At 45.2% G+C, this 72089-nt stretch overlaps 2 protein-coding genes, 1 long non-coding RNA gene and 1 pseudogene across 18 annotated transcripts; 2 read left to right on the forward strand and 2 right to left on the reverse strand.

Moving 5' to 3' along the window:
• The first annotated feature begins 8070 nt into the window (after positions 1-8070).
• On the forward strand, positions 8071-15250 carry LOC123145407 (D-aminoacyl-tRNA deacylase-like; annotated as a pseudogene).
• Positions 15251-16462: 1212 nt separating this feature from the next.
• On the reverse strand, positions 16463-20811 carry LOC123145408 (uncharacterized). Of its 16 annotated transcripts, none has more exons than XR_006472276.1 (13): positions 20161-20810; positions 19554-19625; positions 19327-19409; positions 19044-19248; positions 18835-18972; positions 18585-18742; positions 18345-18494; positions 18171-18252; positions 17879-18012; positions 17571-17789; positions 17071-17217; positions 16718-16974; positions 16463-16628 (listed from the first exon to the last, which is right to left on the reverse strand). It is a non-coding gene; the product is annotated as an uncharacterized lncRNA (long non-coding RNA). The 16 variants fall into 16 exon arrangements; XR_006472275.1 differs by having other exon boundaries at positions 19554-19638; XR_006472270.1 differs by having other exon boundaries at positions 19554-19638; positions 19739-20810.
• Positions 20812-21732: 921 nt separating this feature from the next.
• LOC123141761 (GDSL esterase/lipase At5g37690) lies at positions 21733-23585 on the reverse strand. Its single transcript, XM_044560837.1, has 6 exons — positions 23255-23585; positions 23021-23148; positions 22795-22921; positions 22592-22704; positions 22230-22479; positions 21733-22132 (listed from the first exon to the last, which is right to left on the reverse strand). Exons 1-6 carry the CDS (start codon positions 23574-23576, stop codon positions 21870-21872), a joined length of 1203 nt encoding a protein of 400 aa, XP_044416772.1. The 5' UTR covers positions 23577-23585; the 3' UTR covers positions 21733-21869.
• Positions 23586-28591: 5006 nt separating this feature from the next.
• Positions 28592-29560, forward strand: LOC123141762 (keratin-associated protein 16-1). Its single transcript, XM_044560839.1, has one exon. The coding sequence runs from the start codon at positions 28709-28711 to the stop codon at positions 29237-29239; it is 531 nt and encodes a 176-aa protein (XP_044416774.1). The 5' UTR covers positions 28592-28708; the 3' UTR covers positions 29240-29560.
• The last annotated feature ends 42529 nt before the right edge of the window (positions 29561-72089 follow it).

Genomic DNA, 72089 nt, shown 5'->3' on the forward strand with positions numbered 1-72089 from the left:
CTTACCAGTACTCGTAGTAGCTCCTGGGTATTTGATACCGGTGCGGTTGCTCATATTTGTAACTCAAAGCAGGAACTACGGAATAAACGGAGACTGGCAAAGGACGAGGTGACGATGCGCGTCGGGAATGGTTCCAAGGTCGATGTGATCACCGTCGGCACGCTACCTCTGCATCTACCCACGGGATTAGTTTTAAACCTCAATAATTGTTATTTAGTGCCAGCTTTGAGCATGAACATTGTGTCTGGATCTCGTTTAATTCGAGATGGCTACTCATTTAAATCCGAGAATAATGGTTGTTCTATTTATTTGAGAGATATGTTTTATGGTCATGCCCCGCTGGTCAATGGTTTATTTTTGATGAATCTCGAACGTGATGTTACACATGTTCATAGTGTGAATACCAAAAGATGTAAAGTTGATAACGATAGTCCCACATACTTGTGGCACTGCCGCCTTGGTCACATTGGTGTCAAGCGCATGAAGAAGCTCCATGCAGATGGACTTTTGGAGTCTCTTGATTACGAATCATTTGACACGTGCGAACCATGCCTCATGGGTAAGATGACCAAGACTCCGTTCTCCGGAACAATGGAGTGAGCAACCAACTTATTGGAAATCATACATACCGATGTGTGTGGTCCAATGAGTGTTGAGGCTCGCGACGGATATCGTTATGTTCTCACTCTCACTGATGATTTAAGTAGATATGGATATGTCTACCTGATGAAACACAAGTCTGAAACCTTTGAAAAGTTCAAGGAATTTCAGAGTGAGGTTGAGAATCAACGTGACAGGAGAATAAAATTCCTACGATCAGATCATGGTGGAGAATATTTAAGTCACGAGTTTGGTGCACACTTAAGGAAATGTGGAATAGTTTCACAACTCACGCCGCCTGGAACACCTCAGAGAAATGGTGTGTCCGAACGTCGTAATCGCACTCTATTGGATATGGTGCGATCTATGATGTCTCTTACCGATTTACCGCTCTCATTTTGGGGTTATGCTTTAGAGACTGCCGCATTCACTTTAAATAGGGCTCCGTCGAAATCCGTTGAGACGACACCGTATGAATTATGGTTTGGGAAGAAACCTAAGCTGTCGTTTCTAAGAGTTTGGGGATGCGATGCTTATGTCAAGAAACTTCAACCTGAAAAGCTCGAACCCAAATCGGAAAAATGCGTCTTCATAGGATACCCTAAGGAAACTATTGGGTACACCTTCTACCTCAGATCCGAAGGCAAGATCTTCGTTGCCAAGAACGGGTCCTTTCTAGAGAAGGAGTTTCTCTCGAAAGAATTGAGTGGGAGGAAAGTGGAACTTGATGAGGTGATAGTCACCCCTTCCGAACCGGAAAGTAGCGTAGCGCGGGAAAGTGTTCCTGTGGTACCTACACCGACTGGGGAGGAAGTTAATGATGATGATCATGAAGCTTCAGATCAAGTTACTGAACTTCGTAGGTCCACAAGGACACGTTCCGCACCAGAGTGGTACGGCAACCCTGTCCTGGAAATCATGTTGTTAGACAACGGTGAACCTTCGAACTATGAAGAAGCGATGGCGGGCCCGGATTCCGACAAATGGCTAGAAGCCATGAAATCCGAGATAGAATCCATGTATGAAAACAAAGTATGGACTTTGACTGACTTGCCCGATGAGCGGCGAGCCATAGAAAACAAATGGATCTTTAAGAAGAAGACGGACGCGGATGGTAATGTGACCATCTACAAAGCTCGACTTGTCGCTAAGGGTTATCGACAAGTTCAAGGGGTTGACTACGATGAGACTTTCTCACCCGTAGCGAAGCTAAAGTCCGTCTGAATCATGTTAGCAATTGCCGCATACTATGATTATGAGATATGGCAGATGGACGTCAAAACGGCATTCCTTAACGGCTTCCTTAAGGAAGAGTTGTATATGATGCAACCAGAAGGTTTTGTCGATCCTAAGAATGCTAACAAAGGGTGCAAGCATCTCGGAGTTGGAACATTCGCTTTGATGAGATGATCAAAGCGTTTGGGTTTACACAGACTTATGGAGAAGCCTGTGTTTACAAGAAAGTGAGTGGGAGCTCCGTAGCATTTCTCATATTATATGTGGATGACATACTATTGATGGGAAATGATATAGAATTCTTGGAAAGTATAAAGGCCTATTTGAATAAGTGTTTTTCAATGAAGGACCTTGGAGAAGCTGCTTATATATTAGGCATCAAGATCTATAGAGATAGATCAAGACGCCTCATTGGTCTTTCACAGAGTACATACCTTGACAAGATATTGAAGAAGTTCAGTATGGATCAGTCCAAGAAGGGGTTCTTGCCTGTATTGCAAGGTGTGCAATTGAGCACGGCTCAATGCCCGACCACGGCAGAAGATATAGAAGAGATGAGTGTCATCCCCTATGCCTCGGCCATAGGGTCTATTATGTATGCCATGCTGTGTACCAGACCTGATGTAAACCTTGCGTAAGTTTGGTAGGTAGGTACCAAAGTAATCCCGGCAAGGAACACTGGACAGCGGTCAAGAATATCCTGAAGTACCTGAAGAGGACTAAGGATATGTTTCTCGTTTATGGAGGTGACGAAGAGCTCGTCGTAAAGGGTTTACGTCGACGCTAGCTTCGGCACAGATCTGGATGACTCGAAGTCACAGACTGGATACGTGTATATTTTGAATGGAGGAGCAGTAAGCTGGTGCAGTTGCAAGCAAAGCGTCGTGGCGGGATCTACATGTGAAGCGGAGTACATGGCAGCCTCGGAGGTAGCACAGGAAGCAATCTGGATGAAGGAGTTCATTACCGACCTAGGGGTGATTCCCAATGCGTCGGGCCCAATGACTCTCTTCTGTGACAACACTGGAGCTATTGCCCTTGCGAAGGAGCCCAGGTTTCACAGGAAGACCAGGCATATCAAGCGTCGCTTCAACTCCATTCGTGAAAGTATTCAAAATGGAGACATAGATATTTGTAAAGTACACACGGACCTGAATGTAGCAGATCCGTTGACTAAACCTCTCCCTAGGGCAAAACATGATCAACACCAGGACGCAATGGGTGTTCGATTCATCACAATGTAACTAGATTATTGACTCTAGTGCAAGTGGGAGACTGTTGGAAATATGCCCTAGAGGCAATAATAAATGGTTATTATTATATTTCTTTGTTCATGGTAATTGTCTATTATTCATGCTATAATTGTATTGTCCGGAAATCGTAATACATGTGTGAATACATAGACCACAATGTGTCCCTAGTAAGCCTCTAGTTGACTAGCTCGTTGATCAACAGATAGTCATGGTTTCCTGACTATGGACATTGGATGTCATTGATAACGGGATCACATCATTAGGAGAATGATGTGATGGACAAGACCCAACTTAAGCATAGCATAAAAGATCGTGTAGTTTCGTTTGCTAGAGCTTTTCCAATGTCAAGTATCTTTTCCTTAGACCATGAGATCGTGCAACTCCCGGATACCGTAGGAGTGCTTTGGGTGTGCCAAACGTAACAACGTAACTGGGTGACTATAAAGGTGCATTACGGGTATCTCCGAAAGTGTCTGTTGGGTTGGCACGGATCGAGACTGGGATTTGTCACTCCGTGTGACGGAGAGGTATCTCTGGGCCCACTCGGTAATGCATCATCATAATGAGCTCAATGTGACTAAGGCGTTAGTCACGGGATCATGCATTGCGGTACGAGTAAAGAGACTTGCCAGTAACGAGATTGAACAAGGTATTGGGATACCGACGATCGAATCTCGGGCAAGTAACATACCGATTGACAAAGGGAATTGCATACGGATTGATTGAATCCTCGACACCGTGGTTCATCCGATGAGATCATCGTGGAACATGTGGGAGCCAACATGGGTATCCAGATCCCGCTGTTGGTTATTGACCGGAGAGGCGTCTCGGTCATGTCTGCATGTCTCCCGAACCTGTAGGGTCTACACACTTAAGGTCCGGTGACGCTAGGGTTGTAGAGATATATGTATGCGGAAACCCGAAAGTTGTTCGGAGTCCCGGATGAGATCCCGGACGTCACGAGAGGTTCCGGAATGGTCCGGAGGTGAAGAATTATATATAGGAAGTCAAGTTTCGGCCACCGGGAAAGTTTCGGGGGTTACCGGTATTGTACCGGGACCACCGGAAGGGTCCCGGGGGTCCACCGGGTGGGGCCACCTGTCCCGGAGGGCCCCGTGGGCTGAAAGTGGAAGGGAACCAGCCCTTAGTGGGCTGGGGCGCCCCCCTTGGGCCTCCCCCCATGCGCCTAGGGTTGGGAACCCTAGGGGGGAGCTTCCCCCTTGCCTTGGGGGGCAAGGCAACCCCTTCCCCCCTTGGCCGCCGCCCCCCCTTGGAGATCCCATCTCCCAGGGCTGGCGCAACCCCCCAGGGGCCTATATAAAGGGGGGAGGGAGGGCAGCAACCTACAGCCTTGGGCGCCTCCCTCCTCCCCTGCAACACCTCTCTCTCTCTCGCAGAAGCTCGGCGAAGCCCTGCCGGAGACCCGCTACATCCACCACCACGCCGTCGTGCTGCTGGATCTCCATCAACCTCTCCTTCCCCCTTGCTGGATCAAGAAGGAGGAGACGTCGCTGCACCGTACGTGTGTTGAACGCGGAGGTGCCGTCCTTTCGGCACTCGGTCATCGGTGATTTGGATCACGGCGAGTACGACTCCGTCATCCACGTTCATTGGAACGCTTCCGCTCGCGATCTACAAGGGTATGTAGATGCACTCCTTTCCCCTCGTTGCTAGTATACTCCATAGATGCATCTTGGTGAGCGTAGGAAAATTTTAAAATTATGCTACGATAACCAACAGCCAGGGCGCGGGCTGGCAGGCAGGGGTGCACGCGGACGGGGCCCTACTCAGGCTAGTGCGCACGGATGCGAAGCTTCGGCCATGGCGACCAAGCACGGGGACGACGATACGGCGACGAAGCAAGGGGGTAGTAGGGGGAATGGAGGAGCAGCTCACCGGGAGGTCGTAGACGAGCTCGAGATGGCCGGGGAGGCCCGGTGGTGGAGATCGATGGCGGGGACGCGCGACGGCCGTGGCGGGAAGAAGAGGCGATGGCGAGGCTATGCGGTGTCCTAGCTTGAGCTGGCCCCCGGCACGGACGAAGGAGAGAGTGGCGGTCCTCCTGGACGTCCCCAGGTGGCGCGGGGAGCTTTCGGTGCGCGCGAACGACGACGGCACGGCGACGGTGGCGTCGGGTGTGGATGGGGAAGAGAGCAGCGACGCGTGTGGGGAGAAAGGGGGAAGCTAGGGTTCGTCGGGGGCGTGGGCGTGTTCTTATACATCTCTAGGGGTTCGTCGGATGCACGACACGGCGACAAGGATGGCCATGAAGGTGGGGATGGCCGCCACGCACAAGCCTCTGCCTCCTCTCTGTACTGTACAGAGGAGGGAGAAAAAGGCTGGTGGTGGGCTTGGGTTGCCCACTGTAGCACTAGGCCTATAACTAGGCCTATAGTGCACGGTGGTCTTCCTCTTTTGTTTATTTTTCTTTTATATATTTTGTCTTGTAATTTTCTTCATCGCTTTGTATTTTAATTTAATACCCCAAAAGTTTTCTTGAAACTAAAACTTGTCACATAATTAGTACGCAATGTTTTGAGCTAGCACACAAGATTTCAAGTGATTTGGAAAATACATAAACATTTGTTTATTTTTAAAAGGCTATTTTAGTTGTTGCTGGGCCACTTTAAATTTTACTAGGGACTAATCGGTGAGTCAAATGATGTTAGTTTCTACATGTCAATTAGTGAAAAAAATGCAACATCTCGAACATTTTTAGTTCTTATATTTGAAAACTTTTGTTGTTTACCTATATTTTAAATTTGAATTTGAATCGTTTTGAACTAACGCGAGTTTATCTACAGTAACCGAGATGACGTGGCATCAGTAGCAGAGGTTTACTGTAGCTTAATTATCCGGGCGTCACAGCGCCACACATGTAAAGTGCAGCGCCTAGCTGCTAGGCGCCACACATGTAATGTGCAGCGCCTAGCGCGTAGGCGCTGCACTGTGACTTATCCAACCACTTGGTTGGCCCCCCTCCCCCACCCTCCCCCCCCACACCACACACTCTCGCACTCTCTCCCCGAGCTTTGCCCCCTCTCCCACTCTCTCCCCCTCTCAAATCCTCTTCCAAATCTTGCAAATTTGAAGAATTTGTCCGTGGATTTCGAAGTCAAACCCTCCCTCAAGGTAATATTCTCCGATCCATTTGTTTTGATCCAAGTAAAGTTCTCCCATTGCTCATTTGTTCCTAGTTTGGGGAAACCCTAGTTTTGTTTGGATCTAGACATTTGCATGGAGATGTGAGATGTTTGTTTGCCAATTTCTATGATTAGGCTTTGTTAGTATGCTAGGGTTATTCTTATGGGTGTTCTTATGTTGGTGCTAGGGTTAGGTTTAGGGCTAGGGTTATGGTTATGGTTATGGTTAGGGTACGACCGGTCACTTTCAGTATTACCCGCTGCTCCACCGACATAGCGTACGACCGGTGTTGTTCGTCCCAATGATCATCGAGAAGCCAAACCATCCTAACAATTTCAACAAAGCATTCTTGTCAACACGATTATCTTTTCAATTCAAAAAAACTAAAGTAGGCCTACTAGATGCAACCATATCAATCTATGTATCCAACCATATCACATCAAACAAAACTAATAAACTAGGGTTCCACAAATAACTAGGCCTACTTCATACAAATAACTACATACAAATAACTTTTCCATAAACTAGGCCTATTTCATACAAATAACTTCATAAAATAACTTTCCATAAACTAAACTAGGGTTCCACAAATCAAACAAACAAGGGTTGTAATACATGCAAAGTTCTAACACATGCAAGATTCAAATCTAATCAAATCAAACAAGGATTCCCCAAATCTTCAAAATATCATATTTTCTATGGATAGAAAGAAGGGGATCGGAGGAGAGTACCTTCTAGGATGGATTGGTGAAGAAATGCACGGACCAAATCGTCGGATCTGAAGGATGTGGGAGAGGGGATTGAGAGGGGGAGTGGAGAGGGCCGCCGCCCTGTTCTGTTCTGTAACTGGCAATGGGGGTGGGTGGGGGAGGAGAGGGCTGGCGCGGCTGGATCTAAGTCACAGTGCAGCGCCCGACGGCTAAGCGCTGCACTTTACATGTGTGGTGCGTAGCTCGAAGGCGCTACACTGCTGGGTGCGGGCCCAGGGGCTGTCACGGTGGACAGGAGTGCAACGCCGCCGCGCTAGGCGCTGCACAGTAGGGTGTGGCGCCGGCGTGGCGGGCGCTACACAAAAGGATCAGGGAAGTGAAATAGTTTCGCACCCAGTTCATTCTGTGAAATGATTTCGTCTCAAGGTCAAAATTGTCAAATTTGCCCCACCTCCTGATCTCCAAATCGTGATTTCTATCCAGCTCAATCTCTCCATATCGCCGCCGGTGTGCTCGTCCCCGCCGGCCACGGCGATGCTTCTGTCCGCCTCCACTTGCGGCACCGCCGGCGCACTACGCAGGCTGTACGCACTCCTTGGCTGCCAAGCTTCTAGCCGACGGCGACGGTGTGTTGCGAAGCTAGCTCCGTCTTCTCGCCTGGGTTCACTAGATGAGTCAATCAACATTTTCCCTGTGCTCCCTGTACATTGTTGATGCTTAAATTTGAGCTGTAAAAATCTGAACAAAGGCACATCGCTTTCTTCTGAATTTGTTCTCATACAAGATGTGGCCTAAACGAATTTGATGTGCCTCCATGGTCAAGCTGCCGGGGCGCCGAGGAGCGTGGTCGTGGACAGGGCGGAAGAGCTGCGGGAACGGGGCGCCGGTGCTTCAGGGATAGAGCGAGCAGGAAGAGTTGCAGCGGCGGCGGCGGCTACGACGACGGGCGAGCGTGGGCGGCGGCTCCGAGTCAGGAACAAAAAGGGGATTCACATTGCTTTAAGATTCGTTCGTCCAGGTGTCAAGCGCTGGAGAGGGTCTCACGTTTGAGAGCGTACGACCAGGGTCGTATAAGATTTTCTTCCGTAAACTACCGTCTCAGTTTATTTTTTAATAAACTCCCACAGCTTTGAGGCGGCGAGAAGCAGAGCCGGAGGAGGAGGGGAATCGGAGAAGATAGTTGTTCTCGTGGTAGCGACGGCGTCCGACCCGGCGTCCATCGGCCCCGCCGCCGCGTTCCTGGCTATGCCTGGCTGGTCCCCCGGCCCGCCCATCCCCGTGAGGAAGCTCTTCCTATCACCCATCAATCTAACCCCTTTGAGTTTCGAGCACATTCGGCTGTAGACGCTGTTCTTGGCAATCTGTATGCATCAATCGCAAGATTAACTTTGCCATTGACTAAGGATGATTAGTAGGCGACGAAGTGTGGTGCCGAGGGTTGGCACAGTACCTAGCGTTTAGGAGTAGTTGCGACTGTGAAGCAGGAAGCTCTTTCGATGAGAAAAATCTCTGCCTCACGATTTGCTTCTTGAAGGGCAGAATTTCGCTTTTTGTTTGTCTACTGAAAAACCTCCATGTGGGAATAGATGTCATCTTAGAATGCGTGCAGTAAAATTATTTTGACTGTATTCTGTATCATTATTTTGGTTAGATTTGTCTTGAAGAATAGATTCAACCTATACTCTCTAGGTTTTGATATGTTAAATAGAAATTTGTTGCCAAAGCTGTGTTATTGAGATTATTACGGTGTCTGGAATGACACTTGTGACCCGAGGCATGACTGCTGTTGCTGGCAACATAGTGGCAGTGGCTGTAATCTGGGAGTAACAAGCTAACTGTTTATTAGGTGCGTTGTTGCTAGAATTTTATCCACGAGTATACCCTAGTAAATTGCATACCTCACTGGTGTACAGAGATCTAGGATCATGTAATGTAACAAAACAATGGTCCATCATGTTCCACTCTGATCTCAGTTAAAGTTACCTGCAACTTTTTATCCTTATTTTATTTATTTGTAAGGTATCTGACAAATGTGTTTGTGGCATAGTTCCCAACTAACTGTTGCTGATATTTGTTTTTAGGAGGGGATGGAGAGCTTTACAAATGGGAAATGTTAGGTTATTGAAGCATGAACGCAGCATTGTTGCAGAGGATGATCTTGACCGTCGGTGGCAGGAAGCCACTGGAGTAGCTGTTTCCGAGGTCATATTCCTCAGCAAACACACTGCAGTCTCCAACCGCCCTGCACTCACTGTCCATCCAATCGGTTGGTTCTGCATTCATCTGTCTGTATCTTGTTTAACGCACAGGTGCAATCAAACCTCGATATGTTATGTGTAAAATCCTATTAAATGCGTAAATATGATACCACATACAAATTGTTAATACATTCGAAAGGTACTGCACTTATTCTTCTAGCATACAGGCAGTTAATTATATTCTATAATTTTCCTGATTTCCCTGTATACTGTGAGCCTGCGATTGTTTAGTTTCATGATTCGTGAGCAATGTCCGTGCTTTTCAATCCACATGCATACAGACATGTTGATTACTAATTAGTGGTTCCTTCTTACCACAATCGTTGTTTTATAATTGATGGTTCGCTCGTTCTTGTGAATCTACTTCTGAAGGTGTGCCACATCTGAGGGAGGATGAGACCCCCCCTCAAGGTGGGAGGCCTGGATGGGCAGCGGTGCCAGACCCTCGAATTGGCCCATGGTTCCGGTTGATGCAAAAGGTTGCTGCAGACCAAGGTCTTGTTCCAGAGTTTGAGGTACGTTGCTTCCTTGACGCCTTTTCTATTTCTGAATCAACTGATTTTAATACTGATTGCTTTTGAAGATCACACTTGAAGCTACTCACCATGGACCACTTACCAGTACACCCACGATGTTTGTTGAGGTAGGTACACATTTATATCCATCCTTAGTTCCTTACATTTTTTGTGCATTCTTTTGGATAAACTCATACAAGCTAATTTTTATCGCTTAGCGCAGCCAAAGGATCGGTGGTTTGTTATTTAAGAATTACACATAAATTCAGGGACAAGGGCCTATTTAACATATGATATGTAGGGTTGGGCTCTCCTCTACCGTTTCTTTCACAAAACAGACAAACACGAACTATAATGAGGATACCACAGTATCTCTGTTGAAGCATTTAGTCTATAAATGCCAACAATCATTTATATTATTATATTAGAACTTCCGAATCTTAAAAATCCAAAAGATAGATAATTTATTATTTGGACTATATTTTATCATATCAAAAGATTCACACTTGTGCAGCCCAAGCAGCCAGACAACCCACCTCTGTAAAACATCCTGCATTCGACATGAAAACTAATGAACCAAATAATCAACTCCTCCAAAAGATGCTGCACAGAAAAAACTGGCTGATCGAGATGCAATAAAGTGGTTACATTGGGTTCATATGAATTTCCTGATATAAAAGCAGCAGATGGCCACTCGTGCAGTTGATTTACATATAAATGCAAAACAAGCAAGTCTACGCTATTGTCAATGAGTATGTTGTACCAGAATAGCTAATGTGAATGTTTGTATGTCAGGAAGTACACAAGAATACTGGGGTAGACAAGATGCTGCGCAGGCCATTGCTCTAGTTGAGTCTCTCTCTCTCTCTCTCTCTCTCTCTCTCTCGTCATGTACTTTGTTCCTTGTGGATTTGCAAGAGAACCCGAAGGGTTTTATTGTTCGAACTGCAAGATCTCATGCCACCCCCCCTCCCCCCTCCAGAAAAAGATCATAATGCATGTATAGGTTGAAATTAGTACAGCAAAGCATTGACATTTATTGGCGCATTGCCCATATTCAATACCTTTCAGCTAAAATGTCAGCTTTCATCCTTTTTCTTGAGTGTCAAACTTTCTTTTGTTTTAATTATGCATAGTACCTGTTGGAGCAGTACCAATTAGGCAACTACCCAATGTGCAGAACTTTGTTTTAATTGTCACCATAAGTCCTAATGTGGTAGAAGCAGGTAAGAACTTGCAAAAAATGCACTCTTATCACTGTTTAAAGTAACCGCAGGCTCATAATTCTCTAAATATTAATCAAATGTACATTTGACGACTAATTTGTTTCAAAAGTAAAAACAAACATAGGAGAACATGAAACTGAGCTCTCCAATCATTTCAGGTTCTATGGAAAGGTCTTGGTCTTGAGGAAGGAAATGCTGTTGGAACTTGGCTGGGGTATGTTGACATATTCTTTTCTCTTTATGGAGTCTAACAATGAGGTGGTTGCATGGCTGGTTAGAATCTTTGCAGTAATTTATTATGTTTTATGGGGGTGAGCAGTGATTTAATTAAGAATTCTAACAGGAACTTTAAACCGCTCTGGGAATTAGGATGATTGGAATTTAACAACTCGAATTCAAGATTGTGCGAATAAAATGTTAGATCATCTGCAACGATGTATTAGTCAAAAGATTTATGACTTAACAGTCTTCTATACTCCCTGCATCACTAAATATAGGTTTTCTTAAATGCATGCAGTCAAGCACTTAATTTTTGTCAGTATGTAAAAATGTTACTTCTCGACAGACCAGGACATAGATGGATCAGTGTTATGATAAACGAAAAATAATTTCACTTTCAATATATTATGCTTCGCAAATTAATTTTTCTTTTGAACTGAAAACTGTAGGAGAGGTCCAGACAGTAAAAGTTTGAAATTACAAGTCACAAACATTGGTCCTTTAGCAATATGTGCCACAATTCAGTTGACCTTGGTTTGTGAAACCTGTATCATTCTGCATTGGCATAATTAAGTTCTGTTATGCTCTTGCATACCAGGGCTGCATCTTATCACTGTCATACTTGTTTGGTATTTGAAATGGCAACCTTCCCTTTTTTGTTTCAAGTATTCAATCATTACTTTTGCTCTTCTTAAGGCTCCAAACCTCATTTCTGGTTATGCAGGAGTGGTGAAAAGGTTCTACTAGGTATCGGTGGTGGTCACTACGCCCCTCGTCATATGGATATTGTCATGTAAGCCCTGAGGTGAAATTATCATTGCAGCAGTTTCTAACGATGCATTGCCACCCCTCGAATTCTGGACTTATAATGCTTATTGTAGTTGTAATGATTCAGTATAAAAGTGTATGACCTAAGCCAACCCACTTTGTTACAGATAGATGACTGGCTGTTTCTTTTCATGCTCATGTTATGTAGTGAAGTTGCTCCCTGATATTGATCATGAATCATGATGATATTATCTGAGGGAACATCCATGAGATTCACCTTAGATCACCTAATACCTGCATTTTGTGATTCCTTCCTTCTTAAACCTGGAACACCCCTCCCCGTACCCCCCGCGCCGCCCTCCCGAGCGGGGCGACCGGGGCGGCCCTCCCTCCCCTCGCCGCCCAGCCCCCACCTCCCACCCCTCCTCCCGCCGCTGCTCCGGTGTAGATCGGGCGCAGATACGGCGGCGGCTGGCGGCGGGGGGTTGGCCTGCGGAGCCCTGCAGGCCCAGATTTGGCCGGCGGGGGGTTGGTCTGGACTCTGGCCTCCGACGGGTCTCCTTCGGCTGGGCTGGCGGGATGAGGTCGTTGGGATCGGCGGCTCTGCGCTGCGTCGGCTGCAGTGCGGCAGCAGGAGCTTAACGGGCCCGATCTGGGCCCGGCTGGGCAGGGGGTCCGGCGTGCTCCCGCGCCTGCGTCCGGTCTGCTACGGCTTGTGCCAGTGGAGGTTGTCCCCTCCCACGTGGCTGTGGTGCTCCCGGTCCCTATCGGCGGTGGTCTCGTTTGGTTCGGCCGGCCTTGCAGCGTCTGTGGTGGAGAGACGACGGTGGTGTCCTCGTGACTCTGGTGGCGCAGGTTGGTGGGCGGTTGGCGTGGTGGAGCCGCCGGTTGGTCCTGGGTTGTGGGTATGAGGGGCAGGGCGAAATCCCTCTCGTGTCTGCCCGGCACCGACGCGATGACGCCTGCGGGCGCCATCAACCTTCTTGAAGGGCGTCGGGAGTACCTCTCACCCGCTTCCCTCCGTGTACCGGGAGAAATCCTAGGATTCGTCCGGGCAGCAGCGTCGTCGTCGTCGCAGTCCTTCTTGAGGGTGTTGCTTGGTTCGCGGCGACTCGATGGCATTGGAGCGTGGTGGATGTTTCCGGTGGGCGCAGCGGTTGCGGGGTGCTTCAGCTTTCGTTCATCCGGTGCTGCCGGCATTTCTTTCTCTTGCTTTTCTCTTGTTTTTCTTTTGGGCATGATTGTGCTGTTTGCCCCAGTGTCGAACTTCTGGCTGTATCGGGTGGTTGCTATATTAATATAGCGGGGCGCAAGCCTATTTCGCTAACCTGGAACACATAGAGAGATGAAGGGGGAGAGGTAATACACGTGGTTCCACCTGTCACAGCAGCATAAGATAAATTCACCAATAGTACAACCAAATATACCATACATGGATCTCGAAGCAAAATATGTGGCCTTTATGAAGTGCTCTAATGCCAGTGTGCAAAAATGCATTCTTGAACATCTTATAACTTGTTTGTAACATGATTATGTAGTTATTAGTTTAAATGTTATTATTATACAAAGCATACCGTTGACATGGATAACCATACTAGAAAGAAAACAGTTTGTTCTGTACTGTTTGATCGGTTCTGACTTTTACCTAATTGCCGATAAATTCCGTATCTCTTATGCTGAAGCGAATGTGTATGCAGCCCTATTCCTAAGTGACTACTCTTTCCGAGCTATGTGTTCTCAGTTTATGTATATACTTATTTAGTGAGGGGCAAACTGGCAGAGATGTGAGCATTCCATTCATGCTTGAACAATATTAGTAGTCTGATATTGTTTGCATCCTCAATTTTTATCAGCAAAGATGGTGTCTGGGTGGGTCATCTCCTGTCTGGTTACTCTTTGCCAATGGACGCTCCGCCTCAAGTAAATGGAAAGAGTTCTGGTGAGGTTGGTGGGATGTGGATGCATTCCATCAAAGTTTCGTATGAAGCCACGAAGGCAGGATTTCCTGGTGGTGAAGTTATAGCACATCTTGATCAGAAGTAAGTAGCATAACCAGTTTCTTCTGGGACACCTCTTATAAAAAGACTGCATAATTGTAGTAGCAGTTTCATAAACTGGGTTAATTAGCAGCAACCAACCCACCTTAAGGTGAAAACAAGCTTGTTTCGGTTCCCAAACAGCAAAATCTCAAATAATCTTTCTTGCAAATAGGTCGTATTGGAACTCTTGTGATCTTTCAATGTTGCTCAGTGCGGTTCCTGTGCACTGCATGCCATCACAATCTATGAAATGAATATTCAATACTTTTTCTGGCATTTGGTTTTATTTGATGTATATGGCTAAATCATTTATTAACCTAGTTATACCCTCCATATAATTCAAAATCTCTGACTAGTTCAAGCACCTAAATATTACGCTAGTTGAATCTTGAATGAGCATGATAAGCTTTCCTTGATATCATATACGTTCTTTTGGTTCATACTAGCTTGTACTGTTTGTCTAGAGTCTCTTGATATCAATGTCCATCGAACATTGTTGAGTGACACTCTTGGCAGCAGTAATAGTTGTGATCACATTTTTCATTTTCCCTCTTCTTTTCTGCTGGACGGTCCGCATTTATCTTAAGTTCAACATTATCAGCTGAAGTTTTCTGCAACTGTTTAATAACTTTTGTCCATGACTATCTCATCATACTCGCCTTTCACTTCATATATAATCATATGATGTTTCATTGGGAGGCATTTTGCCCAAATTTGTTCTTGTATAGCTTTAATCACAATGAAAATTCTGCTTCAAAGGTTCATTTATGATTTACTGCAAGCCTATTTAGTGTAGGGTTCATTTGGATGGCGACAGCGATGAACATTTGCTAATGCCACCTTTTTTGTGTGCTAATGCTACCTTGATCGTGTTGTAGTCTGATGTTTTTGGTGCTTGCTTTGCAGGAGCTTCAAGGGCTGGCAAAAGAACGCCATCACGAGCTATTTGCAGGAGCAAAATATCAGGATAGGAAAACCCAATGATTTCCTCTGCACAAATACTTGACCACGCCCACAAGGCAAGTCGTCGAAGTGACTTCACCCTCCCTAGGGCTTGGCTCATGCAAATTGAGTAAATATAGAGCACTGTATTTTGATAATCCGATTTCAAGATGTAGAGTACTCCCTCCCCATTCATCTTAGAAGGCCTGGCTTGTGCCAAAAGAGGAAAAAAAAAACAGGAATATAAGAGAGACGTATCTTAAGGGCACGTTTGTCTGCCAGAATACGCGTGCTTGTGGTTCGAAGAGTTGGCAGGCAAATGGGGCTATCATTATCCGTATTTTATTTCTGTTGACTGACTAGATGATGGTTGAGACTTTACAAAAAGAACATGGTTGAGACTGGTACGCGTACGTTCCAGCTGGTTAGAGCATGCCAATCAATCCCAGTCACATAATGGAGCCCGTCAGAGTTCAACTGCTAATTAGTCCTCGCACGCCAAGCCACCAAGAGGCGTGGGCAAGCTAACACGCTGCCATCTCAACACGTTTGGGCGTACGTGCACTATAATGACCCTTATCCATGGACGAGCTGCTGCCTGTGGGATCGATTTGGGTTGTTCGTGTAATCATGACAGGTACTGGTAATCATGTTAGTATCCACTAGCAAAAGAGCCCGTGCGTTGCAACGGGGGTATAATATTATACTGGTTCAACATCAGTTGTATCAAACATATACCTTTAGCATCCTCATGTTTTCCTTCCTTATCCACTACTTTGCCTTTCCAATCCAAACACGTTTTGACCTATGTTTTTCACTTGTACCTCTGAAGAAAAGCATTACTGCATATTTATGTATCATTTTTTATGGTTTCATATAAAGGTATCAAGATGATGAAATTTTATTAGCCATGAGCCATGAATCAGAAAATGTTTCATGGGAAAGCTGAGGACAATGCAAGCCATTAGCATGTTAATTTCATCCAATCGCTTCAATTATTTGCCAACTGAACTTTGCTAGAGCTTTCGTCTCTTCAATAACCATGGCCTTTGTTGCCTTGCAACATTGATCACCGCTAGAAGCCAGGGTCCATATCCCATCAATAACATACTCCCTCTGTCCCATAATATAAGAACGTTTAAAAACGTTCTTATATTATGGGACGGAGGGAGTTCTTCTGCAAAATTGACGTTCTTTCCCCCTCTCAAATGCATCAACGGCAAGAACATCACGATAAAACATTTAGTGTATCACAAATATGGAGAATAATTAAGGTACTCAACTTCCATAATGCCAATTTAAGAAAACTCAGACCTAAGTTGACTTTGAGCCTGGGTTTGGGCACTCGACAATGAACATCTAGGTCAGTTGCTCGCTTATTTATAGGCTGATCCATTGGAGAGTAAATATGCGATTATTGATAGGTAAAAGTTTATTATCGGTGTAAGAGTATAACTTGATGTTGTACAATAGAACCCTGCAAAAATTATCAGTATGTTCCAAAATCATAAGGGAATTTGAAGAAAAAAAATACTTCCATTACAAAACAAAATTTAGTAAGATACAAAACATTAATTTTATTCAGAGTGTACAAGATTAATTTGAGCAGATTTAGACTCAATTGCACAGAATATTCAAATTCAAAGGATACAAAAAGTAAATGGACAAAATCTACCCAGAAGTGCTGCCACATGTGTCTACTGCCACTGCTGGAAATGCTGCAAGTATCGTCAGTGTTAGTGGGAATGGCTAGTACTAGTAAATAAGGAAACTGTAATTTGAACAGCAGCATGTCCCAGAACCACACCTCAAGCAACATCTCGTAGCCAGTATAGCTCCTCATCCTCTCCAATGTAGTGATCCTAACCTCATTATCACTAATCTATCCATGACAGTGAACTGACATAAGTTTTAGAATCCCAAAAAAAGGAGATTGTAGCATTTGGTTTTGCCAGGGTAGGGAGGAGCTCGGACAGAAAAAGGAGTCGGTGGAGATAGCTTAGCCTTGCATGCGAGAGCGCCGAGCTCGAGTTTGGTGGGAGGCGGCATAGCTCAGACATATGCCTGCATCAGTAAAAAGATGTAAAAACTTCTCATATTTGCAGTTATCCATGAGAACAAAATTTTGCTAACTCACGAAACTCATAGTCAGAACCTTACAAGAATTATTCTCTTGTCTTGCCAGCGTGCTACATAGCAATAGTCTCATTTCGAAAATTGATGAACCGTTATATGCTTGGACACAATATTTTGAGATAGATTATTGCTTGCTTCATGGACTCATGCAATCTTAGTATCATTAGCGATCTGGAGAGAGAAAAGCAACATTAGCAATGAAATGATCACATGAGACTGCATTAAGTTGCCGAATAGCAGAGCACACTTAGTCTTGGTTTAACATATATATGGCCCCATAACTGAGTGCAAAAATGCTAGGACTGTGCACATATTCATTTATTAGTTACTTAATTTGACAAGAAAGTAGAGATGACAGTAAGTAGAAAAAAACTAAAATATGTGGTAACTGAAAGAGACCTATTTTCATTGCCTGCATTAAAAGAGGATGAAAAATGCATATGCATATCAATCCAGCAAAGCTTCCGCCCAAGCAGTGGAACCTCTAGATGTCTGCTTCGGTGGAATGGAAGTCGCTCGCTCACCTGAAGGCTCCTGGAAGGGATCGACTGGAATGGGAGCTGCCGGAACCGGAGCGCGGCTGGTCAGAAACACAAGGGGCCAACACGGTCTATGTCAAGGGCTGACGCCTCGCTCCCATGGTCGATGTTAAGGTCGCGGTTGCGGTCAAAGTTGCCGACGCCAGCTTCAACGTCTCGCCCTCATCGTAATCCTGATCGTCCCCTGTTCAGCCATTCCCAATGCTTGTCACCAAAAAGAAATCCACCATTTACCCTTAGTTAACAGTGTCGAGCTAAATGGGATTTAACATAAAAGTATAACAATGTCGTACCTTAGAATCAGTGACCAAAGACCGTAAGCTGGATGGAGATGGAGTAGCACCAATACCCAGAAATCTACAAATCCGCTGCTTTGATCTGAAGGTATTTTCTAATTTTTAGAAGTAGAAATCACATACAAAGTCACCTGAAAAGGAGCAGCATATGAACTTGTAGCGAAAGCTGAAGGCATGGCAATTCTGGGCAGCATTTATGGTGCTGTTGGAACAACATGTGAGTGCAAGCATGATATTGAAGGTGCTATGCCATTGCATCTATTTAATAAAATGTGCAAAGCTAATTAACCTTGAAAGATCCGCTTGTTGAGTTCATCCTCTACATATCTATACACGCAATTTATTCAGGTAAAAATCCATCTTCTTTAACACTGAAAGAATCATAAAAATTGATTGACTTAAATGCAATATCACAATAAAATGGATCTGATGAGAAAGAGGAAAGGTGGATCACTTTGGTTACCTGACGAAGACGGATGATGAACCCTGCGTCGGCACCTTGACCATGGCCTTGTGTAGGCTGGCGACGCGGATCTGCGTCCCCACACCCACGTACAGGTTGGAGCTCTCCCATCGCGTCGCCGGTGGGGCTTCAGTAGATGACGTCGTCAGCCTGTTCATAAGAATGATTTCTGTCAAGTCATGAGCAATTGTCTAAAGTGGATTTCAAAGTTCAGTTTGTACAGAAAAGCCATGTAAATACCTTGGGGGTAAAATCTTCTGGAACGTATACTGAATTGGATTTCAGCTCTGATATAGCGAAAGGAGGCCGCGACTCGGTGTGCAGATACCTTAAACTTTGGGCGATGCCGATGGCTATTTTCATTCGTCTGAGCCAAGAGAATTGGGCCACTTCCCCATCTAAAGAAAGAAAACAAATGAGATCAAATCTACGACACATAGAAAATGCAAATATTTAGTCTGTCGTAACGAAACTGAAGAGATAGACCTACAGTGTAGGTACGGTGCTCATACAGGGTCCCAATTGATGCGTACTCAAAGACTAACATCCTCGAGAATGGGTCACTCTCTCTGCAATAGTCCAGAAACTTTGCTATGTTCTCATGATTCAACCTTGCCATATCAATAACCTACAATGTTCATCCCATTTTATTTGAATTAAGAGGTGTTTTTGAGTCACAATTTTAGACAAATGAACTACCTTGTTTTGGTAAAAGAGCTCATGCTGGCTAGTCCAATGACCTTCAAAGGAGAATAGTAATATGAAAGAAACCTCAGGTCCATCCTTCATTGCTCCTTTGTAGACTACATTCTCCGGAGTTGAGCCAATTATGTTGCTAAAATCCTCACACGCTACGTCAAATTCCTGGCGACTCAACTTTGGCAAATTTTCAGCATATCAAAATCTGAGGAAAGCATGAACACATTAGCAACAATATATGTTAGACAAAATAATCAATTTATTTTATAAAGTTAATACCAACCAATCAGTACTGTTATCTCGCCGCTCCAACTTTTTGATCTACTCTGTGATGATATTCTTATAGAAGGCTTTAGATTGCAGCTTCTGGAGGCAGTAACAACACCAGTGATCACAAAAACAATTAGGTGAGTACCGGTTGCGATTTCCAAAACAATAAGCCAAGTCAGTTGCTGCACTTTATCATGCTTATGCTCAGAAGTATTATGTTTTCATTGAAAAATCACTCACTTTTCTTCAGATTGCAGAAACTGAAGGTTCGTTTTTTAGTCACACTGTCCCAAGACAGACCTCAACTTGTATCTTCAAATACGAGCTTAGCATAAAAAGTCAGAATTTTCTAAAAGTTTAAGACATACACATGATCCAAGTCAACCAATCTAGGCATGGTAAAGTCTATAAAGATGATTCACTACCTTATTGTGTTATCAATTGATGAAAAATTGACACAGCTTCTAGGATAATCCTGCTAGTACAACTGTAACAGTTACAATAATAATCTTGGTTTTTTCATTTGAATAAAAGAACACAAACCATCATGAGGCCCCTATAGAATCAGCACAACCATGATTCTGATCTTTTTTTTGCGTGGACTATGATTTTGATCTGCTATAAGATTTATCCTTATAAGTTCATAATATTCAGAGTTCAGACCTCACCAGTGGAAAAACTCCTAGCAAAGCCATGTATGCGTGAAAGAAACATCAACAGTTAGTATTATCTAGATAACCATGAGAACATATAAAATTAATAAAGTGCTAAAGGAATCGATCAAGCGTGGGAAATTTACATGGTTGCTAGCTAGCTAGCATGGGCTATTAGCCAATGGAACACGTACCGGAGGATCAATCAGGCATGATGTATGGTAGTTTCGTGCACATCTGGTTGGCTTGCTTCATCGTCGTTGCCGGCTAGTACGTGTACATCTGGTCAGCTTGCTTCTTCGTACTTCTACAACATTACCTTGATCTGAAGTGGATTTGAGTTTCACTCGCTCCCTCCCTATCCTCCCGAGGAGAGGCGCTCCTCACGCGCGAGACCAGTGCCCTCGCACCGCTGCACCCCTGCCGCACCCTTCCTTCTTCCCCGTCCTTCTTCTCCTACCTCTCCTCCTCCCTGGATCCCCCTCTGTCTCTCTTTTATACCAGAAAAATCAAAGCCCCGCCATGACCTTGGAGCTCTCCTTGCCAGCCATGGAGGCCTGCCTCCACCTGCAAGGACCTCTCCCGCCGCGCCGGATACCTCCTTCTCCCGCGCCCGCTGGATCCCGCCGCCGCCGGTCTGCGCCGAGCAGACGCATCGTCCCCAGCCCCTCGAGCCGCCGCGCTGACCTGATCCAGAAGCTGCGCTCGAGCGCTGCGGCAGGGGCGGCGAGCGGGCAGAGGTGCGGCGGCGGCGGCGGCGGCGAGTGGTGCGGCGGCGGCTAGGGGATTTGGCTCGGCAAGGCAGGGTCGAGGCGAGGGAAGCGTACGGGTATTTTTTCCAGCGAACCGTTTTTTCTTCGCAGATTAATGATGGATTGCGGGTTCAATACACAAAATCACAGGGGCTTTTTTGCAAAAAATGCGTGACGATGAGCGGGCTGGCAGAAGCACTAGCCGCTTTATTATTAGGGAAAGATTTGGCATATGAATAACAAAATGAAATCTGACATGACAATCTAACCGAATGAGCCGAAGTGATTTTCACCATCAAAAGACCACAAGAATTGATAATTTCTTTATACGTGTAGTACACCACTCCTAGGACACCATAAATTCATAAGGTTTGACCATTTTTAAAGAGAAAACTATTTACATTTGAGTACTAAATGCATATCATGAGATACATCATGAATTAATTTTTCATATTGTATACACTTGGTATTGTAGATATAAACTAGCTGGGTGACCCATGCATTTGCGCGGCTAGATTTATCAATTATCGTTTTGTTAGCTACCATTCAATTTATAATTTGGTGCTACATTAGTGTTGATATTTCCGAATATGAACCAAATGCACTTTGTCAAACTTTCCTTAGTTTGTCTTAGCAGAAAATTCATATGCACTATATCATGAAACGGAAGGAATATAATCGGAACTACTCTGCAACCTACGCTTACTGCCTGATTTGCAGCCGACTCTTAATACAGCGGGTGTGCTACACTTGTTCATGTTCATGTGTGGTTGGATCCATGCCATCGTGCAAGAATCGGCTGGACATCGTGGTCCGTATAGCAGCACTCTGAGTATAATTTTGCAGGCACACGAGTGCACTACGCCGCCACACATGACAGTGGCACAAATTTGAGTATTTATAGACACGTGTAGGACCGAATCTCAGAATGATCCACGTGTGGAAAAAGGCCCCGTGTAAGTGATCCTCGTACACATTTCGTCCCCTTCGCTACCAAACAACAACTCGTATAAATTGATGTAAAAAAATCGTATATTGCGGTATTTCACCCACATCTCACAGCTTAAACTAAGGGACTGCAAATCCGTAAACTAAAACACTGTCCGAAGTAAACACGCGAAATCGATCAACATCAATTCGGGTTTAACTCTTTAAGCCCGAGAAGGAGAAGGCGCCGGCACCGCGGCTGGCCCTGGCGCGCCGGCGCGAGCAGCAGGAGCCGGAGCCGGAGCGCTCGCCGTCGTCATGCTGGCCCAGAGGCGGTCGGCGATGACCCGGTTGGCGGCGTCGGAGGTGTGGTACGCGTCCCAGAACACATACGCCTTGCGGTCGCGGCAGGGCGTCGAATCCGGCAGGCAGAGGCCCCCGACCTTGGTGTCCACGCCGCAGCACGACGTGTCGGACGTCGTGAACCCTGCAACGAACACCAGCGCAGAAGAAAAGAAGAGGAGGTCAGGCACGGACCACGACGCACCGGAACGGCTTGGCCGGCGCCGTCGATGTTACCGTACCGTTTCTCTCTGGGTGGTCGATGAGCTCCTTGACGACGGAGTAGCAGTCGGCGAGCGCCATCTGCGCGCCGGGCAGCTTGGCGTTCATGCCGTCGAGCAGCTTCTTGGCGGCGGCGTTGAACTGCACGGCGTAGCTGTTCACCTGGGCTATGCACTCCCCGGTGGCCGACTTGACGCGCTGCGACGGGATGCAGCCCAGCGGGGGCAGCCCGTTGAACGCCACCTTCCGCGCCCCGAGCCCGTACAGCCTCTGCATAGTTCATCAGTCGTCTGTCTGTGAAATCGATGCATTCCCGACTTGATAATCGACTCTAGCTTTGTGCATGTCTCTAGTCTGGGACAGTGATCAGATGTGTTCTTGCCTTGAGCTGGCGGTCTAGAGTGGCGACGAGGAGGCGGATGAACTGGTCGTGCGTGTACGTGGTGCCGTCCGCCATGAACGGCTGCAGGAAGTTGTTGATGTAGTCGTTGCTCCCTAGTTCAGACGATCAAATTAATTTATGATGCACATATTTGAATCCATGAGCTCGTACTTCACGCACTGAGACGAAGGCAAACGACGTACCGAGACCAATTTGGAACATCGCTGCGTTGACGGTCTCCTCGGCGGCCTCCTTGCCGATCTTGGCTATCATCGCCCTCTTCACAGTCTCGAAGCACGATATCTGCTCGCTGAACGAGAAGTACTCCACCTGCCAATTGCAATGCCTCATTTAACCGTGTCAGAAAACTCTCCACGGGAGCTACCGATCAGTTTCTGCAGAGGAGAAGTGATTAGCAATGCGGCTTACAAAGTAGACGCCGGTCTCGTTCAGAATGCCGGCGCCACCAGACGCGAAGTTGACGCCGGCGAGGAAGTCGTCGTCGGCCATCGACAGGGAGAGGAACGGCGGCGGGGGTGGGATGCCAAACTTGGCAGCTGCATCAGTCCAAACATCCTTCAGTCATGCCACTCGATCGCGTCGCACGTGTACATACACGGTTCATGAACTAAGTAGTAACGTTGACAGTCAGTAGTGACTTACCCATGTAGTCTCCAATGGTTCTGCCGTTGGTGAACCTCCCGGTGGCGACGCCGTTGGGGTAGTCGATGCCGTACCAGGGGTAGTTGGACCTGGCGAGGGAGAGCTGGAAGTAGTTGTTGTTCCCCACGTCCGACATCGAGTCGCCGAACACGTACGTCACCGGGCCCTTGGTCGCCGTGCCGCCGGCGACCCAACAATGTGCGGCGGCGATGGCGATGCCGACGACGAGCGCGCGGAGAGCTGCCATTGCTTGTTGCTTTGGTGCAGTACTCCCAAACCGAAGAACACACACAAGCGTCTGTGTGTTGGTGCTGATTTGCATGGCGGGGCGGCGCCGATTTATAGTGCGGTACAAAACCGTGGCTCGTCTAGAAGGTCGGGTTATTATTGTAGTGAAGCGGTCTATAGTTTTCCGGCCAGCTTGAGTTGAGTGTAGTGCGATGAACCGCAGGACTGCGTGCTCACGGCTAGCCGAGTGTGGCGGCCGTGCGGGGAAACGAGAAAACAGAGGAGTTGGCCGTGCGAGCAGACGTGGTAGCTGAGGTGGTTGAAGAAGAATAACGCGCTGCACTGCGTACGTTGTTGCTGGAAGCAGTTTTGCTTTGCTTTGCATCGAGAACGTGAAAAACAGTTCCGTGGTGGGTGCGAACGTTGCAAACCTGCTGCAACCGGACAAACGAGAAAACTCCAGATTTCTTTTTCTCTTGTGAAAGAGTAAATACGGTCGGAAAAAGGGACTTGTCATCAATCCTTCCATTGAGACTGTGCACTCTATTTATGAGAAGGAAGATAAGGATGAAAATCATTATACCCTCCTAATTGAACGTAAAGGATTCCTTGGAAAATGTTGATGAGAAGACTTAGTAAATTGTCTTGCCTAGCTAAAAGACATTAAAGACAGAGCATGTGGGAGGCAACCATGTTATGCTTTTGTTTCCTTTGTGTGCCAATGATGATGTTGCTCTTCGTAAAAAAAAGGATGTTGCTCTTTGTAACCACTATGTTTTTATTTTTTATTTTCTTAATGAAGTGCCAAGGAGTGCCTTTACAATGTTAAGTTTATAAGTCAGTGAGTTGTTGTGCTGAAACAAAAAGTTTCCTGCTATGTTTTATTTTGTCAGGTTTCTTACACAATAAACATAGATAAGTGCTTCTTTTATGCGGGGATACGTAAATGCTTTGTTAGGAATATTGTTTACGTCTTTACAATGTGCTTTGTTTTGACAGTTGCTCTTATACCTACCATAAACTTCTTATTGCAATTTTATTACCCCCCCCTTTGATAGAATTGTTTAGTATACAGTAGCCAATGATAAATTATACTCCCTCCGTCCGGAATTACTTGTCTCAAAAATGGATAGAAACGGGTGTATCTAGAACTAAAATACGTCTAGGTACATCCATTCGTGTGACAAGTAATTTGGGACAGAGGGAGTAGTTTTTTGTAATCACATTAAAGCATGATTTAAATGTTATTTATACTAGAGAAAAGACTGCATTTCAACCCTGAACTAACCACATGTTTTAACTTACAACCCTGAACTACGAAACCGGTTGAAATACACTCCAACTAACCTTGAGGTTCAGAACACCCTAGTATTGGTTTTGGGATGCTCAACCGGTTTTGACCACGCTGACCGCTGACTTGACAGCGCCACGTTGGCAGAACTGCCGAGAAAACATGGTAGGGCTTATATGTAAAACAAAAAAACTAGTGAAGCGATCAGCACGTCTACCCCCCTCCCCCCCCTCTCTCTCTCGTTCCCATTATCCAGCCCGACCTCCACAAAGCTGTCGCCTCCCTGCGCCCCCGACTCTGCTGTGGGTCCTCCCTCTCACTCTGCTACTCCTCCCTCCCACACAGGTGGACTAGGCCCACACTGGCAAACTATAGCGATTGCGGCTATGGGAGCCCCCTCGGTGGGATCTGCCTCTAATGCATCATTATAGTGTTCATGGGATTGTGATCGTAGGGCCATTTTTTTGTTACCTACCATGTTTCCCAACAACCAGGCACTGACCGGGCGGGCGGACAGTTTAGGGAGCCCGGTTGTAGATGTTGTAATACATGGTCGCGGCGCCTCCCTCTGCCTTGCTACTGCTCTTAATAAGGGCACAGAAGGGGAGAATAGCTGGTCCTCCGACACCTCAGGTGCTACGGTGATATGAACTCCTGGAATGGCTGCAATTTTGCAAAAAAACCACTAGGAGTTTGAAAATTGTGCATAGGTCCAGTAGAGCCAGCAGCTCACATATGTCCTCAGATCTTAGATCCGTCGGCCCAGCAACCCATATCGCGATAGCACCTGGGCCTAGCACAGATATTCTCCCGGCACATAAAGGCATCTCCAAAGAGAACCCTCAAACCGCCCTCATCTGTCCGGATCATGCTGTCTGGACGTGCTTTGCCATCCAACGCGGTCCTGTATCGATCCGCCGACCGGTCCGAACACGCTTTTTCCCGCAAATTTGAAGCAAGTTGGTGGGCTTTGCAGGAGTCCGAACAGCAGCCACATAGGACTACACCACCCCCGACCCACTCAAACCCCAGTCCCGATTCCATTCTCTTCCACTCTGCCCCTGCTCCCCTTACTTTGCATCCATGCTCTCCTCCTCTTAGCTGCCGTTGTACCTCTTCGCCGCCACCCAGACATTGCCGGACGTTCGCAATCACCACCCACGCGCCCACTCGCCTTGTACTACGGCGCCATCCACCCAGGATCCATCCGCAACCAGGCACCCTCCGCCCCCATCGACGACGTCCATGGCAGTCACAACGCCCAACAGGTGTTCGGTCAAATGCCATTGAGCTTATTTTCGAACTTCACGTCGTTTTTTTAGAGTACGAATGATGGCGGGGGGTACTCGGTCATGGAGGATGAGTTGCTATGTGATGCGAGGTTGGCTGTATCCACGGATTTCGTAGGCATGAGCAGAAAGGGGCTCTTCCGGTAGCGCGTGCATGGTTCATTTCACGCTCAAAAGCACATTGCACACTAGGACATGCACATCATCCATGAACGCAATGTGCAGTCGTTAGCGTATCGACGGTACAATATCTAGACCACCGTCGCCAAGTTTTGTATGACGGTTGATCAGACCGGCTGAAGGCAATGCGGCCATTGCATGTAGCAGCCGTGGAGATCGTAAGTTTTGCTTCTTGTTGCTTGATTCATTCATTTACTCAGTGTTTGCACATTGTATAGCATGTACGCGTTGTCGTGATGTACCACAGGGTAAAGGGCAGACCATCTACGCACATACACTTTTGGGTGAAGCTCAAGGGACAGTATGAGTGGCACGACATGATCCGTTCATGAAAAAAGTGTTGAACATCCGGTTAAGCATTTGAATTTGAACTATTTCTCGTTGAATTTGAACTTGTACAGACTTATTTGCAATGCTATGTATGAATGGTTTGTGCTATTTTCTGTCCGGACTTTAATGAATTCCGTCATGTTTGATGAATTTCATCCGGTTAATTGAAATGCGATTTGAAATGTTGCGGATAGCGATTCTCCCTGTCCGCGAACGGATGTGTTGTCCGATTTGCAGATCACCGTTAGAGATGCCCTAATCCGGCAAAAAGAAATTGCATGCTTCCATTTTAGCTCAAATTAAAATAGTCCGCACATTCATACTGCATGCTTCCATTTTAAAATTCAGCACAACCGGATCGACCCTCCCCCTCCCCCTCCCCGGTCGCACGCGCGGGCGACTCCGGGGGGCAGAAACCCTAGCTAGCGCACCCCTACCCCAGATCCACCCGGCCGCTGCCACCGCCGGACTTGGCGGTGGTGGCGGCCGCCTGGCCGCCAAAGGCGGTGGGGAGGAGAGTGCGCCTGGTGGCCCTGACTTCGCGCGGAGGAAGGCTCATCGGGCGGTGCACGGCGGCGGAGCTGGGAGGCGGCGGGCGGCGAGAGGAGGGTCGTGGCGGAGTAGCGTGATGGCTGGCAGGGGATCCGGAGCTCGGAGGGGTGAGCGGCCATGGGAGCGGCGGCGCGGGCCTGGAGGCGACGAGATGCGGCGTGACGTCTGCGTCCGTGCGGCTTCCTAGGGCCGTGTAGGCGGAGCTGGCAGCCGCTGCGGCCGTCGGTGGTGCTTCCTGGAGGCGGCGATATCCGCGGTGGAGCTACCGCCGGCGGCCATGGAGGGTGCTACGGGCTAAATCTGGGCCCAGCCAGGGCCTGATCTGGGCTGGGGGCCGGCCTGTACGGCAGCTGTCAGGCGTGACAGCAGCGGTGCGGCGGTTCCATATCCTCACAGGAGGTGCTCGAAGGTGGGGGCTGCAGGTGCTCGGCCAGTTCGGAGTTGGAAGATAGGTGGGCTCTCGTCGTGCGGGTCGTCGGTGTTCCATGACGCATCGGCCACAACATTGAATTGCTGCGGCGGCGGTGTGAACAACGTGGACGGTTGCCCCATTCCGGTGGGCGAGGATGATGGTGTGCGACATTACAGACGAAAGTCTTGCTCGTCTTCGGTCGGGGCAGGCGATGACGGCGCCCGTGGGTGTCGTTCCCCTCCTTGGAGGCGTCACCGAGGTGTGTCGACACCGTACTCGCTTCATTCCAGTTTGGTTGATGTCTCCGGGCGAAAGCCTAGGTTTGGAGTTGGACCGGCGCGATAGCGGTGTCCTCGACGTCGTCCCTCTGTTGGGAGTATCGTGTTTGGAGACACGGCTTGGAGGTCTTAGGTTGCTTTCCTCCGGCGCTCGTTGCTATCCAAGATTGTTCTGCAGGGGCGCTATGCACACCTTCGCTAGCGCGTCCAAGATGATACCTTTCTCGGGACGGACTAAATTCCGCCATCCACCTCCTTTAGGATGGCGCGTCAACGAGGAAAGTCAAAATGAAGATGTTCTTTTTGGAGGCGGCGGCATTAGTTGAGACGCGGCCTTGTTGCTCAGTTTAGGATAGGCGTTTCTTGTTGTTGTTGGTGTGTGTGGGGCTGTCTTCGGACTAGCCGGTGTGGAGTGTTGTGACAGCGTTGAGTGTAACGGGCTGTCATTTTCTTGTACTCAAACCTTTTCCTTCTATAAAGCTTAGGTACGCATTTTGCATACTCTAAAAAAAATTCAGCACAACCGACAAAAACAAAAGAAACCGGTCCCGCCGCTGTGTGGCATCAATGCCGCGCAGAGAAAAACCAGCCAAGCAGTGACGATCACGGGTGAGCCGGCAATGCATGCAGCAGCCTTCTGTTCGACCGTGAAGGAGAGAGAGCCTGCCGACATACCACGGTCGACCGTGATATAAACGTGCGACTAATGAATTATTTTCTCTTGACCATCTGAGATCTCCACTCGCTCGCCGGCCGCCTATAAATAAGACCCTCATTTCCACTCTCATGGCAAGCCAGCGCCCAGGACACACGCCTCCATTGCTCTGCCCTAAGTGTAGCTAGCAAGCTTTGTTCACTTTCACTTGCGACTTGGAAGCTTTGCTCCTGAGACCAATGGCCTCCACCGCGGCGCTCCAGACGGCGGCCGTCTGCACGCTGCTCCTGTTCGCCGGCCAGCTGCTCCCCACGGCCACGCCGGCGCCGCCGACCAGCTGCGCCCCAGGCGACGCAAAGTGCCTGGCCTGCTATAACAAGTGCGTGGAGCCCTGCCGGCGGGACCCGACCCAGTGCCGTGCGACCCTCCTCTGCGGGCCGAAATGCGCGCAACAGACGTCGAGCCCCCCGCCGCCGCCGCCGCGGGAGAGTGGCACTTGTGCCCCAACCAACGTAAAGTGCGTCGCCTGCGTGAAGAAGTGCGGGGACAGATGCCGGCGGGACCCGACGCAGTGCCGTATGACCATCTACTGCGAGCCGGGATGCGCGATTCAGACGGCGAGCCGCCCGCCGGCGAAGGACATTTGCGGCCCAACCAAGGCGAAGTGCCTGTCCTGCGTTAACAAGTGCAGGGAAACATGCCAGGGGGACCCGATAAGTTGTGGCGGGCTCCAAGACTGCGAGACGGGATGCGCGCACCAGAAGCAGTAGCTACTACTGTAGCTAGCTAGTCGAGTTCTAAACGGGGGGAGAGCCGAGGCACACGCTCCACGCACTTTTCCCTTGCTTGTTTCATGTCATGTTGTCGTGTCGGTCATCGTGGTTGTTTTAGATTTCGTCTAGGTTTGTCATGTCGGTCGTCCTTGCTGTTTTAGTGGTTCGTCTAAGGCTTCTGTTGCAGCAGTTGCTTCAAAATAAGGGACCGGATGGATCCCATCCATCATCCATGGACCATGGGTATGTAATAATGTACTAGAAGCAAACACGCGCGTTGCTGCCCTGTTTTGGATGTTATCATTATCCGTTTATTAATTTAACTAGCAAAAGAGACAGTACCTTGCAACGTGAGGAAAAATAACACAAACTCTTAACCCAATAAGCATTACTTAAGACCACAATAGGTCCACGTTCTTTATTTTAGCGGGGCATCACAATTGTGTTGCCACTTATCCTCCTTCACATATTCACCGGCGGTGGATTCAGTGTTTACAAAAACCAAAACATGTTTGAATATGGTTAATCCTAAGCCCCCCCCCCCCCCCCCCCCATCCCTCTCGCGATAAGAAATCTATTGTTTTTCCCCTGTGAGGTTTTTCAGAGGTGTGCATTTGTGGTTATCGATGTTTTTTCGTCTCTATATGATTTTAGTGGGTGCTTATTTGCAATATGGATGGTCGCCGGTACAAAAGAAAGACGGACCGTGCGCTATTGATTATAAGTTTGCTTCGAAAGTAATATTTAAAAAATATTTAACATGTAAAAATAATAACATATTCAGATTCTACACATTTTTCTAATAAATTTTATATATAACATGTTAAAATCAAAGTTAAGGTTTAAAAGTTATGGATAATTTAGAAAAGCATTTATTGGACTTAAATATGATCCGTGGGTGAATTATCTAAAAAGTTAGGGGGGTTCCAAAAATGCAAAAATAACTGTTCGTTGTGACTTAAGTGTGTACCGCGGGTTAATTCACAGAGAATGCAGGGGATTTTATGCAAAATTGCGAGACGGACCGCCAGAAGCATTCCTTACTTTATTATTATAGGAAATATGCAAGCGTGTTGCAACGGGAGAAAAACTATTAGATTATGCAGGTGTGGTAGATATTAAAAAATTCTGAATCAAATGCGAGCATGACATAAGGACTTTTAAAATGTTATTTCACAAACTATGTCTGAGTGATGTCATGATGAGATAAGAGACTTCTCAAAAGTCATTTCAAAAACTAAAAATGTGATGGTCTCATCCCGATTTGATTTCCTAAGGTGCCACAATGAAATATTTTTTGGCTGAGCAAACTACATTGATAGACCCTACCTAAGCTAGACTGATGGATGATGTGTCCCGCCTTGACCGAGCATAGCGCTGCTTATTGTAACCAGCACAGTGGTATCAGAATAAACATAGCTTTGTACGGAGGCAAAACAGACATTTAGTCATTTTTATATAGCTTACAAAAACTAACGCAAAGAAAGTTGTGTCAATTTTTTTGTGGCTCAGCGCTGAACGAAACACGGAAAAAATATTTTTTACCCGACGCAAGGGACTAAAAATCATAAAACAACCTCTATAGATCACCTAAGAAAACCTCTACATAGATGACAGTTTGTTTTGTTAATTATGTACGGATCTATTTTAACTTTTGTGAACATTTTCTAAAATTTCATGTACAATTTTTTCCAAATTCCCAAATATGTTTTGAATACTGGATTATTTTTAAAAATCGTGAACATTTTATTTTTCATGAGCATTTATTTGAAATCATGAACTTTTTATAATATTCGAACTTTTCAAATCATGAATATTTTATGATTTTCCGAATGTTTTTTGAATTCATAAACAGTTATGATTTATCATTTTTTTAACTCGCAAATTTTTGAAATGTGGTTCTTTTGGTAATTTCGAATTAATTTAAAGAAGGAAAAATAGAAAGGTAAAAAACAAAAAAACAAAATAGAAAACAAGGGCGCCAGGACCCGCACATGGTCCGGGCCATTACCGCGTGCGGGAGAAGGATGCGTGCTTGTTATATAACAGAGAAAAAAGGGGAGAAAACGGGGTAGTACCAGGGATCAAACCCTGGTCTCCCGTCTTAGCCATTTAGCTGCTTGTGTGCTCGTGTTATGTGAGTGTATTAGGTATAGATATCCCAAAATTATGATTAGGGTGCGGTAGGCTTCAGGGAATTTTAAGTGACCGTAGTCGGTCCTCTGCAAGACTTAAAATGAGATAACATTTTAAATTTAAAACATTGGGAAGGAGGATGGCAGACTTAAAATGAGATAACATTTTAAATTTAAAACATTGGGAAGGAGGATAAAATCTATCACCGCATTAGATTTTTTTAAAGAAATTGCTCTCTTATGTTATGGTATATAACTTGAAGGATTGGTTGAGAAGAGAAACTAAAACTATTGTCACAATTTTGAGTTGGAGTCACATTTTTTATTTCTTATTTGTCTTCTACAAAAATGTTGGTCTTACGTTAAAGTATTTGTCCATTTATGTTAGGTCTCACATGTGATTTAAGTATAATTGTTTATGTCGCTTGGAAGGTTATGGTGAGGAATGTATTTAGTTACTCCCTCCATTCCTTTAAATAAGGTGTATTTGTTTTTGCAAAAGTCAAATATGTGCATGTTTGACCAAGTTTTTAGAAAAATATATCAATCCACGGTACCAAATTTATATCATTTGGTCCATCACGCAAAGTAGTTTCATATTTTATCTATTAGGTATTGCAGATGTTGATATATTATTCTATAATCTTGGTCAAACATTCAAATTGTTGACTTGCACGGAAACTAATACACCTTATATTCTGGAACGGAGTGAGTATTTCGAAGGTTGTGAGTCCACATGTGAACTCACTATCAACTTCAACCTTTGTAAGTAAGGAAGATAAACTGAATCGCCATGGGCCATCAACTATGTGTAGTGGCCTGGCAAATGATTGAGAAAGTGAAGCAAATATTTTTTGTACCAGAGAAATATCTGAGGAGGAAGGAGTACAATAATAATTTGTATTCCATCAATTGAGCGGTGCATGATTTTTGGAAGTATTTCAATATAACAATTGCACATTGACCAATTATACATATTGCCAGTCAGTATATCTGTCTATAATCACAACAGACTGGGACCAAAAGTTCTACTATTGAAAAATCATGTTGCCAAGCATACTTCCCAGGGATTAAAAGGAGTTATGAATAGAAGATTACAGAAAACAGACTGGGAATTTCTTCTTCAATGTGCGCGTGTGATGCATGGATACAAAACATATTTCAGAAATGTTAAATGCTAGATTAAGTACAAATCTATAATGCTATATTCCGCCAAAAAATCAACTGGTCAGTACTACCTCCGTCCCGATTTATTAGTTCCCTTTGTAATTTGTGCCAAATTTTGATCAAATATTTAACTAACAAAATGTTAATGCATGTCAAAAAAAATTATATCGTTGGATCATATTTGAACATAATTTTCAATGACATAATTTTTTATGACATGCATGAACATTTTATTAGTTAAATTTGCGCTCAAAATTTGACACAAAATACAATACGGACCAAATAAACCAGGACGGAGGTAGTATCATGTAAAATCAGTCAAATATACTCCATAACATGCAAAACTATGCAAAAACATAATCCACAACGTGTCTACCCGTAAAAAATCATATGATACAAAATTATATTCAGTAGGTCCACGGAATCAACATGAGAACAACTAAAGGGTAACTTGAGCTTGGAACAGTACAACGTGAAAAAAATTAAGGCTAAGAAGAAATTTTGGAAGGATAATTCTAACATATAAGGTTGCTAGCCAACTTGGCTCCAGGAAGCTCCCTCGATTTGGTCCACTTCTGGTCGTCGGATCGGCCATCAAGCACACTTGGACCGTGAGACCTTCAGTTCGTGGTCAAATCCAATTTTTAGCTCGAGGTCATTTTCACAGGCCAATGACGGGCGGGCTCGTCTCGTGCGCTCATTGGCTGGGTGTGGCTTTCCCATGTCCGTGAGGGATTCGACAATCCCCTCCGCCCATGCGCCATGCTCAACCTGCAGAACAAGCAAAAAAGGTCAAATCCTAGCCGCCAAACCTTCTCGTCCCGAGCCCCGTGCCCCCTTCGCCTCGTCTCCTCCCCGCTCCATCCTGTCCAACGCCGCCACGCCCTCTCCCCGCTCGCCTCAGCCGCCTCCTCTCCTACCCGTGCTGCCGGGCCCCTCCCTTCTCCCTGTGCTGGAGCAAAGATGCTTCACTAGGGCCAGAGTACCGAGGCTCTCCCTAACCTCTCCTGTCCTTCCTTCTCTCACACATCCTTCCCCTAATTTCTTTGCTTTCTCGATCCGCACCAGTGTGTCCATGGATGCGATGGCGTGACGGCTCACCGACGTGGATCCCCTCCTCCGCCTCCATCGCCCACCTCTTTGGCCACCTAGTTGCAGCGGTGAGATCTCCCTTTCCCCGACTCCTCTCCTCTCCTCTCTCGCATCACATCAAATCGGATCGGACCCCTTATTTCTTTTTCTGTTTGATTCGGTCCCGAGCAGCAGCAGTAGGCAACCTGCAACAACTCCTTCCCTCCTATCATGGACGAGCTCGACGAAGACGTCGTCCAGCCCGACCACGGTCACGACCACCCCACGCACAAGGTCCCTTCCTGCCCCCCACCTTCTTTCATGGATCAATACGCTACATACAATGTTGTTGTGGTTTGCCGAATGATTGAATGAACCTTCCTTACTTACTGAATTTGACAAATCAATCAACCTTCCTCTAGATCAAGCAGCGAATGAATGCATGAATTTGCAACTTCTCTGCTAAAATGAATGGCCAACTTCAAATGAATGTTTTTCAATTGCCAACACATGCCAAATTCTGCATATCCGTTAAGGTGACACTGATTTTGGTTTTACTTGCCATCTGCAGCCTCTTCTATCGTGGGCAAGAAATTGATTAAAATATTGTATTGGTTCCAAAATAATATTCTGTGAAATAGGGTGATAATTTCAGTATGTTTGTTTTCATATTCCATAAAACTTCACTCAATATGTATCATTATCTATAGAAAATATAAAGGTACATGGGCTCATCTTTGTTATCTGCATGACCTAGTTGTAATATATGACCGGAGATTTAAGATTTGATACATTGTGGCTATTTCTTTTTATGATTTTTAAACAGTTTACATACAGATTGTCATTTTATTTATGAGCAACTTCGTCTTGCTATCACCACAAGGGAAATTGCTTACGGTGGCAATATGCTCTTCTATGTTGTTTGATTGAATCTATTTATTAGCATGGAAAATAACTTTTAGTTCACTAAGGTTAGTTTATGTCACATTGCTCTTTATATAAAAAAAGATTTTAACTATGTTTGTACCTATGCAAATCTTGAATTGTTTACTTTGATAGCTTATCGACTGTCACTATATAGTATGTTGTGTTCAACATGCACACAAAATTGAATAGAAGCCCTTCTGGTGTTGAATTCAGATAAAATCTATGGACTGGCTCATTTAGGTATTACAGGGGAAAACAAACATTTGTTTTCTGGATTCCGTTTTGGTTCTTTTGTAAAAATAGTCGGATAGTGATCTTAATGAAACATTGCATTTTATTCATAGAAGTCGCTGGTACAATTGACAAATAAATTTGTATCACTATCTATTTTGTGAGGTAAAAACACCAGCATGTTTATGGCGCATGCATAGTTGTAGCGAAGATGTGCGTATTGCGATGTATTGCTGGCCATGGACCACTGCAAGGCTTCAGGATATGTACCGCAACTTAGAGACAGGACACAGTGTCACTTGCTCCTACCACCATGCAAGTGGTCCATGCTTTAGTGTTGAAGTATTGATTAGTCCCTCTTTTTTCTTTAATCTATGTGATGGTGTCCCTTACCATATATACTTGTTATGTGGATTGATGTTTTAGGCATGTTTGATAGTTATGAAACAAATGTTATAGACGATAGCTATTGCTATTATGGAGACGTTTCGAACTATTATTCATCCACTATTCAATGTTTGATGCTCCTTCATTATTTTATACATAAGGGCTAAAGCTCCAATCATACATGTTTACTCAAACCTAAAGGTTCTAACTAGTGAGAATATTCTGAAAACACTCATCACTTTAAAGGTAAATATATTTTTGAATAAGAGCCTATGTATTCTTCTCTCTAAAAAACAGAGCCACTAAAAATACAAATGTTTTCAATGAGAACATGATTTCAAATGGGTCTCTGCGAGCATGTTAGCAAGTATTTTGTGCTATCAAATTAAAATGTGTATATACATCTCATTATAGACAACAATCCACCATGTTTCCTATTAAAGGGGATTAAACCATGAATATTTTTTCATCACACACATGGATTTAGTGTACCTCTGCGCCATTTGGTGCATTGGGTCCACTAGTAATTACTCAATGACTGATGAATTCAGTTCTGCCAGGAATGACTTGCTACCATCTTTTTCTTAAATACAAGGAACATACTGAAGGAAATATGCCCTAGAGGCAATAATATAGTTGTTATTTTATAGTTCATTATTCATGATAAAGGTTTATTATTCATGCTAGAATTGTATTGATCGGAAACTTAAATACATGTGTGAATACATAAACAAATACCATGTCCCTAGTAAGCCTCTACTAGACTAGCTCGTTGATCAAAGATGGTTAAGGTTTCCTAACCATAGACATGTGTTGTCATTTGATAATGGGATCACATCATTAGGAGAATGATGTGATGGACAAGAACCATCCGTTAGCTTAGCATATTGATCGTTCAGTTTATTGCTATTGCTTTCTTAATGCCAAATACATATTCCCTCGACTATGAGATTATTCAACTCCCGGATACCAGAGGAATACCATGTGTGCTATCAAACGTCACAACGTAACTGGGTGATCATAAGATGCTCTATAGGTATCTCGGAAGGTGTTTGTTGAGTTGGCATAGGTCGAGATTAGGATTTGTCACTCTGAGTATCGGAGAGGTATCTCTGGGCCCTCTCGGTAATACACATCATAACAAGCCTTGCAAGCAAAGTGACTAAGGAGTTAGTTGCAAGATGATGTATTACGGAACGAGTAAAGAGACTTGCCGGTAATGAGATTGAACTAGGTATGAAGATACCGACGATCGAATCTCGGACAAGTAACATACCAATGAACAAAGGGAATTACGTATGTTGTCATAAGGTTCGACCGATAAAGATCTTCGTAGAATATGTAGGAGCCAATATGGGCATCCAGGTTCTGCTATTGGTTATTGACCGGAGAGGTGTCTCGGTCATGTCTACACAGTTCTCGAACCTATAGGGTCCGCACGCTTAACGTTAGTTGACAATATAGTGTTATATGAGTCATATGATTTGGTGACCGAATGTTATTCGGAGTCCTGGATGAGATCACGGACATGACGAGGAGCTCCAGAATGGTCCGGAGGTAAAGTTTGATATATAGGACGACAATATTCGAACACCATAAGAGTTTCGGAGTGGACCGGGTAGTCGTCGGGGCACCGGAAGGGGTTCCGGACACCCCCGAGAAGTGTATGGGCCTAATGGGCCAAGGGGGGGGACAGACCAGCCCACTAGGGGGGTGGCGCGCCCCTCTCCCTGGCCGGCCGGCCCTAGGGAAGGAAAGGGGAGGGGTGGCCCCTCCTGCCTTTCCCTCCTTGTGAGAGAAAGGAAAGGGTGGGGCGCCACCTCCCCCTGCCTTCCTCCCGCACTCAAATAAGGAGGGGACGCAGCTTGTGGAAGACCCCAAGTAGGATTCGGCCCTACTTGGGGCGCCCCTTGGCCTCTCCCCTATCCCCCACCTATATATATGTGGGGGGGGGGCGCCACACATAACCACGGCAATCTCTTAGTCGTGTGCGGCGCCCCCCCTCCACCGTTTACACCCTCGGTCAAATTTTCGTAGTGCTTAGGCGAAGCCCTGCAGAGATAGCATCACGATCACCGTCACCATGCCGTCGTGCTACCGAAACTCATCCACTACCTCGCCGTCTTGCTGGATCAAGAAGGCGTGGACGTCACCGAGCTGAACGTGTGCTGAATGCGGAGGTGTCGTACGTTCGGCACTTGATCGGTTGGATCGCGAAGAAGTTCAACTACATCAACCGCGTTACTAAACGCTTTCGCTTATGGTCTACGAGGGTACGTAGACACACTCTCCCCTCTCGTTGCTATGCATCTCCTTGATAGATCTTGCGTGTGCGTAGCTTTTTTTTTGTTTTCCATGCAACGTTTCCCAACACATACAATGTTCACTACATCACTACTTGGCTTAGAAAAATTACAATAAGGCAATGTCAATTCAAATTGGTACAAAATTATGTGCATAAAGTGTACAAAACTAATTTAACTAAACATATAACTTCTGAGTAATTGGTTAGTCGTCAATCAACACTGCGAACATGATTAGAACAAGAAATTTCTTCATCGAATATTAATAGATAACAATGCTACGAGAACAAGATTAACTGGATAATAGAGGAGGGAAATAAAGTAGGTCTAATGCATCTGTTTTGAGGCCATAATTGAACCAAACCAACTTTGCAAAACTACAATGCAAGAAACAATGTCAGTCGGTTTCGATTTGTCCACACCTGCAATATTCTTTCTTAATATGTTTGGAGTATCTAGAAGCCCTTAATCCAGATGGGATAACCCTTCTTATGAGACGCCAAGCAAAAGTTTTGAATCTAGGCACAACAACTTTGTCAATTCAATCCTAATTGAGAGTATCGATTCCATGATTCGACATTGCTATGTTCACATTTGTAAAGGGAGATTGATCATCCTGCAAGAATTTTTATAGGCACTCTTTGTAGTACAATGTGCACTAGGAGTGTGATTCCAATAAATATTATAATTAAAAACAGAATTAATAATGGGGATATTTGGAATATCGTTTTTAAAGGACTCGTCAAAGAAAGAGCTGATTTTCACCTCATCCCAAGGCTTAGAATTGGGCTGCCAAAGATCATTGATAATGCTAGGGCAAGTGTTGGGGAATGTAGTAATTCAAAAATGTTCCTACGATCACGCAAGATCTATCTGGGAGATGCATAGCAATGAGCGGAGAGAGTGTGTCCACGTACCCCCATAGACCGAAAGCGGAAGCGTTTAGTAACGTGGTTGATGTAGTCGAACGTCTTCACGATCCAACCGATCCAAGTACCGAACGTACGGCACCTCCGTGTTCAGCACACGTTCAGCACGATGACGTCCCTCGAGCTCTTGATCCAGTAGAGGGTCGAGGGAGAGTTCCGTCAGCACGATGGCGGGGCGACGGTGATGATGAAGATACCGGCGCAGGGCTTCGCCTAAGCACTATGACGATATGACCGAGGTGTTAAACTGTGGAGGGGGGCACCGCACACGGCTAAGAGATTGTCTATCTCCCTTTGGGGTGCCCCCTGCCCACGTATATAAAGGAGGGAGGGAGAGAGGCCGGGCCCCTAGGGCGCGCCAAGTGTATGGAGTCCTACTAGGACTTCCTAGTCCTAGTAGGAATCCCTTTCCTTTTCGGAGTAGGAGAGAAGAAAAGAGGGAAAGAGAGAGGGAGTAGGAAAGGGCAAGGGGGGCGCCGCCCCCTTCCCCTAGTCCAATTCGGACCCATGGGGGGCGCCACCTCCCCTTCGGCCTGCTTCCTCTTTTCCCGTATGGCCCAATAAGGCCCATTGCTTCTCCAAGTGAATTCCCGTAACTCCCCGGTAGTCCGAAAAATACCCGAATCATTCGGAACCTTTCCGATGTCCGAATATAGCCTTCCAATATATGAATCTTTACCTCTTGACCATTTCGAGACTCCTCGTACCGAACAAACTTCGGTCATCAAATGACATAACTCATAATACAAATCATCATCGAACGTTAAGCATGCGGACCCTACGGGTCCGAGAACTATGTAGACATGACAGAGACACATCTCCGGTCAATAACCAATAGCGGAACCTGGATACTCATAATTTCTCCTACATATTCTATGAAGATCTTTATCGGTCAAACCGCATAACAACATACGTTGTTCCCTTTGTCATCGGTATGTTACTTGCCCGAGATTTGATCGTCGGTATTATCATACCTAGTTCAATCTCGTTACCGGCAAGTCTCTTTACTCGTTCCGTAATGCATCATCCCGCAACTAACTCATTAGTCACATTGCTTGCGAATGGGTAGCGGCATCTTCACTAGGAAGGCCGGCGAATTGATCTTTCATGACAAGATTCAACAAAGCAGCATTAATTTCACAAGATTCAGTATCGGTAAGAGGAGCAATCAGAGTGCTAAGGAAATCATTGTTGTTGGTATTGGTAAAGTAACACAATTTGGTATTGTCTTGAGCCATCGTGACAAGCAAGCAATCCAACACACGAGCAAACAAGAAGCAAGCGAAAAAGAGGCGAACGGAAAAGAGAGAGGGCGAATAAAACGGCAAGGGTGAAGTGGGGAGAGGAAAACAAGAGGCAAATGGCAAATAATGTAATGTGGGAGATAAGGGTTTGTGATGGGTACTTGGTATGTTGACTTTTGCGTAGACTCCCCGGCAACGGTGCCAGAAATCCTTCTTGCTACCTCTTGAGCACTGCGTTGGTTTTCCCTTGAAGAGGAAAGGGTGATGCAGTAAAGCAGCGCAAGTATTTCCCTCAGTTTTTTAGAACCAAGGTATCAATCCAGTAGGAGGCCACGCACGAGTCCCTCGCACCTACACAAACAAATAAAATCCTCGCAACCAACGCAATAAAGGGGTTGTCAATCCCTTCACGGTCACTTACGAAAGTGAGATCTGATAGATATGATAAGATAATATTTTTGGTATTTTTATGATAAAGATGCAAAGTAAAGAAAGCAAAATAAAAACGGTGCCAGAAATAGCTTGTTGATGGGAGATTAATATGATGGAAAATAGACCCAGGGGCCATAGGTTTCACTAGTGGCTTCTCTCGAGAGCATAAGTATTACGGTGGGTAAACAAATTACTATTGAGCAATTGATAGAATTGAGCATAGTTATGAGAATATCTAGGTATGATCATGTATATAGGCATCACGTTGGCGACAAGTAGACCGACTCCTGCCTGCATCTACTACTATTACTCCACACATCGACTGCTATCCAGCATGCATCTAGAGTATTAAGTTCAAAAGAACAGAGTAACGCTTTAAGTAAGATGACATGATGTAGAGGGATAAACTCATGCAATATGAAATAAACCCCATCTTGTTATCCTCGATGGCAACAATACAATACGTGCCTTGTTGCCCCTACTGTCACTGGGAAAGGACACCGCAAGATTGAACCTAAAGCTAAGCACTTCTCCCATTGCAAGAAAGATCAATCTAGTAGGCCAAACCAAACTGATAATTCGAAGAGACTTGCAAAGATAACCAATCATACATAAAAGAATTCAGAGAAGATTCAAATATTGTTCATAGATAAACTTGATCATAAACCCACAATTCATCGGTCTCAACAAACACACCGCAAAACAAGATTACATCGAATAGATCTCCACAAGAGAGGGGGAGAACATTGTATTGAGATCCAAAAAGAGAGAAGAAGTCATCTAGCTAATAACTATGGACCCGAAGGTCTGAGGTAAACTACTCACACATCATCGGAGAGGCTATGGTGTTGATGTAGAAGCCCTCCGTTATCGATGCCCCTTCCAGCGGAGCTCCGGAAAAGGCCGCAAGATGGGGTCTCGCGGGTACAGAAGGTTGCGGCGGCGGAATTAGGTTTTTGGCTCCGTATCTGGTAGTTTGGGGGTACATAGGTATATATAGGAGGAAGAAGTAGGTCGGTGGAGCAACATGGGCCCCACGAGGGTGGAGGGCACGCCCAGGGGGGGTAGGCGCGCCCCCTACCTCGTGCCTTCCTGGTTGATGTCTTGACGTAGGGTCCAAGTCCTCTGGATCACGTTCGTTCCAAAAATCACGTTCCCGAAGGTTTCATTCCGTTTGGACTCCGTTTGATATTATTTTTCTGCGAAACTCTGAAATAGGCAAAAAACAACAATTCTGGGCTGGGCCTCCGGTTAATAGGTTAGTCCCAAAAATAATATAAAAGTGTTTAATAAAGCCCAATAATGTCCAAAGCAGAATATAATATAGCATGGAACAATCAAAAATTATAGATACGTTGGAGACGTATCAAGCATCCCCAAGCTTAATTCCTGCTCGTCCTCGAGTAGGTAAATGATAAAAACAAAATTTTTGATGTGGAATGCTACTTAGCATAATTTCAATGTAATTCTTCTTAGTGTGGCACGAATGTTCGGATTTAATATGATTCAAGATAAAAGTTTAATGTTGACATAAAAACAATAATACTTCAAGCATGCTAACCAAGCAATTATGTCTTATCAAAATAACATAGCCAAAGCAAGTCATCCCTACAAAATCATATAGTCTGGCTATGCTCCATCTTCCCCACACAAAATATTCATATCATGTACAACCCCGGTTTTAGCCAAGCAATTGGTTCATACTTTTTAACGTGCTTCAGCCTTTTCAACTCTTACGCAATACATGAGCGCAAGCCATGGATATAGCACTATGGTGGAAATAGGTATAATGGTAGGGGTTATGTGGGAAGAAAAAAAAGGAGAAAGTCTCACATCAATGAGGCTAATCAATGGGCTATGGAGATGCCCATCAATTGATGTCAATGCAAGGAGTATGGATTGCCATGCAACAGATGCACTAGAGCTATAACTGTATGAAAGCTCAAACAAAAGAAACTAAGTGGGTGTGCATCCAACTTGCTTGCTCACGAAGACCTCGGGCATTTGAGGAAGCCCATCATTGGAATATACAAGCCAAGTTCTATAATGAAATTTCCCACTAGTATATGAAAGGACAAAACGAGAGACTCTCTATCATGAAGATCACGGTGCTACTTTGAAGCACAAGTGTGGTAAAAGGATAGTAACATTGTCCCTTCTCTCTTTTTCTCTCTTTTTTTTATTTGGGCCTTTTCTATTTTTTATGGCCTCTTTTTTTTTGTCCGGAGTCTCATCCCGACTTGTGGGGGAATCATAGTCTCCATCATCCTTTCCTCACCTGGGACAATGCTCTAATAATGATGATCATCACACTTTTATTTACTTACAACTCATGAATTACAACTCAATACTCAGAACAAAATATGACTCTATGTGGATGCCTCCGGCGGTGTACCGGGATATGCAATGAATCAAGAGCGACATGTATGAAAGAATTATGAATGGTGGCTTTGCCACAAATACAATGTCAACTACATGATCATGCAAAGCAATATGACAATGATGGAGCGTGTCATGATAAACGAAATGATGGAAAGTTGCATGGCAATATATCTCGGAATGGCTATGGAAATGCCATAATAGGTAGGTATGGTGGCTGTTTTGAGGAAGATATAAGGAGGTTTATGTGTGATAGAGCGTATCATATCACGGGGTTTGGATGCACCGGCGAAGTTTGCACCAACTCTCAAGGTGAGAAAGGGCAATGCACGGTACCGAAGAGGCTAGAAAATTGCGGAAAGGTAAGTGTGCGTATAATCCATGGACTCACGTTAGTCATAAAGAACTCATATACTTATTGCAAAAATTTATTAGCCCTCGAAGCAAAGTACTACTACGCATGCTCCTAGGGGAAGGGTTGGTAGGAGTTAACCATCACGCGATCCCGACCGCCACACAAAGGATGACAATCAATAAATACCTCATGCTCCGACTTCATTACATAACGGTTCACCATACGTGCATGCTACGGGAATCACAAACTCCAACACAAGTATTTTTCAATTCCACAATTACTCAACTAGCACAACTATGATATTACCACCTTTATATCTCAAAACAATTATCAAGCATCAAATTTCTCATGATATTATAATTAAAGCAAATTGCCATGCTGTTTTAAGACTCTCAAAATAATATAAGTGAAGCATGAGAGATCAATAGTTTCTATAAAACAAATCCACCGCCGTGCTCTAGAAGATATAAGTGAAGCACTAGAGCAAAAACTATATAACTCAAAAGATATAAGTGAAGCACATAGAGTATTCTAACAATTTCCGAATCATGTGTGTCTCTCTCAAAAGGTGTGTACAACAAGGATGATTGTGGCAAACTAACAAATAAAGACTCAAATAATACAAGATGCTCCAAGCAAAACACTTATCATGTGGTGAATAAAAATATAGCTCCAAGTAAAGTTACCGATGGAAGTAGACGAAAGGAGGGGATGCCTTCCGGGGCATCCCCAAGCTTTGGCTTTTAGGTGTCCTTAGATTATCTTGGGGCGCCATGGGAATCCCCAAGCTTAGGCTCTTGCCACTCCTTGTTCCATAATCCATCAAATCTTTTACCCAAAACTTGAAAACTTCACAACACAAAACTTAACAGAAAATCTCGTGAGCTCCGTTAGCGAAAGAAAACAAAACACCACTTCAAGGTACTGTAATGAACTCATTCTTTATTTATATGGGTGTTAAACCTACTCTTTTCCAACTTCTCTATGGTTTATAAACTATTTTACTAGCCATAGATTCATCAAAATAAGCAAACAACACACGAAAAACAGAATCTGTCAAAAAACAGAACAGTCTGTAGTAATCTGTAACTAACGCAAACTTCTGGAACTCAAAAACTTCAGCCAAAATAGGAAGACCTATACAATTTGTTTATTGATCAGCAGAAATTGGAATCAATATTTGATCACGTTCTGGTGATTTTTAAAAATTATTTTCGTGAACAGAAAGTTTCTGGAATTTTCAGCAAGATCAAATAACTATCATCCAAGAAGATCCTATAGGTTAAACTTGGCACAAACACTAATTAAAACATAAAAACACATCTAACCAGAGGCTAGATCAAATATTTATTCCTAAACAGAAGCAAAAAGCAAAAAAACTAAAAATAAAATTGGGTTGCCTCCCAACAAGCGCTATCGTTTAACGCCCCTAGCTAAGCATAATAGCAAGGATAGATCTAGGTATTGCCATCTTTGGTAGGCTATCCATAAGTGGCTCTCATAATAGATTCATAAGGTAGTTTTATTTTCTTTATAGGGAAGTGTTCCATGCCTTTCCTTAACGGAAATTGGAATCTAATATGTCCTTCCTTCATATCAATAATTGCACCAATCGTTCTAAGGAAAGGTCTACCAAGAATAATAGGACATGAAGGATTGCAATCTATGTCAATAACAATAAAATCTACGGGCACATAGTTCCTATTTGCAAAAATAAGAACATCATTAATTCTTCCCATAGGTTTCTTAATAGTGGAATCCGTAAGGTGCAAGTTTAAAGAGCAATCATCAAAATCACGGAAACCTAGCAAATCACACAAAGTCTTTGGAATCGTGGAAACACTAGCACCCAAATCACACAAAGCATAGCATTCATGATATTTAATTTTAATTTTAATAGTAGGTTCCCACTCATCATAAAGTTTTCTAGGGATAGAAACTTCCAACTCAGGTTTTTCTTCATAAGATTGCATCAAAGCATCAACAATATGTTTGGTAAAGGCTTTATTTTGACTATAAGCATGTGGAGAATTTAGCACGGATTGCAACAAGGAAATACAATCTATCAAAGAGCAATTATCATAATTAAATTCCATGAAATCCAAGATAGTGGGTTCATTAATATCTAGACTTTCAATCTCTTCAATCCCACTTTTACCAATTTTTGCATCAAGATCTAAAAACTCCGAATTTTTGGAACGCCTTCTAGGTAAAGGTGGATCATATTAAGTCCCATCATTATCAAGATTCATATTGCAAAACAAAGATTTAATAGGGGACACATCAATAACTTTTAGATCTTTATCTTTATTTTCATAGAAACTAGAAGAACACGCTTTCACAAAACAATCTTTCTTAGCACGCATCCTAGCGGTTCTTTCTTTGCACTCATCAATGGAAATTCTCATGGCCTTGAGAGACTCATTGATACCATACTTAGGATAAATAGATCTAAGTTTCAAAGAATCAACATCAAGAGAAATTCTATCAACGTTCCTAGCTAATTCATAAACTTTAAGAAATTTTTCTTCAAGCAAAGCATTGAAATTCTTTTGTGAATTCATAAACTCCTTAACACTAGTCTAAAATTCAGAAGGCATCTTATTAAAATTTCCATAAGAATTGTTGTAGGAATTACCATAATTATTAGAGGAATTACTAGGATACGACAATTCCTCTAATAATTATGGTAATTCCTACAACAATAATATTATCGCATGTGGACAATAATTTAGAAGGCATCTTAACATTAATTTCTTCTATCGCATGCACTTTTTTATTAGTGGATCTTTCGGTGTGCCATTGAGAATAATTAACCATAATATTATCTAGGAGTTTAGTAGCTTCTCCTAAAGTGATTTCCATAAAAGTGCCTCCCGCGGGCGAATCTAAAAGATTTCTAGAAGCAAATTTCAATCCGGCATAAAATTTTTGTATAATCATCCACAAATTCAAACCATGTGTAGGGCAATTACGTATCATTAATTTCATCCTCTCCCAAGCTTGTGCAACATGTTCATGATCAAGTTGCTTAAAATTCATGATATCGTTTCTACGAGAGATGATCTTAGCGGGAGGGAAATACTTAGAGATAAAAGCATCTTTGCACTTATTCCAAGAATCAATACTATTTTTAGGCAAAGATGAAAACCAAGCTTTAGCACGATCTCTAAGCGAAAAAGGAAATAACTTCAATTTAACAATATCATTGTCCACATCTTTCTTCTTTTGCATATCACACAAATCAACGAAGCTATTTAGATGGGTAGCGACATCTTCACTAGGAAGGCCGGCGAATTGATCTTTCATGAAAAGATTCAACAAAGCAACATTAATTTCACAAGATTCAGTATCGGCAAGAGCAGCAATCGGAGTGCTAAGGAAATCATTGTTGTTGGTATTGGTAAAGTAACACAATTTGGTATTATCTTGAGCCATCGTGACAAGCAAGCAATCCAACACACGAGCAAACAAGAAGCAAGCGAAAAAGAGGCGAACAGAAAAGAGAGAGGGCGAATAAAACGGCAAGGGTGAAGTGGGAGAGAGGAAAACAAGAGGCAAATGGCAAATAATGTAATGCGGGAGATAAGGGTTTGTGATGGGTACTTGGTATGTTGACTTTTGCGTAGACTCCCCGGCAACGGTGCCAGAAATCCTTCTTGCTACCTCTTGAGCACTGCGTTGGTTTTCCCTTGAAGAGGAAAGGGTGATGCAGTAAAGCAGCGTAAGTATTTCCCTCAGTTTTTGAGAACCAAGGTATCAATCCAGTAGGAGGCCACGCACGAGTCCCTCGCACCTACACAAACAAATAAAATCCTCGCAACCAACGCAATAAAGGGGTTGTCAATCCCTTCACGGTCACTTACGAAAGTGAGATCTGATAGATATGATAAGATAATATTTTTGGTATTTTTATGATAAAGATGCAAAGTAAAGAAAGCAAAATAAAAACGGTGCCAGAAATAGCTTGTTGACGGGAGATTAATATGATGGAAAATAGACCCGGGGCCATAGGTTTCACTAGTGGCTTCTCTCGAGAGCATAAGTATTACCGTGGGTAAACAAATTACTATTGAGCAATTGACAGAATTGAGCATAGTTATTAGAATATCTAGGTATGATCATGTATATAGGCATCACGTCCGCGACAAGTAGACCGACTCCTGCTTGCATCTACTACTATTACTCCACACATCGACCGCTATCTAGCATGCATCTAGAGTATTAAGTTCAGAAGAACAGAGTAACGCTTTAAGTAAGATGACATGCTGTAGAGGGATAAACTCATGCAATATGAAATAAACCCCATCTTGTTATCCTCGATGGCAACAATACAATACGTGCCTTGCTGCCCCTACTGTCACTGGGAAAGGACACCGCAAGATTGAACCCAAAGCTAAGCACTTCTCCCATTGCAAGAAAGATCAATCTAGTAGGCCAAACCAAACTGATAATTTGAAGAGACTTGCAAAGATAACCAATCATACATAAAAGAATTTAGAGAAGATTCAAATATTGTTCATAGATAAACTTGATCATAAACCCACAATTCATCGGTCTCAACAAACACACCGCAAAACAAGATTACATCGAATAGATCTCCACAAGAGAGGGGGAGAATATTGTATTGAGATCCAAAAAGAGAGAAGAAGCCATCTAGCTAATAACTATGGACCCGAAGGTCTGAGGTAAACTACTCACACATCATCGGAGAGGCTATGCTTTGATGTAGAAGCCCTCCATGATCGATGCCCCCTCCGGCGGAGCTCCGGAAAAGGCCCCAAGATGGGATCTCATGGGTACAGAAGGTTGCGGCGGTGGAATTAGGTTTTTGGCTCCGTAGCTGGTAGTTTGGGGGTACGTAGGTATATATAGGAGGAAGAAGTACGTCGGTGGAGCAACATGGGCCCCACGAGGGTGGAGGGTGCGCCCAGGGGGGTAGGCGCGCCCTCCTACCTCGTGCCTTCCTGGTTGAAGTTTCTTGACATAAGCATCGCATCCCCAAACTTTGTTGCCAAGATGGGGAGGGGAGGGGCTGCGCCTTGGATGTGGTGCGGCCGCCCTCCCTCTACCCCTCTATTTATAGGGTGAAGGGGAAGGGGGGCCGGCCCCCTCCAGATGGATCTAGAGGGGGGCGGCGACCAAGGGGGAGGGGGCTTGCCCCCCAAGCCAAGGGGGCGCCCCCTTTAGGGTTCCCCCCCAACCCTAGGCGCATGGGCCCTAGGGGGGATGGCGCCCAGCCCACTTAGGGGCTGGTTCCCTTCCACAAACAGCCTATAGAGCCCTCCGGGGCACGTGGACCCTCCCGGTGGACCCCCGGAACCCCTTCGGTGGTCCCGACACAATACCGATAAACCCCCGAACTCTTCCGGTGACCGTATGATGACTTCCCATATATAAATCTTCACCTCCGGACCAATCCGGAACTCCTCATGACGTCCGGTATCTCATCTGGGACTCCGAACAACATTCGGTAATCACATACAAACCTTCCTTATAACCCTAGCGTCATCGAACCTTAAGTGTGTAGACCCTACGGGTTCGGGAATCATGCAGACATGACCAAGACACCTCTCTAGCCAATAACCAACAGCGGGATCTGGATACCCATGTTGGCTCCCACATGTTCCATGATGATCTCATCGGATGAACCACGATGTCGAGGATTCAAGCAATCCCGTATACAATTCTCTTTGTCAATCGGTACGTTACTTGCCCGAGATTCGATCGTCGGTATCCCAATACCTCGTTCAATCTCGTTACCGGCATGTCACTTTACTCGTTCCCTAATGCATGATCCCGTGACCAACTACTTGGTCACATTGAGCTCATTATGATGATGCATTACCAAGTGGGCCCAGAGATACCTCTCCGTCATACGGAGTGACAAATCCCAGTCTCGATCCGTGCCAACCCAATAGACACTTTCGGAGATACCTGTAGTGCACCTTTATAGCCACCCAGTTACGTTGTGATGTTTGGTACACCCAAAGCATTCCTACGGCATCCGAGAGTTGCACGATCTCATGGTCTAAGGAAATGATACTTGACATTAGAAAAGCTTAAGCAAACGAACTACACGATCTAGTGCTATGCTTAGGATTGGGTCTTGTCCATCACATCATTCTCCTAATGATGTGATCCCGTTATCAATGACATCCAATGTCCATGGTCAGGAAACCGTAACCATCTATTGATCAACGAGCTAGTCAACTAGAGGCTCACTAGGGACATGTTGTGGTCTATGTATTCACACATGTATTACGATTTCCGGATAACACAATTATAGCATGAACAATAGACAATTATCATGAACAAGGAAATATAATAATAACCATTTTATTATTGCCTCTAGGGCATATTTCCAACAGTCTCCCACTTGCACTAGAGTCAATAATCTAGTTACATTGTGATGAATCGAACACCCATAGAGTTCTGGTGTTGATCATGTTTTGCTCGTGGAAGAGGTTTAGTCAACAGATCTGCGACATTCAGGTCCGTATGCACTTTACAAATATCTATGTCTCCATGTTGAACATTTTCACGAATGGAGTTGAAGCGACGCTTGATATGCCTGGTCTTCTTGTGAAACCTGGGCTCCTTGGCCAGGGCAATAGCTCCAGTGTTGTCACAGAAGAGAGTCATCGGGCCCGACGCATTGGGAATAACTCCTAGGTCGGTAATGAACTCCTTCATCCAGATTGCTTCATGCGCTGCCTCCGAGGCTGCCATGTACTCTGCTTCACATGTAGATCCCGCCACGACGCTTTGCTTGCAACTGCACCAGCTGACTGCCCCACCATTCAAAATATACACGTATCCGGTTTGTGACTTAGAGTCATCCAGATCTGTGTCGAAGCTAGCGTCGACGTAACCCTTTACGACGAGCTCTTCGTCACCTCCATAAACGAGAAACATATCCTTAGTCCTTTTCAGGTACTTCAGGATATTCTTGACCGCTGTCCAGTGTTCCATGCCGGGATTACTTTGGTACCTTCCTACCAAACTTACGGCAAGGTTTACATCAGGTCTGGTACACAGCATGGCATACATAATAGACCCTATGGCCGAGGCATAGGGGATGACACTCATCTTTTCTCTATCTTCTGCCGTGGTCGGGCATTGAGCCGTGCTCAATCTCACACCTTGCAATACAGGCAAGAACCCCTTCTTGGACTGATCCATATTGAACTTTCAATATCTTGTCAAGGTACGTGCTTTGTGAAAGACCAATGAGGCGTCTCGATCTATCTCTATAGATCTTGATGCCTAATATATAAGCAGCTTCTCCAAGGTCCTTCATTGAAAAACACTTATTCAAGTAGGCCTTTATGCTTTCCAAGAATTCTATATCATTTCCCATCAATAGTATGTCATCCACATATAATATGAGAAACGCTACAGAGCTCCCACTCATTTTCTTGTAAACACAGGCTTCTCCATAAGTCTGCGTAAACCCAAACGCTTTGATCATCTCATCAAAGCGAATGTTCCAACTCCGAGATGCTTGCACCAGCCCATAGATTGAGCGTTGGAGCTTGCACACCTTGTCAGCATTCTTAGGATCGACAAAACCTTCTGGCTGCATCATATACAATTCTTCCTTAAGGAAACCATCAAGGAATGCCATTTTGACGTCCATTTGCCATATCTCATAATCATAGAACGCGGCAATTTCTAACATGATTCGGACGGACTTCAGCTTCGCTACGGGTGAGAAAGTCTCATCGTAATCAACCCCTTGAACTTGTCGATAACCCTTAGCGACCAGCCGAGCCTTATAGATGGTCACATTACCATCCGCGTTTGTCTTCTTCTTAAAGATCCATTTATTTTCTATGGCTCGCCGATCATCGGGCAAGTCAGTCAAAGTCCATACTTCGTTTTCATACATGGATCCTATCTCGGATTTCATGGCTTCAAGCCATTTGTCGGAATCCGGGCCCGCCATCGCTTCTTCATAGTTCAAAGGTTCACCATTGTCTAACAACATGATTTCCAGGACAGGGTTGCCGTACCACTCTGGTGCGGAACGTGTCCTTGTGGACCTATGAAGTTCAGTAGTAACTTGATCCGAAGTTCCTTGATCATCATCATTAACTTCCTCTCTAGTCGGTGCAGGCACCATAGAAACATTTTCTTGAGCTGTGCTACTTTCCGGTTCAAGAGGCAGTACTTCATCAAGTTCCACTTTCCTCCCACTTACTTCTTTCGTGAGAAACCCTTTCTCTAGAAAGGATCCATTCTTGGCAACAAAGATCTTGCCTTCAGATCTGAGGTAGAAGGTATACCCAATAGTTTCCTTAGGGTATCCTATGAAGACACATTTTTCCGACTTGGGTTCGAGATTTTCAGGTTGAAGTTTCTTGACATAAGCATCGCATCCCCGAACTTTCAGAAACGACAGCTTAGGTTTCTTCCCAAACCATAATTCATACGGTGTCGTCTCAACGGATTTCGATGGAGCCCTATTTAAAGTGAATGCGGCAGTCTCTAAAGCATATCCCCAAAATGATAGCGGTAGGTCGGTAAGAGACATCATAGATCGCACCATGTCCAACAGAGTGCGATTACGACGTTCGGACACACCATTACGCTGAGGTGTTCCAGGAGGCGTGAGTTGTGAAACAATTCCACATTTCCTTAAGTGCGTGCCAAATTCGTGACTCAAATATTCTCCCCCACGATCTGATCGTAAGAACTTTATTTTCCTGTCACGTTGATTCTCAACCTCACTCTGAATTTCCTTGAACTTTTCAAAGGTCTCAGACTTGTGTTTCATTAAGTAGACATACCCATATCTACTTAAGTCATCAGTGAGGGTGAGAACATAACGATAACCACCGCGAGCCTCAACGCTCATTGGACCGCACACATCAGTATGTATGATTTCCAATAAGTTGGTTGCTCGCTCCATTGTTCCGGAGAACGGAGTCTTGGTCATTTTGCCCATGAGGCATGGTTCGCACGTGTCAAATGATTCATAATCAAGAGACTCCAAAAGTCCATCTGCATGGAGTTTCTTCATGCGTTTGACACCAATGTGACCAAGGCGGCAGTGCCACAAGTATGTGGGACTATCATTATCAACCTTATATCTTTTGGCATTCACACTATGAATATGTGTAACATCACGTTCGAGATTCAATAAGAATAAACCATTGACCAGCGGGGCATGACCATAAAACATATCTCTCATATAAATAGAACAACCATTATTCTCAGATTTAAATGAGTAGCCATCTCGCATTAAACGAGATCCAGATACAATGTTCATGCTCAAAGCTGGCACTAAATAACAATTATTGAGGTTTAAAACTAATCCCGTAGGTAAATGTAGAGGTAGCGTGCCGACGGCGATCACATCGACCTTGGAACCATTCCCGACGCACATCGTCACCTCGTCCTTCGCCAGTCTCCGCTTATTCTCCAGCTCCTGTTTTGAGTTACAAATATGAGCAACCGCACCGGTATCAAATACCCAGGAGCTACTACGAGTATTGGTAAGGTACACATCAATAACATGTATATCACATATACCTTTGGTGTTGCTGGCCTTCTTGTCCGCTAAGTACTTGGGGCAGTTCCGCTTCCAGTGACCGTTTCCCTTGCAATAAAAGCACTCAGTCTCAGGCTTGGGTCCATTCTTTGTCTTCTTCCCGGCAGCTTGCTTACCGGGCGCGGCAACTCCCTTGCCGTCTTTCTTGAAGCTCTTTTTACCCTTGCCTTTCTTGAACTTAGTGGTTTTATTCACCATCAACACTTGATGTTCCTTTTTGATCTCCACCTTCGCTGATTTCAGCATCGAATATACCTCAGGAATGGTTTTCTCCATCCCCTGCACATTGAAGTTCATCACAAAGCTCTTGTAGCTAGGTGGAAGCGACTGAAGGATTCTGTCAACGACCGCATTATCCGGGAGATTAACTCCCAGCTCAGACAAGCGGTTGTGCAACCCAGACATTTTGAGTATGTGTTCGCAGACGGAACTATTCTCCTCCGTCTTACAACTGTAGAACTTGTCGGAGACTTCATATCTCTCGACCCGGGCATGAGCTTGGAAAACCATTTTCAGCTCTTGGAACATCTCATATGCTCCGTGCTGCTCGAAACGCTTTTGGAGCCCCAGTTCTAAGCTGTAAAGCATGCCGCACTGAACCAGGGAGTAATCATCAACACGTGTTTGCCAGGCGTTCATAACGTCTTGGTTTGCTGGGACGGGTGCTTCACCAAGCGGTGCTTCCAGGACATATGCTTTCTTGGCAGCTATGAGGATGATCCTCAAGTTCCGGACCCAGTCCGTATAGTTGCTACCATCGTCTTTCAGCTTGGTTTTCTCTAGGAACGCGTTGAAGTTGAGGTTGACATTAGCATGGGCCATTTGATCTACAAGACATATTGTAAAGGTTTTAGACTAAGTTCATGATAATTAAGTTCATCTAATCAAATTATTAATGAACTCCCACTCAGACAGACATCCCTCTAGTCATCTAAGTGATACATGATCCGAGTCAACTAGGCCGTGTCCGATCATCACGTGAGACGGACTAGTCATCATCGGTGAACATCTTCATGTTGATCGTATCTGCTATACGACTCATGCTCGACCTTTCGGTCTCTTGTGTTCCGAGGCCATGTCTGTACATGCTAGGCTCGTCAAGTCTACCTAAGTGTATTGCATGTGTAAATCTGGCTTACACCCGTTGTATGCGAACGTTAGAACCTTTCACACCTGATCATCACGTGGTGCTTCGGAACAACGAACCTTCGCAACGGTGCACAGTTAGGGGTAACACTTTCTTGAAATTTTGGCGAGGGATCATCTTATTTATGCTACCGTCGTTCTAAGCAAATAAGATGTAAAACATGATAAACATCACATGCAATCAAATAGTGACATGATATGGCCAATATCATTTTGCTCCTTTTGATCTCCACCTTCGGGGCGCCATGATCATCATCGTCACCGGCATGACACCATGATCTCCATCATCGTGTCTTCATGAAGTTGTCTCGCCAACTATTACTTCTACTACTATGGCTAACGGTTAGCAATAAAGTAAAGTAATTACATGACGTTCCAGTTGACACGCAGGTCATAAATAAATTAAGACAACTCCTATGGCTCCTGCCGGTTGTCATACTCATCGACATGCAAGTCGTGATTCCTATTACAAGAACATGATCAATCTCATACATCACATATATCATTCATCACATCCTTCTGGCCATATCACATCACATGACACTTGCTGCAAAAACAAGTTAGACGTCCTCTAATTGTTGTTGCAAATTTTTACGTGACTGCTATAGGTTTCTAGCAAGAACGTTTCTTACCTACGCCAAAACCACAACGTGATATGCCAATTTCTATTTACCCTTCATAAGGACCCTTTTCATCGAATCTGATCCGACTAAAGTGGGAGAGACAGACACCCGCTAGCCACCTTATGCAACTAGTGCATGTCAGTCGGTGGAACCTGTCTCACGTAAGCGTACGTGTAAGGTCGGTCCGGGCCGCTTCATCCCACGATGCCGCCGAATCAAGATAAGACTAGTAACGGCAAGTAAATTGACAAAATCGACGCCCACAACAACTTGTGTTCTACTCGTGCATAGAAACTACGCATAGACCTAGCTCATGATGCCACTGTTGGTGATCGTTGCAGAAATTAAAAAATTTCTACGCATCACCAAGATCAATCTATGGAGTTTACTAGCAACAAGAGGGGAGTGCATCTTCATACCTTTGAAGATCGCGATGCGGAAGCGTTGCAAGAATGCGGTTGGTGGAGTCGTACACGTAGCGATTCAGATCGCGGCAGAATCCGATCCAAGCACCGAACAACGGTGCCTCCGCGTTCAACACATGTGCAGCCCGGTGACGTCTCCCGCGCCTTGATCCAGCAAGGAGGAGGGAGAGGTTGAGGAAGAAGGCTCCAACAGCAGCACGACGACGTGGTGGTGGTGGAGTGGCAGTTCTCCGGCAGGGCTTCTCCAAGCTCACGCGGAGGAGGAGAGGTGTTGGGGAGGGGAGGGGCTGCGCCTTCGATGTGGTGCGGCCGCCCTCCCTCTACCCATCTATTTATAGGGTGAAGGGGAAGGGGGCCGGCCCCCTCCAGATGGATCTAGAGGGGGGGCGGCGGCCAAGGGGGAGGGAGCTTGCCCCCCAAGCCAAGGGGCGCCCCCTTTAGGGTTCCCCCCCAACCCTAGGCGCATGGGCCCTAGGGGGGATGGCGCCCAACCCACTTAGGGGCTGGTTCCCTTCCACAACAGCCCATAGAGCCCTCCGGGGCAGGTGGACCCTCCCGGTGGACCCCCGGAACCCCTTCGGTGGTCCCGGCACAATACCGATAAACCCCCGAACCCTTGCGGTGACCGTATGATGACTTCCCATATATAAATCTTCACATCTGGACCAATCCGGAACTCCTCGTGACGTACGGGATCTCATCCAGGACTCCGAACAACATTCGGTAATCACATACAAACCTTCCTTATAACCCTAGCGTCATCGAACCTTAAGTGTGTAGACCCTACGGGTTCGGGAATCATGCAGACATGACCGAGACACCTCTCTAGCCAATAACCAACAGCGGGATCTGGACACCCATGTTGGCTCCCACATGTTCCACGATGATCTCATCGGATGAACCACGATGTCGAGGATTCAAGCAATCCCGTATAGAATTCCCTTTGTCAATCGGTACGTTACTTGCCCGAGATTCGATCATCGGTATCCCAATACCTCGTTCAATCTCGTTACCGGCAAGTCACTTTACTCGTTCCGTAATGCATGATCCCGTGACCAACTACTTTGTCACATTGAGCTCATTATGATGATGCATTACCGAGTGGGCCCAGAGATACCTCTCCGTCATACGGAGTGACAAATCCCAGTCTCGATTCGTGCCAACCCAACAGACACTTTCGGAGATACCTGTAGTGCACCTTTATAGCCACCCAGTTACGTTGTGACGTTTGGTACACCCAAAGCATTCCTACGGCATCCGGGGGTTGCACGATCTCATGGTCTAAGGAAATGATACTTGACATTAGAAAAGCTTTAGCAAACAAACTACACGATCTAGTGCTATGCTTAGGATTGGGTCTTGTCCATCACATCATTCTCCTAATGATGTGATCCCGTTATCAATGACATCCAATGTCCATGGTCAGGAAACCGTAACCATCTATTGATCAACGAGCTAGTCAACTAGAGGCTCACTAGGGACATGTTGTGGTCTATGTATTCACACATGTATTACGATTTCCGGATAACACAATTATAGCATGAACAATAGACAATTATCATGAACAAGGAAATATAATAATAACCATTTTATTATTGCCTCTAGGGCATATTTCCAACACTTTCTTTAAAACACTCCTTTCAAATACTCCTTTATGCATTCTAGAAAATTCTACATCATTTTCGATCAACAATATGTCATTCACATATACTTATCAGAAATGCTGTAGTGCTCCCACTCACTTTCTTTTAAATACAGGCTTCACCGCATGTCTATATAAAACTATATGCTTTGATCAACTCATCAAAGCGTATATTCCAACTCCGAGATGCTTGCACCAGTCCATAGATGGATCGCTGGAGCTTGCGCATTTTGTTAGCACCTTTAGGATTGACAAAACCTTCTGGTTGCGTCATATACAACTCTTCTTTAATAAATCCATTAAGGAATGCAGTTTTGACATCCATTTGCCAGATTTCATAAAATGCGGCAATTGCTAACATGATTCGGACAGACTTTAAGCATCGATATCAGTGAGAAAATCTCATCGTAGTCAACACCTTGAACTTGTCAAAAACCTTTTTGCGACAATCCAAGCTTTGTAGATAGTAACATTAGTATCAGCGTCCGTCTTCCTCTTGAAGATCCATTTATTCTCAATGGCTCGCGGATCATCGGTCAAGTCAATCAAAGTCCATACTTTGTTCTCATACATGGATCCTATCTCTGATTTCGTGGCCTCAAGCCATTTATCAGAATCTGGGCTCATCATCGCTTCCTCATAGTCCGTAGGTTCGTCATGGTCTAGTAACATGACTTCCAGAACAGGATTACCATACCACTCTGGTGCGGACCGTACTCTGGTTGACCTATGAGGTTCGGTAGTAACTTGATCTGAAGTTTCATGATCATAATCATTAGCTTCCTCACTAATTGGTGTAGGCATCACTGGAACTAACTTCTGTGATGAAATACTTTCCAGTTCAAGAGAAGGTACAATTACCTCATTAAGTTGTACTTTCCTCCCACTCACTTCTTTCGAGAGAAACTCCTTCTCTAGAAAGGATCCATTCTTAGCAACAAAGATCTTGCCTTCGGATCTGAGATTGAATGTGTACCCAATAGTCTCTTTTGGGTATCCTATGAAGACACACTTCTCCGATGTGGGTTTGAGCTTATCAGGCTGAAACTTTTTCACATAAGCATCGCAACCCCAAACTTTAAGAAACGACAGCTTAGGTTTCTTGCTACACCACAGTTCATACGGTGTCGTCTCAACGGATTTAGATGGTGCCCTATTTAACGTGAATGCAGCTGTCTCTAATGCATAACCCCAAAACGATAGTGGTAAATCGGCAAGAGACATCATAGATCGCACCATATCCAATAAAGTATGATTACGACGTTCGGACACACCATTATGCTTTGGTGTTCCAGGTGGCGTGAGTTGTGAAACTATTCCACATTATTTTAAATGAAGGCCAAACTCATAACTCATATTTGCCTCCGCGATCAGATCACAGAAACTTTATTTTCTTGTTACGATGATTCTCCACTTCACTCTGAAATTCTTTGAACTTTTTCAAATGTTTCAGACTTGTGTTTCATTAAGTAGACATACCCATATTTGCTCAAATCATCTGTGAAGGTTTAGAAAATAACGACCCGCCGCAAGCCTCAACACTCATCGGACCGCATACATCAGTATGTATTATTTTCAATAAGTCAGTTGCTCGCTCCATTGTTCCGGAGAACGGAGTCTTAGTCATCTTGCCCAAGAGGCATGGTTCGCAAGCATCAAGTGATTCCAAAAGCCCATTAGCATGGAGTTTCTTCATGCGCTTTACACCAATATGACCTAAACGGCAGTGCTACAAATATGTTGCACTATCATTATCAACTTTGCATCTTTTAGCATCAACATTATAAATATGTGTATCACTACGATCGAGATTCAATAAACCATTCACTTTGGGTGTATGACCACAGAAGGTTTTATTCATGTAAACAGAACAACAATTATTCTCTGACTTAAATGAATAACCGTATTGCAATAAACATGATCCAATCATATTCATGCTTAACGCAAACACCAAATAACATTTATTTTAGGTTCAACACTAATCCCGAAGGTAAAAGGAGTGTGCGATGGTGATCTTATCAACCTTGGAATCATTTCCAATACACATCATCACCTCTCCCTTAACTAGTCTATGTTTATCTTGCAACTCCTGTTTTTGTGTTACTACTCTTAGCAACTGAACCAGTATCAAATACCGAGGGGTTGCTATAAACACTAGTAAAGTACACATCAATAACATGTATATCAAATATACCTTTGTTCACTTTGCCATCCTTCTTATCCACCAAGTATCTAGGGAAGTTCCACTTCCAGTGACCATTTCCTTTGCAGTAGAAGCACTCAGTTTCAGGCTTGGGTCTAGCTTTGGGTTGCTTTATGGGAGTGGCAACTTGCTTGCCATTCCTTTTGAAGTTCCCTTTCTTTTCCTTTCCCCTTTTACTTGAAACTAGTGGTCTTGTCAACCATCAACACTTGATGCTTTTTCTTGATTTCTACCTTCGCCGATTTCAGCATTGCGAAGAGCTCAGGAATCGTTTTCGTCATCCCTTGCATATTATAGTTCATCACGAAGTTCCAGTAACTTGGTAATAGTGACTAGAGAATTCTGTCAATCACTATCTTATTTGGAAGATTAACTCCCACTTGATTCAAGCGATTGAAGTACTCAGACATTCTGAGCACATGCTCACTAGTTGAGCTATTCTCCTCCATCTTGTAGGCAAAGTACTTGTCAGAGGTCTCATACCTCTCGACACGGGCATAAGTCTGAAATAATAATTTCAACTCTTGGAACATCTTATATGCTCCGTGGTGTTCAAAACATTTTTGAAGTCCCGGTTTCTAAGCCGTAAAGCATGGTGCACTAAACTATCAAGTAGTCATCATATTGAGCTTGCCAAACGTTCATAACGTCTACATCTGCTCCTGCAATAGGTCCGTCACCTAGCGATGCATCAAGGACATAATTCTTCTATGCAGCAATGAGGATAATCCTCAGATCATGGACCCAGTCTGCATCATTGCTACTATCATCTTTCAACTTAGTTTTCTCTAGGAAAATATCAAAAATAAAACGGGGAGCTACATCGCAAGCTATTGATCTACAATATAGGTATGCAAATACTATCAGGACTAAGTTCATGATAAATTTAAGTTCAATTAATCATATTACTTAAGAACTCCCACTTAGATAGACATCCCTCGAGTCATCTAAATGATCATGTGATCCAAATCAACTAAACCATGTCCGATCATCACGTGAGATGGAGTAGTTTTCAATGGTGAACATCTCTATGTTGATTATATCTACTATATGATTCACGTTCGACCTTTCGGTCTTAGTGTTCCGAGGCCATATCTGCATATGCTAGGCTCGTCAAGTTTAACCCAAGTATTCTGCACATGCAAAACTGGCTTGCACCCGTTGTATGTGAACGTAGAGCTTATCACACCTGATCATCACGTGGTGTCTCGGCACGACGAACTGTCGCAATGGTGCATACTCAGGGAGAACACTTAAACCTTGAAATTTAGTGAGGGATCATCTTATAATGCTACCGTCGTACTAAGCAAAATAAGATGCATAAAAAGATAAACATCACATGCAATCAAAATATGTGACATGATATGGCCATCATCATCTTGTGCCTTTAATCTCCATCTCCAAAGCACCGTCATGATCTCCATCGTCACCGGCTTGACACCTTGATCTCCATCGTAGCGTTGTTGTCATCTCGCCAACTATTGCTTCCACGACTATCGCTACCGCTTAGTGATAAAGTAAAGCAATTACACGGCGCTTGCAGTTCATACAATAAAGCGACAACCATAAGGCTCCTGCCAGTTGCCGATAACTTTTACAGAACATGATCATGTCATACAACAATTTATACTCATCACGTCTTGACCATATCACATCACAACATGCCCTGCAAAAATAAGTTAGACGTCCTCTACACTGTTGTTGCAAGTTTTACGTGGCTGCTACGGGCTTCTAGCAAGAACCGTTCTTACCTACGCATAAAAACCACAATGATTTTTCGTCAAGTGTAATGTTTAAACCTTGAACAAGGACCGGCCGTAGTCAAACTCGATTCAACTAAAGTTGGAGAAACAGACACCCACTAGCCACCTGTGTGCGAAGCACGTCGGTAGAACCAGTCACATGAACGCGGTCATGTAATGTCGGTCTGGACTGCTTCGTCCAACAATACCGCCGAATCAAAGTAAGACGTTGGTGGTAAGCAATATGACTATTATCGCCCACAACTCATTGTGTTCTACTCGTGCATATATCATCTACACATAGACCTGGCTCGGATGCCACTGTTGGGGAACATAGTAATTCAAAATTTTCCTACAATCACGCAAGATCTATCAAGGAGATTGTAAGGGCATATTTATCCCTTAGTTGTTTTGGTGATTGATGACAATGCTTTTGCGGACTAATCGTGTGCATGGAGTATTTCAGACATATCATGACTAGGCACAAGACGATTTGGTGCCCCTCGAAGACTATTGAAGACGACGTTTCTCTATGTTTCTTTTTGGTGGATTTGAGTCATAGGAAAGCCGTACTATTAAGAGGGGGTCTGCTTTGGAAAGGTTTGGGTGGAATCATCACGTACACGTCTACTCCTTTTGCACCGCCTTTCCTTTGGCTCTTTGGAGCATCCTCCGTCTCTCCGTGTCTTTGCAAAATGAAGGACTCCTAGTGTTGCTGATCTGGGGCACGCGGTAGTACTGCTCTACAGAACGGTAGTACCGCGGGGCCTTGCGGTAGTACCGGCCGTAGGCGCGGTAGTACCGCTCCTTGGGAGCGGTAGTACCGTGGCCTCAGGCCAGGTGCTGCTGCTAGTGCGATAGTAGGGGCGGATATAATTTTTTACATCTGCGCCCTACGCGGTAGTACCGCTCCTTGGGCGCGGTAGTACCGTGCGCTCTGGCCAGGCTCAGCAGCATGAGTGGTAGTAGGGGCGGATGTAATTTTTTTACATCCTCGCCCTACGCGGTAGTACCGCTCCAGGTTTGCGATACTACCGTGTCAAATTTTTGCACATACCCCAACACAGCAGAAGTTGCCACGGATGTATTTTTATATATCCGTGCCTTCCCAAATCTGGACTATCCCTGCCTTGCGGTAGTACCGCAAGGGGGAGCGGTAGTACCGCGCCAGCGGTTCTACCGCCCTCTGCTTCATCGCATTAGGGCTGCTTTAGACTCTGCTGCATGGGCGGTAGTACCGCAATGCCTGCGGTAGTACCGTATGCCCTAGCGGTAGTACCGTGTCTCCGGTGCGGTAGTACCGCGCTTCGCAGGCTGTTTTGGTGGATAACGGTGGGATTTGTTCTTCCACTATATAAGGGGAGTCTTCTTCTCCGAGTTGACCACCTCTTCCATCCCCAAGCTCCATTGTTGCTCCAAGCTCCATTTTTGCCCAATCTCTCTCCCTAGCCAATCAAACTTGTTGATTCTTTAGGGATTGGTTGAGAAGGCCCCGATCTACACTTCCACCAAGAGAAATTTGATTCCCCCCACTAATCCTTTGCGGATCTTGTTACTCTTGGGTGTTTGAGCACACTAGACGGTTGAGGTCAACGTGGAGCCATATTCCATTGTGGTGAAGCTTCGTGGTGTCGTTGGGAGCCTCCAATTAAGTTGTGGAGATAGCCCCAACCTTGTTTGTAAAGGTCTGGTCGCTGCCTCCAAGGGTACCAATAGTGGAATCACGACATCTCGCATTGTGTGAGGGCGTGAGGAGAATACGGTGGCCTTAGTGGCTTCTTGGGGAGCATTGTGCCTCCACACCGCTCCAACGGAGACGTACTTCCCCTCAAAAGGAAGGAACTTCGGTAACACATCCTCGTCTTCACCGGCTCCACTCTTGGTTATCTCGTGCCTTTACTTGTGCAAGCTTATTTGTGTTATATCCCTTGCTTGCTTGTTGTTGTTGCATCATATAGGTTGCTCACCTAGTTGCATATCTAGACAACCTACTTTGATGCAAAGTTTAAATTGGTAAAAAAGCTAAAAATTGTTAGTTGCCTATTCACCCCCCTCTAGTCAACTATATCGATCCTTTCAATTGGTATCAGAGCCTCGTCTCTTTATTAAGGACTTTGCCGTCCGAAGAGTATGGTTGACACCGTAGACGGTGGGGAGGAGCACTCCGGTGTGAATCCGGTCTCGTCTACGGCCGATGGGGGAACCGCGGTCTCTCGTGAGGAATTCAATGTGGCTTTGGACATATTGAAAACCTCCATGACGACCGAGGTTGAAAGCATGTTTAATAAATTCTTAGAAGGGCTTAAACTATCTACCGCACCGATGAAAGTGGGTGATCCCACTAACAAGGTGACGGATGCTAACTCCGACAAGGGGGAAGCTACTAGTGAAAAGGCTCCTTCTTCTAGTGGTAAAAATGGCAACGACATCTTTGCCCATGTGGAACCTCCGCTTACTTATGGTGGACCGATTCCTTCCACTCATTTCAATCATGCCGGTCCTCCCCCTAAGATTGTGAAAAATGAGGACTTTGATTCTTGGGCTTATCGCTTTAAGCATCATTTAAACCATGTTAATACTAATCTTTGGAGAATCATTGAAGAAGGTTTTTATCCGCATGACCGAAGCAACTTCACCCCTAGAGAAGCCGCGGATAATCAATTCAATGAGAATGCTCTCTTCATCATCCAAGATGCAATTCCACCCGAAGATCTTGCTCATCTCCGGCCATTCACCGTGGCCAAGGATGCTTGGCGCCATGTTGTGTCCCTCTACAGGGGAAGCGCAAGCATTCAACGCTCCAACTATGAAGTGGTGCAAGATGAAGCCGATGAGCTTGCAATGAAAGAAGATGAAGAACCTCGTGAGCTTTATCGGAGATTAACTACTCTCGCGATCTCACTCCGAGACCATGGGAGCAAGGATACGGATGACAATTGGATCAAGCGCAAATTTCCTCAAGGCCATGATGCCTTACCACAAGGCCATGTCCTCCGTCATTCGTCAAAGGCCGGATTTCCACACCTTGCCCTCAAATGAAGTGTTGGATGAGTTTGTGGCTATGAGTATCTTGGACAAGACCGCCGACAATGCGGTGTTACGTTCTCAGAGAGCAAAGAAGCCCAACCTTGCCTTGAAGGCCAAGGTTAGTGTGGAAGAAGAGGACGAAGAGGAAGAAGAGGAGAGCAATCCTGAAGATACAAAGTATGCTTATCATGAACACGTGGCTCTTGCTTCAAGGCAATTTTGGAGTAAGAAGAACACAAGACCCAACTTCAACAAGAACACCTCAAGTGGCGCGAAGGTCAAGCAACGAGTGAGGACTTGCTATAATTGTGGCAATGTGAGCCACTTTGTTGCGGAATGCCCTTATGAGAAGAGGGAAAACAATGGTGGAAAGCTCATCCGAAAAGACAAGGCCAAGTCCTTCCCCAACAAGAGCAACTTCACCAAGAAGACTCCTCCCAAGGGGTTGGTGGCACAAGAAGAGTACAATGAGGATGATGATGATGATGAAGACAGTGAGTCGGTTGCCATGGCCTCCATTGCCATTGCGACAACTCCACGGGTGTCTCTCTTCGACTCACCCAATGAGAACATCACCGCCAAGTGCCTCATGGCTAAAGCCACCAACAAGGTAACCCCCAACATCAAAACTACCATCATTAATAATCCTTCTTTGACGGATTGCATTGATGAACATGAGGGGTCTAATGTGGAGGAGAATGAATTTGAGTCTTTTATGAGTAAACTCAAGGGTAAATCCAAGAAGCACTTCGTTGCTCTCTTGGAACAACTTGGTGAAGCCAATGACATGATCGAGGCTCACGAAGATACCATCTCTAAGATGGAGGGGCATAGTCGTGACTATGCCGATGAGATTTCGGATCTTTCCAATGCTCTTGAGGAAGAGCGAGGTCTTCGTTTGGCTCTTGAGGAGTCATACAACGATGACCACGCTAAATTAAAGAAAGATCTTGATCATGCTCTTGTTGTATCTCGTGTGCTAAACTCCGAGAAGGCCAAGCTTGGGGTTGATCTTGCTAGACTCAAGGAGGAGTTTGATTTACTTGACAAGGCTCACAAGGTCTTGAAGGGTGCTCATGCTAGCCTCAAAGAGTCTCATGATCAACTCCAAGTAAAGCTAACCAAGGAGAAAGCCACTTTTCCTCATATGGTCTTAATTGATAATGCAAATGCTACTAACCCGTGTTGTGAGCATGTGCATCTTGTTGAGGAGAATGCAAAGTTGAAGGAGCAACTTGAGAAAGGCCTTGTGTCATGCATACAAGGTGAGAAGAATCTCAACGACCTTTTGAGCAATCAAAAGGAAGTTGTGGCCAAGGAAGGGATTGGGTTCGCACCCAAGTCCAAGAACAAGAAGAAGAATGACAAGGCCAAACGACCTCCTCCTCTCAAGCAAACCTTTGTGAAGGAGGGAGAGGGTGCTTCTAAGGAGAAGAAGAAGAACAATGTGAAGGGTAGTGATGCCAAGAAGGGCAATGCTACCCCTCCCAACAAAGCCGGCGACTTTAACCCTTCTTATGAGTTATGTCGTGCTAGTGATGGACATGTTTATGCCAAATTTGTTGGTTCTCCTTATGAGTACATTGAATGGTCTATTTGGGTTCCTAAGACCCTTGTTACTAACATCAAAGGACCCATTACAAAATGGGTACCTAAAACCAAGCATTGATCTCTTGTAGGTGTTTGCTTCCGGTGGGGGATCATGGTTGCTCGATAGTGGAGCCACTAATCATATGACCGGAAGCAAGGACTTGGTGGTGGACGTACACAAGATTCCATCTATGCCCACCAATGTCGAGTGGGGTGATGCCTCGTCCTCTAAGGTATTGGGACTTGGCAAGGTTGTCATTTCTCATGATCTCACGATCGAGAAGGTCATGCTTGTTGAGTCCCTTGCATACAATTTACTTTCCGTTCGTCAACTTGCACTCATGGGCTTTGCCACTTTCTTTGATATTGATACCGTGGCCCTCTTGTGGAGCAAGACTCTTAAAGTAGCCTTTGTTGGGCATGTCGAGAACGGTCTCTATGTGATTAACTTTTCGGAGCGACCCACTAAGACCGCGACATGCCTAATGGCTAAAGTTGACGTGGGATGGCTTTGGCATCGCCGTTTAGCCCATGTCAATATGAGATCTTTGCAAAGTCTTCTCAAGGGGGACCATGTCCGTGGACTAACAAATGTTAGTTTTGCTAAAGATCGTGCTTGCAGTGCTTGTATCAAAGGAAAGCTACATGAAAAGGCTCACCCTCCCACGACTATCATTTACTCGAAGAGGCCTTTGGAGCTCCTTCACTTGGATCTCTTTGGGCCTCCATCCTTTGATAGTCTTGGGGGTAGAATGTATTGCTTGGTGATTGTGGATGATTATTCGAGATACACTTGGGTATATTTCTTCAAGAGGAAGAGTGAGACCCAACAAACCGTCATTGACTTTGCAAATGAAGCTCAACGTCAACACAATGCAAAGATCTTGACAATAAGAAGTGACAACGGCACCGAGTTCAAGAACTACACCTTGGATGAGTTTCTTAGTGATGAGGGGATCAAGCATCAATATTCCGCACCATACACCCCTCAACAAAATGGTGTAGCAGAGAGGAAGAACCGGATGTTGATGGATGCGGCAAGGACCATGATGGCGGAGTTCAAATTTCCTTACAACTTTTGGGCCGAAGCCATCCACACCGCGTGTCATGCATCCAATCGGCTCTACCTCCGCAAGGCTTGAACAAGACTCCATATGAGATACTCACCGGTAACAAGCCCAACCTCAAGTACTTCCGGGTGTTCGGTGTAAGTGTTTCATTCTCAAGAAAGGTGTTCGTTTGTCTAAATTTGAGGCTAGAGCTCAAGAGGGCATATTTGTTGGTTATGCTACAAACTCTCATGCTTACCGTGTCCTCAATAAGTCCACGGGACTTATTGAGGAGACATGTAACATGGAGTTTGATGAGAATAACGGCTCCCAAGTGGAGCAAAGTTGTACTTGTGATGTAGGTGATGAAATTCCTCCTCAAGCCATAAGAAGAATGGGTGTTGGCTTTATCCTACCCATTGAGGAACCCCTTGTGGCCGAAGGAGAAGGACAATGTTCCACTCAAGTGGAACCGTCACCAACTCAAGACCCACACGCTTCCGAAGAACAAAGTGAAGGCCCTCAACCAAATGAATAAGATCAAGGGCAAGATCAACCTCAAGATGGTGATGAATCGCCAAGTGATGCTCAAGGTCAAGTTCTCTCCACCGAGCTAGTTCAAGATCAAGAACAAGCTCAAGATGACGCTCAAGATGATCAAGTTTCCGCTCCTCAACTCACTCCTGAAGAGGGATTAGAGCATCGTGCCGCTAAGATTGCATCCAAGCTATCCACCAAAGATCATCTCATGACAAATGTGCTTGGAAGATTAAGAAAAGGGATAAGCACTCGTAGACAATTAGCAAACTATTGTGAACATCATGCGTTTGTCTCTTGTGTTGAACCCCAAAAGGTCTATGAGGCGCTCAAGGATCCAGTTTGACATAATGCCATGCATGAAGAACTCAACAACTTCGAGCACAACAAGGTGTGGAGATTGGTGCCAAGGCCAACGGGGAACCATAATGTCATTGGAACGAAGTGGATATTCAAGAACAAGCAAGATGCTCATGGAATTATCATTCGCAACAAGGCTCGTTTGGTAGCACAAGGCTACTCCCAAGTCGAGGGTATCGACTACGGTGAAACCTTTGCTCCCGTTGCTCGCCTTGAATCCATTCACATGTTGATTGCTTATGCTTCTCATCATAACTTTAAGTTGCAACAAATGAATGTGAAGAGTGCTTTTCTTAATGGTCCTATTAATGAGTTGGTATATGTCAAACAACCCCCCGGGTTCGAGGATCCCTATTTCCCCGATCATGTGTATCAACTAGATAAAGGCACTCTATGACCTTAAGTAAGCCCCACGTGCGTGGTATGACCACCTTACCGAGTTGTTGCAAGATCGTGGTTTTGAAATTGGGAAAATCAACCCCACTCTTTTTACTAAGAAGGTCAAAAGGGAGTTGTTTGTGTGCCAACTATATGTTGATGATATTATCTTTGGTTCCCCTAACAAAGCTTTCAATGAGGAATTTGCCGCACTTATGACCTCCAAGTTCAAGATGTCCATGATGGGAGAGTTGAAGTTCTTTCTCGGGTTCGAAGTCAAGCAACGAAGATAAGGAACCTTCATCAACCAAGCCAAATACACTCAAGACATGCTTAAGAGATTCAAGCTAAATGATGTCAAGCCGGCTTCCACTCCAATGCCCGTCAAATGCCAACTTGACATAGATCCCAATGGTAAAGCGGTGGATCAAAAGGTATATCGCTCCATGATTGGCTCCTTGCTTTACCTTTGTGCATCTAGACCGGATATCATGTTGAGTGTGGGAATTTGTGCACGGTTTCAAGCCGCACCTAAGGAAAGCCACTTTGTGGCGGTCAAGCGAATCTTTCGATATTTGGCTCATACCCCAAACTTTGGCTTATGGTATCCAAGAGGATCTAACTTCAACCTTGTGGGCTATTCGGACTCCGATTGGGCGGGAGACAAAGTGGATAGGAAGTCCACTTCCGGAGGGTGCCAATTCTTGGTTGCTCTTTGGTGAGTTGGTCTTCCAAGAAGCAAAGTTGTGTGTCTCTCTCGTCCACCGAAGCGGAGTATGTGGCTGCCGGTAGTTGTTGTGCACAACTTCTATGGATGAGGCAAACTTTAAAGGATTACGGTGTCATTTGTGACAAAGTGCCTCTTTGGTGTGATAATGAAAGTGCCATCGAGATTTCTCTCAACCCAGTTCAACACTTCAAGACGAAGCATATTGAGATTCGGTATCACTTCATCCGGGATCACATTAGGCAAGGGGAGATCGAGCTCAACTATGTCAACACTCATGATAACCTTGCAGATATTTTCACGAAGCCCTTGGATGAAGCAAGATTTCACGATTTAAGGCATGAACTAAATATCATTGATTCGAGCAATGTTGCTTGAACCCTTGCACACCCCACCATACTCAACTTGTTATCTTGTTTAGGTGTAGGCATGGACATAGGGGGAGTGTTGTTCTCTCAATGAACTCTCCCTCCCCCATTATACATAAATTGATCAACTCTTTCACATTAGCCATTGTTGATGGTACTTGTGCTTCAAAGACAAGTTTTGGTCATGGGCCCAAGGATAATTCTTCGCGGTGCCATACCAATTGACTCAAACATAGGTGGCTTCGGCCACCGCCCTCTCTTTGGAGAGGTTGTGTTGCGTGTTTAGTCCTTGGTGTCTATTGCCTTTCCTTCTTCGTGCCGAGCTTGCGTGTGTTGTCTCATGGGTTAGCTCTTTGGTGTGTCCGTTTGCTTGAAGGTTGCATTGGAAAGGCCCTTTTCTTCTCTGTTTTTGAAACTTGCATTTTCATGGGCACACGGTACTACCGCGGCTTGCCACGATACTACCGCAGGAGCTGCACACGGTACTACCGCACCCAGCACGACAGTAATTTTTTACTGTCGCTGGAGGAGCGGTACTACCGCCCACGGTGCGGTACTTCCGCCCGGGCGGTACTACCGCGATGACACGCGGTACTACCGTGCAGTTGCGAGCACGTGGGGGTTAAGAGCAGGCAGGGGGAGTTCCAACTCCCCCATACCCATTCAACTCTTTTTCTCCATGCCGTCTCTCTCTCCTGCCCAAGAACGGCGCCGGAGAACCTCGCCGGATCTCTGTCTCCGGCCGCTCTCCTCGCATTCCGTCCGGTGGGATCGTTCCCCACCACATCCTCTTGCCATGGAACAAGGTTTCTCCCCAAATCCCTCTCTCTTTGGTTCGTTCTTTCGTTTCTAGGTTTTTGGGGAGATGCATGTTGTTCTTGAGATTTTAGGCCAAATCTTTGCAAGAGTAGGATGTACGAGAGTAGTAATGCGTAGAATTGGTACTTGGTATGTTGCCCCTTGGTAGATTTGATTAACCGTAGTACCGCTTCGTTGTCACGGTTGTGCTCAGATCCGTTTGTGGTTCGGATCTGGCCCCGTGCGGTACTACCGCACCACCCTTGCGGTACTACCGCTCCTCAGGAGTGGTACTACCGCGCGAGGCGCAACACTAAAATTTTACTTTCGCTCCAAGGCGTGGTACTACCGTGCCATCCTGGCGCGGTACTACCGTGACTAGGAGCGGTACTAAAGTTTTAGTTCTGCGCATACATGCGGTACTACCGTTGGTGTCAAATTTCTCAAGTGGCAATTACACAATGCTAGTTCTACTTGTTTCACCTGTTTTGTTGTGGCCGTTGCATTGATCCTTCTCGCTTCTCTTGCGTGTTTTTGTGTTTTTGTGTCATAGGTGGTGGCTCCGGTGCCCATGCACGCCGTTCCAATCCCAGCCGTGACACGGGCTCCAAGCGTTTGCGCAACCAAGATGAAGCTCCAGAGGGCTCCAATGCCCCCCAACGCAGGACCAAGACCACCGCCACCAAGAACAAGGAGCCCGCCATGGGCATGGATGAGATACCCCTTGCTGAGTTTGTCACTCGAAGGAAGATCAACCCCTATGTGAGTCCTCGTGCCAACTTCAGAGGGAATGACCTATTCTGGACCAAGCAGCAGAATCTCATTTATCTGGATGTGATCAAGGCCAAGCAGAACATCTATGTGGATGTGCACTGGATTGACATGAATCATATGAGGCAGGATAAGCATCGTGCCTATTTTGGTGAGGCTCTGGATCTGGTGGAGCAGTTTGGCATTGAGGATGTGATCTCTTTCCACTTGGACTTTGACCCTGAGATTGTGGCTCAGTTCTTTGCCTCGGTACATTTCCATCCTGTTGAGGAACGGACCATGACCTGGATGACCAATGGACAGCAGATGACTGCTACATGGAAGGACTTCATGGACTTGCTTCAGGTTCCTGATGAGGGGCTCAACACGCCCGTTGGTGTACGCCCTCATGCCAATCCCAAGTCCGCCAACAAGAACAAGCTTCGGCCCTACTATGTTGAGAAGTTGCTTCCCAGTGGCAAGAAGGCGTGGGTGCTGAACTCATTCCTTGACATCATGTATCGCATCTTCTGGAACTCCCTCTTTCCTAGCATTGGTGACAAGGACAAAGTGCATGCCTATCTTGTGGATATGATGCTCATTTGTGAGGAGGCGCGTCATTCTCAGACGCAACCACTTGATGTCTCACATATCATGTGGTGCGAGCTTCGGTTTGCGGTGTTCAACCGTAAGGTACCCATCTATGGACCTTACCTGTTTCTGTTGATCTCGAAGACTTGGGAGAAGCTCTATCCCGATGATGAGTTTCTTGCCCCTGACTGGACTCGTCATGAGCCCATCAAGCTCCGTGTCAAGACCCAGTGGGCCAACACTACTACCCGTGCTGAGGCAGCGGTTGGGATGGATGTGGATGAGGATGAGTTTGAGGATGAGGACAGCTCTGCTGGCTACTCGCCTTCATCTTCTGAGCCCTCTTGGGCTAAGAAGCTGAAGAACAAGATGAAGGCTCTGTTCTGCATGCAGGCCAAGGGGCAGTACAGGTCTCATGTTGCTCAGAAGGAGAGTTGCCGCCGCGATAAGCGGATCTTGAGGACGTTTGGCGAGGAGATATCCAGCGGGTCTGAGAAGCACATCATGCCAGAGGCAGAATGGATGGCGAAGCAGGGCTACAAGTGGACTAATTCTGAGGAGGACAAGGAGGAGACCATCCCCGCTGCCGAGTCTGACAAGGAACGTGACGAGTGATCGCTTCAGCTTGAGCCACCACTTGTGTCGTAGGTGTCCTCTCTGCCTTTTTGGTGTCTCGATGCCAAAGAGGGAGAGAGTGTAGCATTTGCGAGTTGTGTGTCGTGTTTCGTCTTATCGCTTTGCTTTCGTTCCGTTGAACCTCGTTTGCTTTGGTTTGGTTTGTGCTTGTGAGACCTTTCTATCATATGGTGTAAGACATATGCACTCTAGCGTACCTTATTGAGCCTATGCTATCTTGTGCTCTTTACTTTATGCTCTTAGTTATTATCTTTCTTAGTGTTAGCTTTATTGTTGCAAGGTATGCCTTGTCTATAAAATATAGGGGGAGTGTTGATCCTCGTATGTGTGCCGTGCAGTCCAAAGCACTTCTCTAGAGAACACACATCTAGGGGGAGCCCGTCTATATTTTAGAGATGTGGGGTTTTCCCATGTTCTTTTTTATCTCCCTTTGTGCAAATCCCGTATTGTCATCAATCCACCAAAAAGGAGGAGATTGTAAGGGCATATTTATCCCGTAGTTGTTTTGGTGATTGATGACAATGCTTTTGCGGACTAATCGTGTGCATGGAGTATTTCAGACATATCATGACTAGGCACAAGACGATTTGGTGCCCCTCGAAGACTATTGAAGACGGCGTTTCTCTACGTTTCTTTTCGGTGATTTGAGTCGTAGGAAAGCCGTACTATTAAGAAGGGGTCCGCTTTGGAAAGGTTTGGGTGGAATCATCACGTACACGTCTACTCCTTTTGCACCGCCTTTCCTTTGGCTCTTTGGAGCATCCTCCGTCTCTCCATATCTTTGTTAAATGAAGGACTCCTAGTGTTGCTGATCTGGGGCACGCGGTAGTACTGCTCTACAGAGCGGTAGTACTGCGGGGCCTTGCGGTAGACCGGCCGTAGGCGCGGTAGTACCGCAGGTACTCACGGTAGTACCGCTCCTTGGGAGCGGTAGTACCGTGGCCTCAGGCCAGGTGCTGCTGCTAGTGCGGTAGTAGGAGCGGATGTAATTTTTTACATCCGCGCCCTACGCGGTAGTACCGCTCCTTGGGCGCGGTAGTACCGTGCGCTCTGGCCAGGCTCAGCAGCATGAGCGGTATTAGGGGAGGATGTAATTTTTTACATCCGCACCATACGCGGTAGTACCGCTCCAGGTT

This window comes from Triticum aestivum, chromosome 6D (genome assembly GCF_018294505.1).
Source record: "Triticum aestivum cultivar Chinese Spring chromosome 6D, IWGSC CS RefSeq v2.1, whole genome shotgun sequence".
Taxonomy (NCBI): domain Eukaryota; kingdom Viridiplantae; phylum Streptophyta; class Magnoliopsida; order Poales; family Poaceae; genus Triticum; species Triticum aestivum.

Coding starts and splice junctions, on each gene's coding strand:
- LOC123141761 (XM_044560837.1), bottom strand. CDS start 23,576: ATGCAAATCAGCACCAACACACAGACGCTTGTGTGTGTTCTTCGGTTT. Junction 23,149..23,254: donor AACCATTGGAGACTACATGG/GTAAGTCACTAC, acceptor GGACTGATGCAG/CTGCCAAGTTTGGCATCCCA. Junction 22,480..22,591: donor CTCTAGACCGCCAGCTCAAG/GCAAGAACACAT, acceptor TGAACTATGCAG/AGGCTGTACGGGCTCGGGGC.
- LOC123141762 (XM_044560839.1), top strand. CDS start 28,709: ATGGCCTCCACCGCGGCGCTCCAGACGGCGGCCGTCTGCACGCTGCTC.